Below are 72089 nucleotides of genomic sequence, written 5' to 3' on the forward strand. Positions count from 1 at the left end.
CTGAGCAATTAAATCTTGTTGGCTCTTTTGCATTTAGAGGACCGCTTTTTTAACATCAAAAGCTTGGTCATTGAATTGATTGTAAGAGGTTTGATTTGGGTTGAAGTATGGTCTTTGAGTAGGATTTCTCATTTGAGGTGGGTTGTATGTTGGTTGAGGATTTTGAACATTTTGGCTTTTGTATGAGAAGTTTGGGTGAAATTTTGTGTTTTCATTGTAATTATTGGAGTAATGGGTGCCATTCTTATATGCTTGGAAAGCATTCACTTGCTCACTTATGCCCCTACACTCTTGTTGAGCATGTTCCAAAGTTCCACAATTCTCACACACTCCATTTGGAATAGAAGATGTTGCCACCATGGTATTGACATGTTGCTTGGATCATTGAGAAGCTTCATTCATCTTGGCTATGGCTTTCTCAAATTTCAAGTTCATTGCGTCAATATGGGAGCTTAGTTGGGCACCCAAATCGGCACTCAATTGTGTGACGGAGTCAAATTCATGTCTCCCTCCTCTAGTAGCTTTTCTTGGCCTACTATATTGAGAGATGTGAACCACCATCTCCTCTATCTTTGCCCAAGTTTGGTTGTCATCTACCTCGGTGAATCTTCCATTAGAACCCATGTTAAGCACGTTTCTTAAATCTTCATACAGCCCATTCCAAAATTGTTGAACAAGAAACCATTCGCTTAGTCCATGATGAGGACAAGAGTGACATGTATCTTTGAATCTCTCCCAAGCCTCATATAGAGATTCTTCATCTCTTTGCTTGAACCTGGTGATTTGGGCTCTTAACATGTTGGTCTTCTCAGGAGGATAGAACTTCTTGTAAAAGGCAAGTGCTAACTTCTTCCATGAAACAATTCTAAGAGTGGCCTTATCTAGGCTCTTTAACCATTGCTTTGCGGCTCCGATCAAGGAAAAAGGAAATAATACCCATCGAATTTGGTCTTGAGTTACCCCCGTTTGGGAAATTGCATCACAATAGTCACAAAAAGTCTCCATGTGTAGATGAGGATCTTCACTGGGCATCCCTCCAAATTGACTTCTCTCAACTAATTGTATGAATGCTGATTTGGCAATGAAATTACCGGTTAAGTGGGGTGGTGTTGGAGTACCATTTGGTAGGTTCTCCTCGGTTGGTACGGAATGAGATGAAAATTTAGGCATTGTAGGTTGATTTTGTGGTTGATTCTGAAGTAGGTTCTCCTCTCCTTGTCTTGCAAAAGGGTTGGTAAACTCAACACTATCCGAATGGATGATACCAATGTCCATAAGTTCTCCAATACCCAAAATTTTTGAAGTCCCTCTAATGGTTCTTATAATGTTGGTCAAGGTTCTTTCAATCACGGGATCAATAGGCAAAAGACCGCCTTGTGATCTCCTAGACATGCAAAAATTAAACAACTAGAAAATAATTAAAACTTCCTTCAGGAGTTTGACTTTCCCAAGGTTAAGAAAGACACAACTAAAAACAACAAGTGATAACAATTCAATTGAACACCGTCCTCGGCAACGGCGCCATATTTGATTCGGTTCAAACTTTGTTGTCTAAGCTTATCAATTAAAACAATATTTATAATCTCAACTAACTACTCTTAGTAGAGTGGCAAGTAATGGTCGGATCCTAAGGGACGGGTATTATATTGATTTATCGGTTGTAGAAAGCTATGTCTTAGGGTGTCACAATTTGGGTTGAGTTTGAGGTTTTCAATCTAAAATACTTAACAATGAAATGTAAACAAATGAAATCAAAACAAAGTAAAGTAAATAAATAGGGTTTGTAAAAAAATTGATTAAGGCACTAGGGTGTCATGGGTTCATAAGGGAATCATGGTGAGATCATATAAACAAGTTTCATAGATGCAAGCAAATTATTGTTGTAGTGGAATTGAGTTAGTTTATATCTTAAAATTCTTAGGACGTTTTGGGTCTCGGAGCCGAGTCGGTCAAGACTTTACAACTCCTACAAGTCGACTTAATTCTCCCTATTCAACTATATGCATGGTCTAACAAGCCTTGAGTTTGGTTTGTGTCTTACAAGTCTTGTTCAATGGATAAGAGATTCATGCTAGGTTGTCAATCAAGCATAATGTTGGAAATTTATATCTCATTATATAACATATTCTTATATGTTTCATATTTATTTGGTCATAAAATAAATTCTAGATCTTATGCATGCAAACATCAATAAGGTAAGAGAAGAAATCATTTTCCCACCATAATAATTTCGGTCATATTGAGCACCAACAAGATCTCCTTCTTGTTAGTTCTTGAGCTTTCCATTAATGGATGAACATACATGACCTCAAAATAGAAGCCCTCCAATTAGTTGCACCCAAGACTATCCCTCAAATCCACAAACTAACATGTACTAGATGTTTATATTGTGGTTTACCTTAAATTTGATTACTAATACTCATATTACTTTGATAATTTTAGTAATCTTTTGAACAAATTTGGATTAAAATCTCATCCTTTTTGATGAAGATTAAGGAGAGAGAAGAGAGAATATTCATGAACATTTTGCATGTTGATTGAATGGTAATCTTAGAAGAAAATAGAAAGAACCAACACTACTCAATTAAGAGTAGTGTGGCCGCCCAACACATGCCCAAGGAGCATCATTGCTTTTCTTTTTCTCTTATCAAAAATATAGGTGTGTAAGAAATGTAAGACTAGTTGTAGGTAGGCATCATTATGTTTATTTTATCAAATAAAATAAAACAACCAAAACCCACTAACACACCCTCCATTTTCGGTCCATATACATAAAATGGACTACCATTTTATTTTGTCAATTTGTCATTTGTCACACAATATGTCACATGTAGTATGATACATGTTATTAATTAATTTAATGGATATTTATCACATAAATATCATTTTATGAATTAATTAAGTTACATTCAACAAATTGACTAGTGATACTTGATCACATAAATAAAATGGGTCAAATAATTATAATTCACAATATCTTATAATTATAATCAACCATTCATTCTTATTTTTATTGTTTCTCAAACAATAAACAATTTTATTAATAAAGCATTTTATTACTAAAATAAATCTTATTTAATCCCATTACAATAAGATATCAATATTCTCTCTCACAAATCGAATTGTTCAATTTTAAGGAATTAATTAATCAGATCGGTATACAACTAATTAACCTTTTCAATTAAGGGAATCGTCCTTTAGGTGTGACCTCAAGGGATCAACTGATCACCACCGTCGCACGACAGTAATGTCAAACTCTAGCCAGCCAATCATTACCGATATGTGTGGACCAGTTGACTATATATATTATGTATCATCCCTTTCGTATTCTTGGTATGAGATTTAATAATGATATTTAACTCATGTGATCGCACTATTGTTGAGGACACATTTCCCAACAATCTCCCACTTGTCCTCGACAAGTGTGCGTCACCAATTCTCTTGTCCTATTACTATCTCCCACTCAATGCAAGGTGTCTTTCGGGTCGTACTTCCAAGTGATCATATCGAGAGTGGTTTCCTCGATCTGGAGAATAACTGATTGACCGGATTTATCTATCATAGATACCTTCCGAGCGTGGCCACGCATTTCCGATTCATTACTCCTCGAGTGGACCGAGATATTGTTTTAACCCCGACAAGGGGTGGACAATTCCTATCGCACTTATTCCCTTCGACTAGCCACACCATCATAACCCAAAATATGCCCATTTGACCCCATTTACGAAGGTCGTAGTAACACAAATCAAAGTTAATCAAAATCGTGCCATCTTAGGTGAACAGTCTTTAGTCAAAAGAATCGACTCATTAGAATACTATAGTAGCTCTCGCCACGACCAGGCTATATAAATTTGCCAGAACTCTATAAGCGGTCACTGCCCGACAAAGTGTTCCTAACAGTCTGCCTATGTGATCGATTAGTCATCTCACATGACTCTATGGCACTTGAACTTGCCATCAATCGCATCACACTCTAGTCACTTCGAGACGTCACCTCATACAAGTGACTATGGGCGAATACAATGCTAATCCGTGTTCATTTTATCGGGGTTCAATTGTCTCTACAACCCGTTTGGATGTAACAAAGTATAATAAAAGAGTTTTAAAGTAAAACTCGAACGACAAATGCGATTATCACATATGAATAGTCAATGCCTGATTACTATTTCATGTTCTATAATCTGATTTGATCTTGAATGTAGTTATTCATCTCAATTTAATTCAAATGACATGACTTATCATGTTAAGCCTATTAGAAGGCTTTGGTTAGTAGGTTTTATCAACTTCTTGTACCTTACTCAACCTTACTACATACTCGTTTTCCTTTGTAATGTATACATTTGTATCACAAAACTTTCTGAGTACATGTCGAGATCCAGTCAAGACATAGGTCCTCTAGCCTTAGAATAGCTCCCACTGTTTTCACAGTGTGCGGGACTCATTCTCTTGCACATCTCATGATTGCAAGTGTACTCAATTTCCGTTATAAATATCTCTCATTGTTCTTTATTGCCTAGAACGATTCTAGAAAATCTATTTCTTAAATAACATAGCCACAATGGTATCTTAACCATCCTAATGTGTTTTGATTATGGTTTTGTCGGAAACCATGCGCAATCTCAATTGTCAATTGTCACTTGTGTAACACCCTTACACAAAATTGCATCATAAACACTTTGCTTTACTTCCTTAATGCTTCTGCAAGTACTTAAGGGTAATCTTTATGGCTTACTTGATAAAGATTACTTAAATTCGATTTTGAAAACAACTCATCATACTCAAAGTATATGAAGTGATATACATCATTACTCATTTAATTGATCCAAAGAATGAAGCAAATGAAATCAATCAAATATGTTCAATTAAATTGAACTAGTCATGAATCTTATCAACGTAAGACTTCTTATTGACGCTAATATCATGTGGATTTATCTTCATAAATCTTGATATTAAAGATGTATTATAATACTCCAAAAGTCTTAAATCATTTTCGATGATCAATATGTCATTCACATATAAGACTAATTAAAATTTCCGTAACTCCCACTAAACTTCATGTATAAACACAACTTCTCGACTTATCGAGAAAAGTTTTATAACATGATCAAAACATTGATTCTAACTCATTGATGTCCTACTTAAGACCATCTCTTAAGTTGCATATTATCTTAGGATCGTAAGAATCTATAAAACTCATGACATGTATTGAATACATTCCTTCTAATTGAAGAAGTGGGTTTTAGATTCACTCGCTATATATCTCATAATGATATATAATCCTAAAGAAGATCCAAATAGACTTAAACATTTCAACTAGTGCAATACTCTTTGCCACCAATCAAGCTTTGAAATCTCTCTTTATTAGTGCAAAACCCTTTGTCACTAATCAAGCCTTTTTATTTCGTATTTCCATGGCTCAAAGCCTTATAGTGAGTTGTGACTTAAACATTCTTATGTAAGTCATTTATTCATTACTTTCCAGAAGTAATCAACTTGAATCAAACAATTTCTTTTGTAAGTTATAAGCTCTTTACTTTCTTAAAAGTTGCATGAATTCATCATTTTCAACAAGTGACGAATTTTAACCTCCTAGGTTTTAAAGAAACAACATCTTATAAAATGTCTCATGTAGCCAAGAAAGACCAGTTTCTTGCGACATAACATTATTTGTGGCTCTTGAATAATTTTCTCCCACTCTGTCTTCTAGAAATAAACTTGTATTTTAGAAAGACAGCTTCACGAGCCACAAACCCGGTGTACTCGTGATAATAGAAAAGGGAAAAATGAGCATTTGTTTCTTGTGAAAACTTACAAGCATGGTACCCTTACCATTTCATATCTTATATGATTAGATTTAGTGGAAAATTAATCTAGACAAAATGATAAAATCCCCAAAAGGATCAAGTAACTCAAAGTAACTTGATCGAAGTCCAAACCTTATCGAATAGCACTTGAATTCTTATCCAATCATACATTATCCCATAATGCGTGTTAAGAGAGATTAATTTGTGATGCTATATCACAATTCATTTGGCTTATATCAAAGTCTTCACTTTGATAATCCCATCACGACTAAATCGTGATTCCTTGAACTCTTTAAACTTCTTCAAAGATTTTTCTATTTACCTTATTAAGTGAACATATTGGCGTCAACTTAAGTCATTGGTAAAAGAAAATGATCAACCTATTTTGGATCGATGATTTACAACCTCGATCTCCTTTTCAACCAAAAGGCAGGAGACATCTTGCTTTGAATACAAGATACGCATATACCATTAATAATCTAATGGTTTCAAGAGTACTCGATAACTCTTTGCGTTCATCATTCCAAAATTTAAGGTTTAATCTTGGGTTACCAATTTGAGTCTTGCATCATCTTTATGATTTATCATTCTAGTTTGGTTTAGAATATTATCACCTTGATAATGGGCTAGGCATACATCAAATCGTGGTGTATAGGGTCACAAAAGTGAGAACCTCTTTTGTATCTTAACAAGTTTATATTCTTATTTAGAGTTTATGTACTTAATAGTCATAATTAAGTACAACTCCAAACCCGAAAACTAGATTTAGTACACAATGACTCTATCTCTCGACTCCGTTGTTGCTAGTCGTCATATTCTAATCATCTTATGTATCAAACATAATGATGAAAACCACCACCGGTTTCTAATATTGACGAAGTAGTACTAGCAAAATTTATGTTTAATCAAATAAACATTTAAAGAAGAAGGTCCCATTAGATGTCCCACAACTAACTTGTCGATTCTTCAATAATTTGGGGTAGTTTCTTTTCTATTGTCCAACATTTAAGACAGTGGAAACTTTATCGGTCGGAATTGATAGGTTTAGTATCGCTATTCTCAATAACATTACTTTTAACATTACCTTGTATCAATTCCATTATAATTTTTACTTCTTGAACCTCGTCCTCATCTTAACGGTTTAAGAGAATGCTCCCACTTATTTCAATGAGTCTTTGCTTTGAGAAACAAAATTGAATTCAAGAAGATTACTCTTCATTTGTTCGTTTTAGTCTTAAAACTTTCATTGAAGTGGTTGCGTTATTTTGGTCAATTATGAATTCTTGACAAAACTAATTACCAAAATAATTTATCGCTTCAAGGTACTTAATTCAATTAAGTATATGAATAACAATCCATTGTAAGTAGATGTGTTAGTCAAAAATCAAAAACCTGTTTGATAATGAATAACTTTTATCTATACTCTTTACAAGAGATCCTTCCAATGGATAATATGAGGTTTTAGAAGAAAATTCATATTTGTCTTTAGTTACGATGTTTTAATGGAGATTTGAATCAAAAATCGAAATGATATCGTATATGAATTGTGGTAAAGAAATAGAACAATATGATAACAGAATAATGAAAACAAAACATTCATCGTTATAATAATACTTGTAAACAAGTATAGCATTTACATAGTGACCTCTACCCAACTATGATAAATGATTCCAAGATCCAAATTCATATTAACTTGGGCACGGTGTGGCCGATGAAAACCCTTATCAATATAACTCGGTGGATTAACTCTTTAATCGATTCTACTTTTAGAACTCTCGGTCGATAAAATTACTCTAATATTTATCTATAGCCCAAAACACATTCGACAAGGGCACGGGGTAGCCGATGAAACCCTTATCAAAAAAACTTTTGTTGAGTTCAATCCAAATTTCGAATAAATGTGTCCATGATCCAAAACCATATTAACTTGGGCACGGGGTAGCCGATGAAACCGTCATCAACATGAATTCGGTGGATAGACATTTATCACCCACTTCCCCTACGTAACGAGGTTTGTACCCCGGGGTAGCCGAGTGGACTCCCTCGCGAAATAGGTTTTCATGGTTTCTACTATTTGGTAAGGCTATGTCTCAATTGTTTATTTTAGCGAGAGGTCATGTCAATTTATTATCTATCACATTTTAAGTGAACTAAAGCGGTGAACTACGATAATTGTAATTGACACGGTCGATAAACTCGATAAAAAGATAATGCATGTTTTAGTTATGGCGATTTAGCGATGCATGCGACATATAAATAAAATGCAAAGCATAAATAAAATAATCCTAGTATGGCCTTCCTAAAATAGAAAAAACTATTTAACTATTACATATTCGGAAACCAACTCCATTGGTCCCTTGATCTTCGGTTGAGGCACGCATCTCGAGGTAACACCGTCTTTATGTATCACCTTCTTGAAGAAATACGTCTTTATGGAACTCCAGAATAAATAAATTACATAATTTCCTATTATACATTTTTAATTAAAATAAAATAAATCTATTAAATTACAAAACGATGATACGAGATCACAATAAATTACAACCGAATCGATATTCCCATACATTTCGGGTAATACCAATTTAAAACTAAGGCCATACTAAGTAAAATTACATAATTCAAAAATTACATAGAATAAAATTATGACAATCATAAATAAAATGCAGCATTATAATATGTATGAACATGCCCAATTTTATGCTAAATCGCCTTTAAGGAGCCAATATCGTATATTAATCGGTTTTTACGGATTTGCGTGATTCAACCTTTTAAAATCACAAAAATTACATAAATTCATATTTATGCACAAGTTAATTACCCTAACCTCTTAGGACTCAAAATTAGTCTTCACTAATTACTTGACTATAATTAACTCATATTTCTTAAAATTGTTCATTAATGGACTTAAAATTACAATAAAATGCTATAAACTTCAAATAAATCACAAAAATTTCAAATAAATTTGAAATTTAAAATTTAAACTCATGAACATTCTGGAAAAATTCCATGACACTCATAATGTTCTAAAACTTAGGTTAAAAATTCGAAATTTATCCGGAAAAACAATGTTGCGGTTTATCGGTTTTAACAAATATAATCATAAAAACATGAGAAAAATTATATTTATCAACTTTTCAATTTTAGATCTGAAATGGACAATAAAATGCAACATATGACGTTTTTCCTTAGGCATGGAGTATGTTTTAGCAATTTTTCACTAATTAAGTCACTATTTATGCTATTTTTCACCAAAACTCCATAAATCATGTATAAAGACTTCAATATAGCCCATTATTTTACACACATCTTTTAAAATTTCATGTGACAACATACTAAATTTCTATGACCATATTCGAAATATTTCTCATATTAACCTATTTTTCATCTAAATCCGATTTTTATCATGAAAAATCCATTTTTCGAGCATAAGAACTCATAAAATTATGAAAATTTCCAGATCATCTAAAAATAATCTAAGTGAAATTATATCCAAAAACCACTGGAAAATTCGAAGTTTAGCTAATTTTCGTCCAAAAATGACATTTTTATCATAAAAATCACATTTTAATGCCAATATTATATAAAATGAACAATAAAATCCATAAATTAACCAAAATATCCTAAATACATTTTAGGATCAGAAACTTTAACATGCAAAAATTTATTTTGTGATATATCATAATAACACAAATTTACAAGTTTTATTTGTTAATCGTATAACTCGGAAAAACTATAACCGATTTGCATGCAAACAACCTTGTGCTCAGATACCGCTTGTTGGAAATCTATATCTCATTATATAACATATTCTTATATGTTTCATATTTATTTGGTCATAAAATAAATTCTAGATCTTATGCATGCAAACATCAATAAGGTAAGAGAAGAAATCATTTTCTCACCATAATAATTTCGGTCATATTGAGCACCAACAAGATCTCCTTCTTGTTAGTTCTTGAGCTTTCCATTAATGGATGAACATACATGACCTCAAAATAGAAGCCCTCCAATTAGTTGCACCCAAGACTATCCCTCAAATCCACAAACTAACATGTACTAGATATTTATATTGTGGTTTACCTTAAATTTGATTACTAATACTCATATATTACTTTGATAATTTTAGTAATCTTTTGAACAAATTTGGATTAAAATCTCATCCTCTTTGATGAAGATTAAGGAGAGAGAAGAGAGAATATTCATGAACATTTTGCATGTTGATTGAATGGTAATCTTAGAAGAAAATAGAAAGAACCAACACTACTCAATTAAGAGTAGTGTGGCCGCCCAACACATGCCCAAGGAGCATCATTGCTTTTCTTTTTCTCTTATCAAAAATATAGGTGTGTAAGAAATGTAAGACTAGTTGTAGGTAGGCATCATTATGTTTATTTTATCAAATAAAATAAAACAACCAAAACCCACTAACACACCCTCCATTTTCGGTCCATATACATAAAATGGACTACCATTTTATTTTGTCAATTTGTCATTTGTCACACAATATGTCACATGTAGTATGATACATGTTATTAATTAATTTAATGCATATTTATCACATAAATATCATTTTATGAATTAATTAAGTTACATTCAACAAATTGACTAGTGATACTTGATCACATAAATAAAATGGGTCAAATAATTATAATTCACAATATCTTGTAATTATAATCAACCATTCATTCTTATTTTTATTGTTTCTCAAACAATAAACAATTTTAGTAATAAAGCATTTTATTACTAAAATAAATCTTATTTAATCCCATTACAATAAGATATCAATATTCTCTCTCACAAATCGAATTGTTCAATTTTAAGGAATTAATTAATCTATATCGGTATACAACTAATTAACCTTTTCAATTAAGGGAATCGTCCTTTAGGTGTGACCTCAAGGGATCAATCGATCACCACCGTCGCATACGACAAGTAATGTCAAACTCTAGCCAGCCAATCATTACCGATATGTGTGGACCAGTTGACTATATATATTATGTATCATCCCTTTCGTATTCTTGGTATGAGATTTAATAATGATATTTAAATCATGTGATCGCACTATTGTTGAGAACACATTTCCCAACACATAATATGTGCAAAAGTTGAAACTACAACAAGCAAGCAATCATATGAACTTATCAAGTTAAGATTTACCCCATGATTAACTCCCCTAATCTCCCATTAACCCTAGCTAGGAGACTACTCACTCATGATCATGATAAACATGCTAATAAGGGTGTCAATCATATTAACAAGGCTAAACATGGTGAATGAGTAAAGCAATAAACAATAACTAAGCAAAGGATGAAAGGAATTGTACCAACTTCGGATGATCCAAATAATAAGCAAAGAATAATAGAAGAAAACTTGATGAATGATGAAGAGTTGTCAATTCTCCAATATACCCAAATAGTCTTCAAATTACCCAACTAGATCTAAGAACACTTGAATGATTAAGGAAAGACTAAGATATGATTAAGATTGAATTGTGTAATACAACTTGATTAACTTGGTAATTAACTCTACTAAAACTCTACTAAAGCTTGATTAAGACTTGATTATTAATCTCCTAATACAATAGGGTATTTATACTGAGTACAAGTATTAGGGTAACTAAGGTCTTAAATGATGATTAAGTCTCTAAGATGAAGATAACGCCTTGCAAGTCCTCTAAGGAGCCGCTCGAACTAACCCTGTTGGATGCCAATGCTTTAAGGAAATTCGCCCGTCTTGATTGTGGGACGCTCGGGCTGTATCTTTGGGATGCCCGTCTTAATCATCAGGACGCTCGGGCTGAGCTTGGGACTCCCGTCCCATAGGCCAGTGTGACTTCTTCTTCAATTTGCTGCCTCATGATCCGTGGGGATCGTTTGAGGAGCCTTGGGGGTCCTTCATCATTGCCCAAATACTTGTTATATTGACCTAGGCCTTTAGTATTAGTCTCCTCCTTGTTGCTTGGTCGTTAGATGCGATCCATTTTGCTCCATATATGCAAGGTTAGAATTCCTCTCCTACCAAGGACACAAAACCTCAAAGAATATGCAAAGTAGGAAGCTAAAGATAAGAAACGACCCTAATGCATGCAAGAAAGCATAGGAACGAGGCTAGTTCTAGAACTAAATGTGTGCAAATATGAGTCAAATAAAAAATGGAGTGGTTGAACGAATGAGTAGGACCCTTAAAAGTATGGCTAGAACCATGTTGCTATGTAGTAAATTGCGTAGGAATTTTTGGGCCGAAGCGGTAAACATCACGTGCTACATTCATAATCGTGTCATTATAAGAAGTATAATTAATAAACACCCTATGAATTACTATGTGTAAGAAAGCCCAATATTTCATATTTTAGATGCTTTGGGAGCAAATGTTTTGTTCACAACAATAATAAAGATAACTTGGGAAAACTCGATCCACGTAGTGCTGAAGCGGTTTTTATTGGTTATTTCGACCATACCAAGGCCTATAAAGTCTACAATAAACGGACCATGCTAATTGAGGAAAGTGTCCATGTCATATTTAATGAATCTAGTGTTCTTGGACAGGTACAAAATGAGGATGAAGATGATGAATTTGAGATTGGTCTTGTGCGAAACGATTTCGTGTTTGAAGATGAGGAAGTTCCAAACAATGATGTTATGCAACAGTCACATGAACTGTTACCTACTGATATAAGCAACAACTCAAGGGGAACAAACAGTGACACTACTACTGCTAGTTCCTCCTCCCAATCAGTATGTAACAGTCCGAACCACTGTTGCATCCATTTCCAGAACAACAACAGTCCAAGACACTGTTACTCCAGGAGAGTCCTCAAACTCTGATGTGGAGCCATGTTCTGACCAGCAAACAATAGTCACAGAGACTGTTACATCTAAGGGGAAACAAAACATTATTTTTCCAAGAAAATGGAAACATCAAAGCTCCCATCGACTCTCAAATCCAACAAGTGACTTGAACTCCGGGGTTAGAACAAGAGTCTCCCTCAACAACCTTGCATCTCTCGATGAATTTTGTGCTCAAAATGACTTTTTTTCTCAAATAGAACTCGCCAATGTGGCAATTGCTTTGACGGATGCCGAATGGTTAATGGCAATGCAAGAAGAACTCAATCAATTCAAGAGAAATGAGGTATGGTTCCTAGACCACCTAATTGTACCGTCATTGGTACTAGTTGGGTCTTTCGCAATAAGCTTGATGATTCCTGTGAAATTGTAAGGAATAAAGCTAGACTAGTGGTGCAAGGGTATAATCAACAAGAAGTAATTGATTACGATGAAACCTATGCACCGGTAGCTAGGCTTGAGGCCATACGATTATTGATAGCTTTTGCGGCTCACAAAGGAATTAAGCTTTTCCAAATAGATGTCAAAACCGCTTTTTTAAATGGATATTTTGAAGAGGATGTGTTTGTGGAGCAACCTCCGGGCTTTTTAGACAATGATTTTCCTAAACACATTTTCAAATTAGATAAAGCTCTTTATTGTTTAAAACAAGCACCTAGGCGTTGGTATGATAGATTGTCTAAATTTCTCATTCAAAATGGTTTTAGAAGAGGTTCCGTAGATAAAACATTATTTTTAAAGCAATAGTCCAGGGAACTGTTGGTTGTCCAAGTATATGTCGATGACATTATATTTGGAGCAACAAATGAGATACTTTATGCTTATTTTTCGGAACTAATGAAATCGGAATTCGAAATGAGTATGATGGGTGAGCTAGAATTTTTCCTTGGGCTCCAAATCAAGCAATCCAAAGATGGAATCATGATCCATCAACAAAAGTACATTAAAGAGATGCTTAAGAAATTTGGGATGACTAATGGCAACTCTTACTCCACACCTATGGTATCCAAGTCCAAATTGGACAAAGATGAGAAAGGTAAGAGCATTACTGAAAAAGTGTATGGAGGTATGATTGGATCGCTTCTCTATTTGACCGCAAGTCGTCCTGACATTTTTTTTTGTGTTTTTTTATGTGCTAGATTCCAATCAAATCCGAAAGAATCTCACTTTAAAGCGTTTAAACGTATTCTTCGATATTTGATTGGAACACAAGATCTTTATTTGTGGTACCCCTTATATTTTCCCCTTGATCTTATGGGATACTCCGACACGGACTATGCGGGTTGTAGTGTTGATCGAAAGAGTACTTCCGAGATTGCAACGTTCTTGGGTCCATGTCTAATCTCATGGGGCTCAAAGAAACAAAACACGGTTGCTCTTTCAATGGCCGAAAGTGAGTACGTTAGTTCCGCACATTGTTGTTCACAACTTCTTTGGGTAAAGTAACAACTTCTTGATTTTGGTATTATTTACGACTTTGTTCCCATATTGTATGATAATACGAGTGCGATGAATATATAAAAAAAGATCGTATTCAACATTCTAAGACCAAACACATTGAAATTCGTCACCATTTTATTCATGGTCACTTAAAAAAAGGGCATGTTGAACTTATTTTTTGCAAAACCGAAGATCAAATTGCCGACATATTTACTAAACCACTTGCAAGGGAACAATTGGAAAAATTTAGGTTACAAATTGGTTTAATTAATTGCATGTAACTTTTATGTGAATTTAGCCAATCCCTCATATGATTGACTAAAACGGATTTGCTATCTTTGTTCTATTTTATTCATTTTGTGTTATGTCCGTAATCGATAAACCGTCTTTGTGCTTAATGATCACTCAACTGCATGTCTAACCTTATGTTTAATGGTCACCCACCTTATTAAATGACGACACCTACACTTCCAATAAAACCTTAAAACTATCCTAAACCCGCCGTTTTTCACCTAACCCCATCATCTCCTTCTTCCATCAACATCTAACCCTTAACCTCTCATTTTACCATGGTTAAAACATCTCTCAACACCAAACTACCCTCAAAATCAACCGACATGTCTCAACACTCGTCCTCTCCTGATACCACATCCAAACCCACTGTTGGAATTTCTGAAAAACGGAAAGGATCACATGCCTTCCCTATTGCTTCATCTCCGGAAACTTCTACCCCAACTGAACCAATACCACCACCAATCGTTCCTAGCAAGAGTCCAACTCCTTCCTTGGGTAGAAAGAGAACCAGATCTAGTTGAAGAAGACCACTCTGCCTCAAGTACTTCATCGGAGCCTATCCTCATAAATGACGAGAATGTTGGTGAGAAATATTTTTTGGACCAACCACTCTACTCGAATGATGAGGTAACCCAAGATACGGGTGAATCTAGGGTTGTTCGGAAATCGACTTTGAAGAAGGGAAAATCCCATCACAGTTGTCGGATATTGTAGAAGAAGAAGACGAATTCGATGAAAACAAGGAAGAAAGGGATGACATTGAGAATTCTGAAGAAGAAGGAGAAAATCCTTCACATGAATCTGAGAAAACTCTCTCCGGAGAACGTCTTCTTAAAAAGGCGACTAAATCTGTTGAAAAGGATATTGAATTCGTTCAGAAGGCGGTGGAATCCGTAGAAAAAGAGGTGGAATAATGTTACCATTCTCCAATAAGTAGCATCCCATCCTTATCAAGAAGCAGATTGAGGACAACAGCATGCTCGCTCCACAAATTAAGAAAACTTGTGAACAATTGATCTTAAAGGAGGACATTCATACCTCTCGGGTTTATCCGTCTTCTTGGCTTACCTCTGACAGCGCCTTTTATGCTTTTGAGGAAGCCATTGTGGCTCAGGGACTAGAGGACCTTGTTCAAATAGAGGAACCCATTTTTGTGAGCGAGGTGATTTAATTCTTTGCTACGGTCCATGTCCTTCCTAGCCTAAAATCTCGGAATGCTAAGATCAATGATAAATCACTCTCCCTTTCTCAAGTTCAATTGTCCAAAATTCTAAACCTCCACCATCACGGGTACGATCTTACCCCTGCTGGCAAGACCTAACCCTTTCTTAAGTACGCCTCCCCTTTTATAATTGCCAAAACCGTCACTCCTTCCAACCCCAAATGCCAACGCGTTCACCCAAATGAACTCCCAGCCTTACCTAAATTGCTCTTCAACCTACTATGCTGCATGATTTATCCTTATAACGATCGTGCAAAATTGTAGGTTTCTCAACATTACCTGATTAACCACTTAATGATTCATCACAAAATCAATCTACCTAGCCTTATGTTTAAATGCTTTGCTATGATTGAATCAAAAATCCAAGACCCAAACTATACCACACCAATTCTTCTACCATATGGGATGTGGATTTCTGTGATTCTTCGATCCAAAGGGATGCTAGAAAGAGAGTGTGGGATCTCAAGGGATGTTTGATACTATATCCATTGGAAATTTGGGTAAGATGTTGCTGAGAACTCATAAGGGTCGTTTGTGGACTATCAAAACCAAAAAGGGTAAGGATGCTGAAAGAGGGTCCTCGAGCAAGGGAGGGGTTGTTATTGGGGTTGTGGATAATTCTGAGGTGCTTGCTGCTTTGGCTAGCCTTACGGAGGACTTGGCTTGTCTCAAAGATTTAAAGGCAGATTTGGCGGCGGTAAAGACCACCTTTGATCTCCTAAAAGGAGAAGTGAAAATTGTATCCACTTTGCTTCAAGCGAAACTTGATAATGATAATGAGGAGAATGTTGATGCCTTAGATGATGATAATGACAATGATGACTTGGATAGAATCCAAGACTCGACTCACTAGACTTATCCCTTCCCCTTAAAATCTGCCTATCTTTTGCTTCACACTCGTTGCCCCTCGCTCATATTTAATTTGGTGGTGTACTAATTACACTTTGATTAGTCGTGATGAACATGCATTTTGAAAGTTTGTTTAGACCTTGTCAATGTTGACTTTGTCATTTTGTTGCAAATTTAGTTGTCTTTTATGTGACGTAACATGCATGCTTACTCTGTGTCTAGGGATAGCCTCTTATCTGTTTGATGATGTCAAGAGGGGGAAATGGGAAAATTTACGTTATTTTTACTTACTCTTGATTAATCTCTTACATTGTGGTGGCCTAAGTATGTTAGTAATTGTGCTCTAGGATTTGTTAGACTTATAAGTTTAAATTGCTTTTATTTCTACCTTCATTATTTTTCTTAGGCTGGCCAATTAAGGGGGAACTCAATGGGAATATTCATTTTATGGGGCGTGTCATCATCAAAGGGGTAATTTGTTAGGACCTAATTATTGATGATGACATGCCCATTATAATTGTGTTTCCAAGTGTTCTATTTAAGGATTAATGTCACCTCCTTAATCAAGAATTAATAAATGTTCAAGGTCAAGAACTGTTGATGAAAGCTAACCAAGACTTATGTTGTAATAGTGTCACTAATGTAAGTGTAAGGGAATATGGTACTAAGCAGTGGCCATAAGCAACGGCGTGTTTATTTGTGCAACAGTAAGCATGACTGTTGCTCAGCAACGGTATACTTAAGTGTGTAACAGTAAGCAAGACTGTTGCTTAAGTTCATGTCATTTGAATAAATAAAAGTCCTAGCTTTTAAAACACTCAAGCTTTCAAATACTGACTTCTATTTGAGAAGTTTACATTTCTGATATTTTGAAAATAATGAAAAGTTTTTATGAAGAAAAGAGTATCCGAATGGCATCTTTGAAAAAGCTTCACTACTACAGATATGGTAGAAAACAACGGTTAATAACCGTTGTTATAGAAAAAAGCGGGCGTTGTTGTTCGGGCCCTTGTTAAAAGTTTTAACAACGGTTACGTTTTTTACTAATAATCGTTGTCAACGGTTTTAACAACGGTTTAGAACCATTGTCGTTATTAATTATCCGTTGTGAAAAGAAGTCCCTGTATTGAATAAATTTTTGGTGGGAAAGTAATAACAATGGTTTCATGACACAAAAGGGTTTCATGAGAAAATAACCGTTGTTATGGGAGTTTTTTTTTTTTTAAATTACAAATTCATTGCATTACTGCCAAAATCTCTGCATCAATTAATAGCAGCATCGCCATTATAATAATGATATTACTAAAACGTTCTTCATTACAATATGTAACAATAATATCAGAGTCTTATTACAATGTTCAACAAAATTCTCCTAAAGCTCTGATGTGACCATAATTGGCGCATATTTAGCCCCCGAATTAGCCTTGTTTCCATGCTTTTTAGTGCTTATTTGGGTCATTTCTTATCTTTAGTTCTTTGTTTCGCATATTCTTTGAGATTTTGATCCCTTGGTAGGAAAGGAGTAAGAATCTTGCATTTTCATGGCAAAACGAGACTAAATTGATCAAATTCAATGACCAAGCATCAAGGAGAGACAAGATTAGAAGGCCTTTGTACATATCATAGTAGAAGAGCAATGTTGAGGAAAGATCCTTGAGTCCCCAAGGAAATCCCCAAGGAATTTATGAAGAAAAGGGAAGAAAAGAAGAAGTTACTATCTTTGATCGACAATCCGAGCGGATTGTCAACAATCCGCCCGTCCGGCCCTACACAATCCGAGCGTCCCGTGCAGAATCCGCTCGGATTCCCCTCAACAATCCGTCCGGATTCCTCAGAATCCGCTCGGATTCCACCGCCCAAATTCGGCCGTCCCGACCTTATTCCGCCCGGATTTCTTCACAGCACGGATTGTCTTCTTCAAGCTACGAAAAGAGAAGCCCTTCTCTCAGAAAATACCGGGTCCTCCTTGCTCAACTTAAAAAGTGTAATTACTAGTTTAGACCTTAGTTAACCCTAATGCATCCTCCCTAATTTTCACTATAAATACCCCATTAGGCTAATTAGAGGAGCATGTTCTTCTTATCAATAATTAGTGTAGTTAATATCAATCAAATATCTCTTCAATATTGTAATCAAGTATTAATCAAGTTTTAATCCAAGTTTTAGTTCTTTAATCTCTCTTTTGTTCATCCTTTATTTTGGGTAATTGAAGATTATTTGGGTTATTATTGGGAGATTGACAACCTATCAATCTAGCATTCAAGTACTTCTATTATTCTTGCTTTATTATTGGAATCATTAGTAGGTATAATCTCTTAATCCCTTTTTAATTATTGTTAATTACTTTCATTTATTCATCATGTTTCATATTGTTAGTATGATTGACAACCTTGCTAGCATGATCAACATGATAATGAGTGAGTAGTCTCTTAGTTAGGGTTAATGGGTGATTAGGGGAAACCAACATGGGGAATGATTCATGCTTAAATTAATATGCTTTCATGTTTTATTTACTTGCTTGTTTTGATCTCAACTCATGCACATGTTATATTTGATGAAATGCTATGCCTATGAATCCTTGCATTTACTATCATCTCCTATCTTTTCAATGAGACTTGTAAGACATAACCCAACTCGAGTCTCATTAGACCATGCATGTTGTTGAGTAGGGAAGATTAAGTCGACTTGTGGGTGTTGTACAATCTAATCTATTCGGCTCCGGGACCAAAACTTTCCTAGGATTGTAAGATATAACCCAACTCAATCCATCACAACAATAATTGCTTGCTTATAATTTGAGAACATGTTGTATGATCATATCCCATGATTCCCCTATGATCCCATGACACCCTAGTGCCTTTAATCAATTGTTTACACCCCTTTTTATTCATCTTGCTTGTTTATTTTCATTGTTATTCTAGTTTAGTAACCTTCTACATCAACCCAATTTGTGACACCCCTTAGACATCGCTAGTTACAATAGAAATCTCATTTCAACTCCCGTCCCTTGGGATCCGACCTTTACTTGCCTCTTTACTAATTGTAGAGTTGCTTGTTAAGCTATAAATTGTGTTTTGATTCGACCGTGACCAACGACCACATCTTAATTTGTGAACACTTAGCGGGATCGCATCAAAAATGGCGCCGTTGCCGGGGACGGTGTTTGTTTGATTTAGATTTCCTTTTTGTTATTAGTTGTGTCTTTCTTCGCCTTGAGGAAGTAAAACTCCTCAAGGTTTGTTCTAATTGTTTTTGAGTTGTTTGATATTTTGCATGTCTAGAAGGTTACAAAGTGATTTGTTACCTTTTGACCGTGAAATCGAAATAACCTTGACGAACAATAGGAGACTTGTTAGGAGGAATTTGAGAGGTGTTAGTGAAGTTGTTCAACCCACTAGTGAGTTTGTCAATCCTTTCGCAATAGAAGGAGAAGAAAACCCATTACACAATACCCCACAAAATCCACCTACAATGACAAAATTCTCGTCACACTCCGTACCCACCGAGGAGAATCTACCAAATGGTACTCCTACACCGCAACATCTCACCGGAAATTTTATTGCCAAGTCCGCCTTCATCCAACTAGTTGAGAGGAGCCAATTTGGGGGGATGCCTAGTGAGGACCCTCATTCTCATATGGAAACCTTTTGCGACTATTGTGATGCTATCTATCAAACGGGCGTGACTCAAGACCAAATTAGATGGGTCTTATTTCCTTTTTCCTTAATCGGCACCGCAAAGCAATGGTTGAAGGGCCTTGATAAGGCCACCCTTGGAATAGATTCTTGGAAGAAGTTGGCTCTAGCTTTCTACAAAAAATTCTACCCACCGGAAAAGACCAACATGCTAAGAGCTCAAATTACGGGTTTTAAGCAAAGGGATGAAGAGTCTTTGTATGAAGCTTGGGAGCGGTTTAAAGGTATTTGTCGCTCATGTCCTCACCATGGACTTAGCGAATGGTTTTTGGTGCAACAATTTTGGAATGGTTTATATGAAGATTCTAGGAACATTCTCAATATGGGATCAAATGGAATGTTCACCGAAGTTGATGACAATCAAACATGGAACAAAATTGAGGAAATGGCGGTCCATAACTCACAATATAGTAGACCTCGCAAGGCTACTAGAGGAGGAAGGCATGAAGTGGACTCTGTTACTCAATTGGGTGCTCAACTTAGTGCTCACATTGACACAATCAACTTGAAGTTTGAACAAGCTATGGCTAGACTTGAGGAAAACTCAAAATCATCGAAGCATCATGTCAATGCCATGACGGCATCCTCATCAATCCCAAGTGGGATATGTGAGAATTGTGGAACTTTGGGTCATGACCCAAGTGAGTGTAGGGGAACAACCGAACAAGTGAATGCTTTCCAAGCATATAAGAGTGGTACCACTTATTCAAATTTTTACAATGAAAACACCAAGTTCCATCCAAATCTCTCATACAAAAGCCAAAATATTCAAAACCCTCAAACAACATACACTCCACCACCCATGAGAAACCAAAATCAAAGACCCTTTTACAATCAAAACCAAGGTTACCAAAATCAAAATCCATACAATCACCAAAATGACCAAGGCTTTGATGTCCAAAAACCGGTCCTCCAAATGCAAAAGAACCAACAAGAATTTTTCACTCAAATGCAAAAAGATAGCCAAGCAAAGGAAACCACCATCAACAACATTCTAGCTCACACCAAGATGTTGGAAACACAATTGACTCAACTAGCATCTTCAAGCTCACAAAGACAAAAGGGGCAATTACCACCTCAAAGTAATCCCCCTAGACATGAAACGGTTAGTGCCATTTACTTGAGAAGTGGTACAAGGTATGAAGCACCGAAGAAGCAAGTTGAGGATGAAGTTGTGGAAGCTAGTGAAAAGGAAGAAATTGTGCAAAACTCCAAAGATGGAGAATCATCAAAAGAAGAAAGTTCAAAGAAAAATGAAGACAAGGCCAAAGAGAAGGAGCCCATTGTGATTAGACTTCCTTTTCCAAGTCGTCAAGCCAAGCCCAAATTTGATGATCAACTTGGAAAGTTCATGGAAATTGTGAAGAATTTAGAAGTCTCAATTCCTTTCACGGAATTAATCAATCACGTTCCGGCCTATGCGAAGTACAAGAAAGATATCCTCACAAAGAAGAAGTCAATCCGGAAACTTGAGACTATCGCCTTCACTAAAGTGAGTAGTGCAATACTTCAAGGGAGTTCAGCTCCAAAGTTAAAGGATCCGGGAAGCTTCTCAATACCGTGTACCATTGGCGACACGACGATCAACAAAGCCTTATGTGATCTAGGGGCTAGTGTGAGTGTCATGCCGTACTCGGTAAGTAAAAGGTTGGGGATGGGAGAGCTTAAATGCACCAACATCACACTCCAAATGGCCGATAGATCAACGAAGACACCGTTAGGGATATGGGAAGATGTCCCCGTGCGAATTGGGAAGTTTTTCATCCCGGTGGACTTTGTCATTGTTGATATGGAGGAAGACTCCAACATTCCAATCATCCTAGGAAGACCTTTCCTACACACCGCCGGTGCGGTAATTGATGTGAAACATGGAGAGCTCACTCTAGAAGTGGGAGATGAAAGCATAACTTTTAATCTTGACAAGACTATGAGAGCTCCTCGTTTGCATGAGCCATGTTTCATGATTGATCATTATAGCCGAAAAGATGAAAGGAAGAAATCGGAACTCCAATGGAGGAAGAAAATTGAAGATGCTCCATTCAAAGAGCAAGTAAATTGTGACAAGGAGAGCTTGCAAGGCTCATCAAAATCAACCAAGGAAGAAGAGGATGGCCTCATTGGCCAAGAGAAGAAATTGGGAGAGTTGTCTCCATCTAAGCAAGAGATTTTCAATGATCGACTCAATGAAGTTTGTGGTCTTTGGGACGACGAATTTGAAGGGATTTTTAATCCCTACATTGGGCATGCCATCGATCATGATCAACAACAAGGGCCACGGTCTATTGAGGACCTCTACCATGATAATGAACAAGCTTTTGATTACTTCTTCAAGGTGTTGAGCAACATCAACAACACCTTGAACATGCCCCCTTGACATCTCATCAAGAATGAGAGTTTGGTGGAGTCCTCCCTAAACCACCACTTGTAAATATTTCTAACTCCCTAACTTGCATTTCAATTCTTGTATTGCATTTTTGTCATTTTTGGATTTGTATTTACTTTGATCAAAATAATTGTCATGTAAGAGAAAAGTGAGGGAGGGACTAACAATTTCAATTGATGTGTAGTGCTTTACCTTAGTGTGGGGATGGCAATTGCCTAGGCTATCCATGCCTTAGTAGTGCCCCCAAAATGAAGAACACAAGACTTGAAGAAAGAATGGAAGAATGATAAAGGGAATGCGTTGTGCACGGGTGGAACTGAATCCGTGTACACAGAGGAAGAATCCGAGCGGATTCCCAAGAATCCGCCCGTCTTATGCAATCCGAGCGTCCTGCAGAAGAGACGCCCGTCTTGAACTGAGCTGAATTTTGAAATTTTCTTGACTGTTAAAGAATCCGAGCGGATTTCTGAAAATCCGCCCGTCCTGAAGAATCCGTCCGTCTTGTGAGAAAGACGCCCGTCTTTGCAGCTGAGGAAAACAAGCAAATTTCTCTGGACAGAAATCCGTCCGTCCTTGAGCAAATCCGCCCGTCCCGTGTTCAGCAAATCCGAGCGGATTGTAGCAAATCCGCCCGTCTTTAGGCGAGTTTTTGCAAAGGTAGAAGAAGCAGAATCCGCACGGATTGAGCCTAATCCGCACGGATTGCCCCTGCAGTTTTGAAATTTTCGGTCTCTTTAAAACCCCTCCCACCTTCATTCATTCATTCATTCATTCATAAACACTACCCACAACATCAAAACCCTCATCCTCTCCATCATAAAAACAAAAACCCTCAACAACATTCACCAAAAACAAATCAAACCATCCTTCCAACAACAAATTAATCACTCCTTCTTCAACAAAAATCAAAACCAAGAACAAAATCTTCAACCTTTGAGTCGATTTTTGTTTTCATAAAGGCAAAGCCTTTCACCTTCAAATCGATTTGGGCATACTACAAATTGAAGATTTTTCACTCTTTTCTTGGTTAGTTCATCAATGGCAAGGACTAAGGGTGCAACAAAAGCAACAAAGGCACCAAAGGCTAAGGCACTCTCACAAAGGCAAAAGGCTCTTCAAACAAAGAAAGCTTTGGCTATGGTGGTGGCAACACCAAACTTGGAAGTGCAACAACAACAACAACAACCTTCTATGGGACCATCAACATCTTCTACTCCGGTAATTAATCAACTTTTGCATTATCCGGAGGTAACTTTTATTTCCGATACCCATAGAAATACCTTTGTCAAGTTTGCTATGAAATCTATTCAATCCACCAAATTCATATGTGAAGATACCTTGGAAAAATTGGGTGTTCTTGAACAAACAAAAGCCTTTTTCAAAGCCATGGGGTTGAAGAAATTGTTTGAAACAAAGGAATTGACATACCCCTCCCTTGTCTTGGAATTTTTAAGTTCTTTGAAAGTCACCAAAGTTGAGAATAGAGAAAATCTCGAGTTTCGTCTAGCTAATGTTAGTAGACGCATTACCTTTACGGAATTAGGTGAAATTTTGGGTCTTAGTGATGAATCGAGTTATCTTAAGCATTATGGAAAGTATGACCCCGAGCCTCTTTGGGAGGCAATCTCCGGGAAGAAATTTGAGGATTTTCATGCATGTCGTGCTCTTTTGGTCCATCATTCGGGCATAAGAGTATGGCACAAGGTTGTGGGAAATACCATAATTGCTAGGAAAGACACCAATCATTTCACAAGACTCGATTTTATTCTCCTTGAATCGGCTTTGAATATCGGAAGAATTCACACCAAGCCTTACAATTCTTTGAGGCTCTTGGTAGATAGATGGCTTAATGTTGATAATGGGAAGAAGGGCACGACCGTTATTGTCAATGGCGGCCTAGTCACGGTCCTAGCTAAGCACTTTTATCCTAATTTCAATAAGGATAAGAAGTACAAAGCAAAGGAAGGTGGCCATCTTATTGATATGCATATTATGATTCACAAGTTCAAGTGGGTTGCACATAACCCCCTTGACACTAAGTATGGATGGCTAACTAGTGAAGCTAGATCGTTCACCTTGCCCTCGAAGATTTGTCGCCTAAGCGTCCACCGGACCAATTATCTACTTCCCCTTTCCGAAGAAGCCGAGTATATCATTCAACAACAAAAGGGTGATCTTGAAGCTCCCTCCTCTTCCATTGTCATACCACCTTACCCCTTTAAGGATGAAGAGTTCAAGCCGGAAGGATTTGAAATTGGGAAAGACTATGTGACTCTTCTCATGCAAGCAATGCACAAGCAAGCCCATGAAGATCGGAAAAATGCGTATTTGGCTCAATATCCACCCCTCCTACATCTAGCTAGGCAAGGACTCCTTGATCCATCTTGTCCTTTGCCTAGTTGGGCGGATAGAGAAGTCTTATTTCCGGGTGCATCTAGGTACGTGGTGGGAGACAATGAGGTTGTTGGAAATGATGAAGAAGTTGATGATAATATTGAGGAAGAAGCAAGTGAAGATGGAGAAAGAAATGGTGAAGATGATGATGAACAAGATGAGGAAGAAAGTGAAGAAGCAAATGACAAGGAAAGTGGCAATGTGACCACTTCTCATGAGGGAAGTGGTGATGATGATAGCATGATGGAAGACTAGCAAGCCTTGGAGACTCCTACACTCCCATGGTTTGTCTATATCTCTTTGTATTTTATTTAATTTTGATCATTGTTGGAGTAGTCCTAGCAACATCAAAGGACTCACACCTCGGTACCATTGAGGTGTTTTCATTCTATTGTTCCCATTTGTAAAATCCAAAATGACAAATTAGTTTCATGCATAGCATAGTGTGTGCATGAACTATACCCATCCTTGGACATTAGCAATAGTGTCTCACTCGGTTTGGGGAAGTTAATGCATACGCAACGGGAGGTAATCTAAATTATCCTCTCCGTCATAACAAAAACCATGCATCATGTAGCATAGCTTAGTATAGAATTGCATTTAGTATAGAAATCATGCATCATCTTTGCATAATTTCCATCATTTTGGCCATTGAGGACAATGCCCATATTAGTGTGGGGATGGGAATTCTAACATTTAACTCTTATTCAAAAAACCCATAAAAATTGAAAAATCTCAAAAATCATAAAAATTGAAAAAATTGAAAACCCAAAAACAAGTTTCATTCCTTTGAATATATTGTCTTGTATATATTGTGTTTGTTTTATCCTTGTTCACATTGATTGACTACGCCACATCCGAGACATGAGGATATTGAAGACCGCATGGTATGATCTTTCCAATCTCCCTTTTCCTCTTTATGTTAATGACTATGTGGCTTTATTTTGATTGATGCGGTAAAAACAATGTGAATTTAGACTTGCATTTAGATTATATGTCATATTAGTTGGTAGAAACATATGCATTAGGATGTTTATATGTTAGTTGCATCATGGCATGTAGTTTGCATGTTAGAAAATTTTGCGAAACCGTCTACTTGGGAAGCTTGACAAGTGTATATAGGCCCTAGTAGATGCTTTTTATTCTTAAGACTTTGCTTGTAGAATACTTGTAAAACACCCTAGGATGTGTCATGCTAGTATCCTTAGACCCATGGTTTAAGGCTGAGTCAAGAGTACCTTGTGGTGTGATAACTCCTTGGCAACCGTTTATTCCAAGGTGACCCTTGAAACCATGCACCCATACATCCATCATCCATGTTCTACCATACATTTTGTCAACAAAAGGGAATGGGCACAAAAAGAAATCAATTTGAGTTCAATGAAATGAAAAGTGAAAGAAAGTTTGCAAAATGCATCAAAAGAAAAGAGGAGCAAAAATAGAACTCCTAAGTTTCAAATACAAGCCACCCTCATTACTAATTGGGGTGACTTTGAAAATGTTCAAAAAGAAATGCAAAAAAGTTTTCAAGTATTGAAATGCCAAAAATCAAAAAGAAATGGCAAAGAAAGTGTTCTCAAATGTCAAATTCCACAAGAAATTGGGGGGAAAAACAAAAACAAAAGCAAACTCCCAAAAGTGAAACTCAGTTATCTATTGATCCCTTTATCCATCATATCCATTTTTGTGCATGGTAGAGAGGGGACGACCCTTCTTCTTGTCTAGGCAAGAGGGGGAATTCCGCGATCCTCCAGTGTTTCTAACACCATAGGGAGTCTACTCTTGACAAAAGCATTTAACGATTGAGGACAAAGGTACCCTAGCTTAACACATTTTGGAGGTGATTTATTGGTATCCTTCTAGGCTTAGTAGTTTGAACAAATTGCATCTATGAAGGATTGTGTACCCTTGAATTGCTTCCCTTGTAGATAATTTACGCCACTTAGATGAGGAAAGTGGCTATTCTTTTTGTAGATGCATCCATTATGTGTTTTTGTGTGCTTAATGTTTGGATGTGTCGCCATTTTGGCAAGACCCACCTTGCCTTGCAAGAAGGCATCCTACCTCATGGTTGTCTTGTTGTGAGTTGAAGGGGCGGAGTGAGACCCGCTAATTGTCTCATATCGGCTATATTATTAGGATAGGTTAGTATTGGTCCTAGTCTTTGTCACCTCTTTACTCGGGACGAGCAAAGGTTCGGTTTGGGGATATTTGATGTGACCATAATTGGCGCATATTTAGCCCCCGAATTAGCCTTGTTTCCATGCTTTTTAGTGCTTATTTGGGTCATTTCTTATCTTTAGTTCTTTGTTTCGCATATTCTTTGAGATTTTGATCCCTTGGTAGGAAAGGAGTAAGAATCTTGCATTTTCATGGCAAAACGAGACTAAATTGATCAAATTCAATGACCAAGCATCAAGGAGAGACAAGATTAGAAGGCCTTTGTACATATCATAGTAGAAGAGCAATGTTGAGGAAAGATCCTTGAGTCCCCAAGGAAATCCCCAAGGAATTTATGAAGAAAAGGGAAGAAAAGAAGAAGTTACTATGTTGATCGACAATCCGAGCGGATTGTCAACAATCCGCCCCATCCGGCCCACCCCCGCACAATCCGAGCGTCCGTGCTGAATCCGCTCGGATTCCCTCTCAACAATCCGTCCGGATTCCTCAGAATCCGCTCGGATTCCACCGCCCAAATCCGGCCGTCCCGACCTTATTCCGCCGGATTTCTTCACAAAGACGGGTTGTCTTCTTCAAGCTATGAAAAGAGAAGCCCTTCTCTCGAAAAAATACCGGTCCTCCTTGCTCAACTTAAAAAGTGTAATTACTAGTTTAGCTCTTAGTTAACCCTAATGCATCCTCCCTAATTTTCACTATAAATACCCCATTAGGCTAATTAGAGGAGCATGTTCTTCTTATCAATAATTAGTGTAGTTAATATCAATCAAATCTCTCTTCAATATTGTAATCAAGTATTAATCAAGTTTTAATCCAAGTTTTAGTTCTTTAATCTCTCTTTTGTTCATCCTTTATTTTGGGTAATTGAAGATTATTTGGGTTATTATTGGGAGATTGACAACCTCTCAATCTAGCATTCAAGTACTTCTATTATTCTTGCTTTATTATTGGAATCATTAGTAGGTATAATATCTTAATCCCTTTTTAATTATTGTTAATTACTTTCATTTATTCATCATGTTTCATATTGTTAGTATGATTGACAACCTTGCTAGCATGATCAACATGATAATGAGTGAGTAGTCTCTTAGCTAGGGTTAATGGGTGATTAGGGGAAACCAACATGGGGAATGATTCATGCTTAAATTAATATGCTTTCATGTTTTATTTGCTTGCTTGTTTTGATCTCAACTCATGCACATGTTATATTTGATGAAATGCTAAGCCTATAAATCCTTGCATTTACTATCATCTCCTATCTTTTCAATGAGACTTGTAAGACATAACCCAACTCGAGTCTCATTAGACCATGCATGTTGTTGAGTAGGGAAGATTAAGTCGACTTGTAGGTGTTGTACAATCTAATCGATTCGGCTCCGGGACCCAAACTTTCCTAGGATTGTAAGATATAACCCAACTCAATCCATCACAACAATAATTGCTTGCTTATAATTTGAGAACATGTTTGTATGATCATATCCCATGATTCCCCTATGATCCCATGACACCCTAGTGCCTTTAATCAATTGTTTACACCCCTTTTTATTCATCTTGCTTGTTTATTTTCAATGTTATTCTAGTTTAGTAACCTTCTACATCAACCCAATTTGTGACACCCCTTAGACACCGCTAGTTACAATAAAAATCTCATTTCAACTCCCGTCCCTTGGGATCCGACCTTTACTTGCCTCTTTACTAATTGTAGAGTTGCTTGTTAAGCTATAAATTGTGTTTTGATTCGACCGTGACCAACGACCACATCTTAATTTGTGAACACTTAGCGGGATCGCATCAAGCTCTAAGTCTAAAGCTCTAAATCAATAAAACTAGAACTAAATTGACCCAAATATATACCTCTTTAGTCTTCATTGCAATGTTCAAGGACGTACTTGTTGCTTTTTGTACTCGGAGTCATGTGGCTCGTTGATGACATACTAAAAACAAAGACATTAACGAAAACATATATGTTAGACTAGCATATAGCAGCAGCATGCAACATTAACGTAACAACAACAAGGCGTCGTATAGTATTTAATTTAATTTAATAATTTAATTTAATTTAATTCATTAATACTTGGCATATGAAACGAAAATATATTAATTTAAAGGACACACATTATGATTTTACAAAATATATTAATTAAAAAACAACTCTTGGCATATGAAAGGACACATACACTAATTATAAATTCATTCCAATATATATATATATATATATATATATATATATATATATATATATATATATATATATATATATATATATATATATATATATATATAGAAATAGGATCTCGTACGAACTATAAGTTCGGTGCGAACTTACGAACTGACCTAAGAACCCAAACTAAAACACACGGGCTGACATTAATCTATTCTCCCACTCCACATCATATATGTCCCCCCGACATTTAATTAGTTACTCCCATCTTCTCTCTTTCTCACTCACCCCGACACACGACTCCACGTCCTCCGATCGCCGACGCCAGACCACCAATCACAGCTGGAAATGTCGATAATCCCATTGCAATAATCTAATCCACCAGTGATGTTGGCCTCCATTTATGATACCTCATAAACCAAACCATCAGACTAACTCATGTCGGAGCTTCGACAATGGCCTTGCCGGCGCGCCACCTGACTCAATCATTGATGGTGGTTGGCTCCTCGTTTCTCCCATTTCTCTCTTCAGTTCCAATTCCTTGTGGACTTGTGGGTCCGTCGGCTGTACCACTAACAATGAAATGTAATTTCAAAAATTTCATGATTTTTGATGATAGATCTATTGAAAATTTTGGATTTTTACTTAGTTTTTCAAAATTTTCGCGATTTGGAACATACATCTACTGAAAAGAAGTGTAATTTCGAAAAAATAAAAGCCTTGCTGTTTTAGTCGGCAGATTTCGAGTAAGAAAATATCCTTTTCGGCTTGAAACGACTCTAGTGATGGTCCTGGTGGTGAAGACGACAGGTCAGTATGGACATGGGGTGTTTATGTTAGTCGGTGGTGGTAGTAAGTGGAGCTGGTCGTGTAATGTGAAATGCAGGTGGTTGGATGGGTTGTGGCCTGGTGGTGGGTTTGGTGGATCATGGTGGAGCGCTGGATACACAAAATACCATCTCGAATACACATAGTATCACTGGTAGATACACAAATCGATTTGTGTATCTAGTAGTAATATCATGTGTATCTAGTAATAATACCGTGTGTATCTGAGTTAGAATCGCAAGTAAATAATTGTAACAATGTCCTAGTCGGAACATTTAGAGTCAGAAAATATTGTTGACGTTCTAGTATCGTCCACTAGTCACCATCATAAGTTAAAACTTCATGTACTCGTCTTCTGTATCTTCGTCCTTGCTGAAATTATAACTTATAATCTGATAACAATCAAGTTCATGGTCGTGTGACATTTTCTGTGGGAACCGCGTTCAATTAATCTGAGGGACATTTGAGTACTGAAAATGTACTCAAAATTAAATGTATATTCCCTAATCTGTTACGTATTATCAATACTAACGTCTGTTGCTAGATACATACCTCTAGTCCTCTAGATACACTCGTCCCTAATCTGTTACATATTAATAATACTAACGTCGGTTGCTAGATACATAACTTTACCCATCTAGATACACTCGTCTAAATTGCTAGATACATACCTCAAGCTAGTTAGATACACTCTTTTAAACTGCTAGATACACTAGTTTAAATTGCTAGATACATACCTTTAGCTAGCTATATACACTTCTTTAAGTTTCTAGATACATAGATACATACCTCTAATTAGCTAAATACACTCTTTTAAGTTACTAGTTATATACCTCTAATTAGCTAGATACATTCCGATCAATAATTTGAATCAAACTCAACGTTCGTTCATGTAATGAGTCAAATGTTTTGAGTTCAAAAGGAAACACATCCTTCACTCATTTAACAGATTCATAATTATACCCATACTCGCATTCATAACTAGGATGAAACGAATTCAAAAGCGGTAAAATGTCGTCAATTGACTTCAAAAACATGAAATGAGAAATTAGAGGTAACACGTCAAATGAGAAGTAAAGAGCAAAACAAGTTCAATATAGATTTTAATAAATCCCTCAATAGCTAATACGTACATAACAAGCTGCACAACCATGTTCGAAACTATAATGGACCTTATGAAAGTATTACGTACAAGACTAGGATAATTCGTTATTGGTTAATCGGATAATAATCTTAGTCCTTGGATACCAAGCTGCACAACCATGTTTGAATTAATTAGTTTCGCTTTATTCGTTATTGGTTAATCGGTAACACTAGGTAAGACTTGCATATCCGACCCCCCTACTCGAGCATAGTTGTTATTTAAGATGTGAAACATTAAACCGTCATTTGCAACTTAGAGTTATAAAGAACAAATACAATTTTATAACTTCTGCCGGTACTTATACTTCTACTACTCGACATGTAAGCATTCATTCATATGAGAAAAGTTACACAGATGTACATCAATTAATCTGACTTCAAGTTAACTCCTAAGAATGGCAACGAGTTTCAAACATATGGGTAGTTGTTTAATTGTGAAAATGGGCGAAGAATTCTACTACCCTAATTTCCCTCAACCTGACCTCACCCTTGGCCTCCTTCACCACACCGATCCTGGAACCATTACTCTGCTTTACCAGGACCAGGTTGGTGGTCTCCAAGCCACCTGTGATTATGGTGTTACTTGTATTACGGTTCCTCCTATTTGACTCACCTACAAAATCATAAATATCCCAGAGAGAACATCTTGAAGAGTTGTTTTTCCAGCCCTGCTGATACCCATTAGCGCTGCAAGAACACCTGGCCTAAAAGCTCCTGTGATATCTTTGAGTAGGTGAAGCTTCTTCTCTGAAAAGCCCCCTTCTTTCATTTCCTGAGACCTGAAAAGAATTATTCCACTTCAGTTACCTGCTTCAGATGCTAATTAACAAGTTATTGCTTACAAGGATTCAATGCCTAGAAATAGAGTAATGAGATCACCATAGGAGTGTCAATGTTGTATTGCACATTTTGAAATGTCACTGAAAGGGGTTCAAACGGCAAAACCATATTCCCTGCCATGACTACCAGACATTTCTTAGGAGATGGATAGATTGATCAAGTCGACAGCAGTTGAGTAAACGGAGAAGAGAATCCATAGACAAAAAATACTCATTCGAAACTTAAAACAGGATATTTCTTACCTTTATGAGGTTTTAAACTACTCTTGAAATTGGTTTTCTCTAAGTCGCTATAATCATCTCTACCTGGATCTCTATGTCCTTGTAACTGAGAAAGCTTTTCTCGTGAGATAAAAGTTGTGGATGATCCCGGAGCTAGAAAGATGATCAAGATTTCAGAAAAGTAAAGATAGATAACGACATATCATATAGCCACTGAAATATGTCAATTAAACATGGTTATTGTCTTACCCTTCAAGAAAGTTAATTTAAAAGAGCGTATCCAGCAAGCTAAAGGTATGTATCTAGTAATTTAAAAGAGCGTATCCAACAAGCAAAATGTATGTATCTAGTAACTTAAACGAGTGTATCTAGAAAGTTAAAGGTATGTGCCTAGGAATTTAAATTAGTTTATCTAGCAAATTAAAGGTGTGTATCTAGTACTTTAAATGTGTGTATCTAGCAAGTTAAAGGTATGTATCTAGTAATTTAAAGAAATATATCTAGCAAGCTAAATATATGTATCTAATAGCTTAAAAAGTATAACTAGCAAGTTAAAGGTATGTATCTCGTAATTTAAAAGAGTGTATCCACCAAGCTAAAGGCATATATCTAGTAACTTAAAAAAGTGTATCTTGCAAGTTAAGGGTATGTATCTAGTAATTTTATTTATTGTATCTATCAAACTAAAGGTATGTATTTAACAAGATAAAGATATCTATTTAGTAATTTAAATGACTGTAAGAGGCAAGCTGAATATAACTATTTTCAAGAGCAACCAAGCAAATAGAAATATTTGAAAAGCCATGTAGCAATGTTGTGACTTAAAAGTCTGACGTTTGATTGTATTCTCGGGATTTGATGGCTTAGTTGGATTAATTTTTGTTGATGCACCATTCAATCAACAATACTGATGTATACAACTCATTAAGTAGCAGGCATGGCACAAGCTGATACACAATAAGAACAAGCTCCTAGCCTCCTATACCTCAGAGCTTAAATATAATAGGATCGATTGTCAGTGGTTTCTTGTTGTAGTCAACAATCAACTGAATTACTTGACCATCTCCCACTCCTGCTTTGCTCACCACCATCTCGTCACTGAAATTTGCAAATGCCGTCGTCTTGACAATTCCGTCAAATTTCCCAGCTAATAGGCGCCATGGAGAGTTAGTCTTGCATAAGACGATCTTTAAGGTTACGAGCATATAACATTGAAAGAAGTGGTAATAAGCTTAAGACGGTCTCAAATGAGAAAACAGCATACCAGGGGTGATTAGTAGCAGTATCGAAGAGATGGTGAGGGTTGACCAGAAAGATGATGGAAAATTAGAGGGCATGAATGGTGACCAGTAAGAGCTTTTCACACAATCCAGTAGATGCACTGATTGGAGATCATTTAAGAAAAGAAAGATTGGCAGTTGAGGAAAGGTAGATAGTATATGTGCTTCGTGCTCCTTAATAACTGCAAGCATTCTCTACAATGTAATGACATTCAAACTAATCCTTAACTTTCAGGAAACTGAAAAGGCTCAAGACTGATCAATTATAAGTATAGAATCCTAAATTATGACTGGTCACTAGTCACTAGTAAGTACTTCCTCCATCCTAGTCATTTGTTTACCTTTTACTCCCTACGTCCCAATCATTTGTTTACCTTGATTAAAATACCCCTCATAAAGTACATATAAGGTAAAGAAATGACTGGGACGAAGGAAGTAAATTCTTTGTGAGGAGTATTTTTCGAAGGTAAAAAACTAAGTGGGGATATAAGGAGTCACGAACATACTGACATGAATCTCCTAATAATACAGATCGACGACATTAACCAAGCGAACAATAACTATATTTCCACCAATTCCAGCTCTCTTGAATAACACACATCCAAATCACAGAAAATAAATAAATAAAAAGAATACGCAACTCTTTAACATTTGCATCGTTTTTAAGGATTGTCGAGACAATAGCTCATTCAATTAGTTTGACGGTCAGAATAGCTAAAAATTAATCAAGATTTTCTTTTTTATTATAATAAAACGCTTGACAACCAAACAAACTACTTTTAAATCGATCGTCACATAAACTTAAGCATATCAGCAATTGGGGAAAAAAATTAAGAAATTAGGGTTTGGGGAAATTGGGGAAAAAATTGAGGGGACTTACGTGATAAGCTTGTAGTGCTGATGAAAGCTCGTCACTCGTCGTCGGCAAATAGCACCACCTCCGACGTGTGGTGGTGGTGGTACTGGATGAGGGAGAGGAAAGTTAGGTGTGGTGGTAGTAGCGTATAAGAAATGAGAAAGAAGTCAGTCAGGGTTGAGTTTGGTTTTATGCGATACACGGGTGTTTTTTAGTGAGTTCGTACAGTTCGCACTGAACTTTAGTTCGCAACTGACCCCGACCCTATATATATATATATATATATATATATATATATATATATATATATATAGGAATGAGATCATGTGAGTATGAGTTATATATTTGAGGATTGAGGATTAATACAAGCTGTCAGATCTAAGAGATCCAACGCTCCCTATTATTTAAGGATCATTAATGGTAAATTTGTCATTTCGACGCGAGCATATATACCCCTTCCCCCAGCAAATTCATTCATTATCGCCTGATTTATTTCTCTCTCTACTTTCTCTCTTCTTTTCCTTCTTCAATGGAATCCGCCATTTTCATACGCTCTATTTCGTGATTTTGAGTTCAATCTCAGCTATATATTTGTCGTTCTTCTATTTCTCGCCAATGAACAAAGTCTTTCAATCATAATCGCAATGTCAGGTACTTCTACTACTTAATTAATTCGTAATTACAGCTTTATTTTCATGTAATTGTTATTTTTCATACATATATTTGCAATTACTAGTCATATTATTGCGTGACTTGTTATTTTATATAGCGATTTTCGATTTCGTCTAAATTTATTGTGATTTTGATGTTTTAGTTTTGTTTGACCTAATTTGTTGTCATCGTCCTGCGTTTCCCCTAATTTAGTTTTCTATCCTGTTGTTTTTTTATATTTTTTCTATTCATAGGATATTGATGAGGAAGAGGTTTGTGAGGTAAGGGGAGGGTAAGAATTCGGGGTTTCCTAAGATTGATTGGTCACCTCCTGATTGGATTTTGAATGTTTCGTCCTTCACTGAGGATTAATTTTCAATGCATTCAATATCCGAGTCTTCTAGTCAATCAGAAAGGTAATGGAAATAGTGTTATATAGCATTTTCATGATGTTTATTGTGATGGTATAATTATTGTTACGTTTATGAAACTAGATTGGTAGTATTGTCGAAATGGCTTGGGATATAACATTTCTTTTGTGAACTAGAATGGTTTCTTCCCATTTGATACAGGTAAAGCTATGCTATTAAATCTATGGGGTACGAGTTATTATCCTGTTGAATTCTTGGTATATACATACATTATTATACAAATTAGTTATTTTCAAAATTTGAAATGGTCTGCTTATTTGTGTGATCCTTACTTACTGATGAGAATGATTTCCCTAAAAGAGTGCTGACATGAAAATAATGCATCCTTTTTCTTTGTGAAGAGAGCCTGATGAGGGTGAAAGATTGGATTCTGACAGTGGAGATAAGAATGATGGAGAGGTGCAATCTGATTTAAAGGATACAAATAGTAAAGATGAGGGGGAGCAAAACGAGATGGAAACTGAATTCAACAGTCAAGATCATGATTCACCCAGCCACGCCTTCTTGTTCTGCTGTTGAAGAAGATGTTACGAGAACTCTTCTTAGAATGAATAGCGTGAAGGACGCAATAGAGGAAGGTAAAAACTGTAAACTAAGAAAACATACCGAACTGGCATTACGCCTATTTCTCTTCCCTTGGTGCTAGATTTCAACTTGATCAATATATTAATATTCTTGCAGAGATTTCAGGAAAAAAACATCAGTTATATGATACCTAAGGCTTCTACATCCGCTACGACTGAGGTACAAAACAATTCCTTTTTAAGCCTTTTCGTTTACTAGATCCATCCCAAATGTCCCATTTGATTTTAATATAGCATGCAAGAAACAGTCTGATATAGAGTTTTGGGAAACCAGCAAGAAAGCTTCTATAGAAGCTGAGCTCAGAAAAATGGAGGTGTGATACCCTTGATGCTTTCCATAGTTGTGGATAATTATAAGCTACTAAATCAAAAAGTACTTACCCCATTTAATTCCTGTATTGGCCAGTCTTGTAATAATGTTACGATGAGACATGTCTCATATTAAATTTTGAAAAATTCTCTTATGCATCCTAAATTGAGATCAGTTTGAACTTTGAAGTATCCCATTATAATATTTGCTCAAACGGTAAATAAACACAGGCAAAACGGAAAAAAAGAAGGCAGAATATGCTGAAAAGATGAAAAACAAGGTGGCAGAAGTTCCCAAATTAGCAGAAGAGAAGAGGTGTAACACCCCCATACTCCGAGTGCCTTACCAGGACCACTCAGGTATGAAGACGCCACCATCTCGGTCGCCCGAGGTATGATAATCAAATAGACAAAACAGAAACAACATATTTAAATAATAATTAACGTTTAAAGTGGTTACATGCCAAAAACCAAAACTGATAAAGAGATACAAATTCTCCAAAACTATCTACTATCAAAAGACTATAAAACTATCAATCACAAATGGAAGACTTCTAAACCGCATCGTGGTGACTCCTCCCGCTTATCCCATACGCATCACTCATACCTGCTCAATAACTGCTCACCACCCCCGAATGGATCACCACAGTTTTTAAAACATTTAAACGGGGTCGGTACTAATCACACAATCAATATAGATAACCATAACAAGACACACAGACAATTTGAATCACACACACACACACACACACACACACCAACTCCCATCATCTCAATACTCGACCGTCCCACTGGACCCACCCAGCGCTGGGGGACCGCAGCCGTTCCCACCTAAGCCCCGCTCATCGTACGAGCGATAACCCCGTCCATTAATGTGCACATCCCCTTCCGTGGCGGGTTCCACGAAGGGCGAAACTAGGGCGTGAGAGCACTCCCGCAAGTGACCCCACTCACTCGAGAGAACGCATCTCGAGAGCCATAGAAACCAATCACAATCACAATCACAATCACAATCACAATCACATATTAAACAACTAACTACAAAGACATCACCAATATCCCATTATGGGACTAATACGAGTAGGAAATCCTACCGGAAAGCACAATACGCAGACGGTATCTACAAATGTATCAAACGGCTCCTCTACGAACTCTCCTCCTATCATACATAACACATAAAGACTACCATTCAATTACTACTCATAAAAACCCCCAATTCCCAAATTAGGGTTTCATCAATCTTATCAAAACATAATATAAATAATACTAAAAGCTTACCCTCGACGCAAGGAATCCAACGACGCGAACTACGATACAAAACCGACCGTCCCCAACTCCGGAATTGTCAAGAACGCGATTAGGAAGAAGACTAGTTGCTTTCTCTCTTAAACAGGTTTTAGGTTTTGTGAAAAGTGATTTAGAACAAGGACGAAAGTGTTTAAATACCTTAATCGCGTAATTAACAAAACCCGAGAAAACTCCCCCGTAAAACCGGACACTCGATCGAGTACCCAAGGTACTCGATCGAGTACCCCCCTACTCGATCGAGTACCCCAGCTACTCGATCGAGTACCCAACAGGTCAGAAACTATTTTATTTCGCAACTTGCCCTTACTCGACAGAGTAAGGGCTACTCGATAGAGTACCCCAAGACATATAAATACGGAGTATTACAGTCTTCCCTCCTTAAAAGGAACTTCGTCCCCGAAGTTCAACCCATACATAAAAACAACCATACTGACTCGACCAAGACACAACAACTTAGCTAAGGACTCAAGAACTCGACCGAACATAGAACATGAACTCCTAACCCCCACTCTACCAACTATGTTTACTTCCACAACATGATCACTATATCGTATCTACCACATATATATATTTCTCACGACACCAACTCCATACATAATCAATTACCATCCTCTAATGCTTTTAGCTCCATAATATCATCAACTATCAAATCTAAAATCAAGACACTCATAGACATCAAACGGAATGTTACATTCTACCACCCTTAAAAGGAACTTCGTCCTCGAAGTTTACTCACACTCATAAACATCCTCGTTCAACTGCCAAGACTATCGAACTCATAACCGTCATCATCCAACTCACAACACTATCCAAATATTCTCACACTCCTAAACATCGAACTACTACCAATCGGTCATGACCTTTAACAAAATTAACCACAACACGAATCAACCTTTTATTCGACATCAAGACTCAAACTTCCAAATATATTACCATATGCACACCCATTAAAATCTCTTTTATCACATCCTACTCCTCTTAAGATAAATGTTACGTCCTCGTAACTCACTAATACTAAATCCTAGATACATCTCATTACCCTCTTTACCACCACATGTGCAAGACAACCGTTTATAAACCAAACACTCACCATGCATATATCTAAGGCTCTCTTACTTAAACAATTCTCATACTTTAATTCACTCATCAAACCACCTAACTTATACCTCAAAATCTTTAGCTTAACCCAAAACTTCAACTCTTCCACATTACCGCAACACGACATACCTCTCTATATAAACTATATAAAACTCTCATTGCCAAAAGCATAACTCACGATCCACACTTGTTACGTACACTCACACTAGATCCTCAAGTTCTTTCTTCCATTACCGCAAAACTCATACATAACTCAACATGGCACTAATTCCCCAACATCCTGCACTCATTGTCTTCAATAAAGGATTATGAACCACCTGCATCCTTCGGATCATTACCACACATGTTCTACGACTCACTTGCCATTACCATGTCTCACTCAAACCTTAACTAGAACAGGATCAAAATTATCAGAACAACCTCTCACAACCGTGTCCCATCAATAGAACATCACTATACCATGACAACAACGAAAACATTTTCAACTCTATTTCATATCATACTCTACCTCATTCTTAACTTAACTCGGTAAAGAAAACATCAATAAGCAAGACAACCGTCTATCCGCACAAAATCGAAACTCGCAGGGGGCAACATCAACCAAAGCAACAATCTATGTATAATCGGTATGTACTTTCAAACTCGAATCATAATCATCCCGCCTACTCCACCACAACTGGTGACGGCATCACAACATCGCCACCAACAGCCACACCGTAGTGCGAAAATACCCGCATCACAACACTATGTACCGTGCCCGGATCACCACCCGAGGCATCACAACCACATACACCGATAGACATCACAATCGCATACAATTCCCATAAACACTGACTCAGCATAACTTTCCAGACAAGAAAAACTTACTCAAACCCACTTATTAATTCACCACGCAACATATGATATGGATAAACAGATAAGCATCTCATGAACATCATCTCTACCATTTCACGGAATACACGCGTGTTATTAATACACACAAAATTATAACTAGCCATGTTAAATTAATCAGATTATTACCCTTTTGGATATCATTCAATTAGTATACCGTACCCAACATAAATTACAAAACAATCATATAACAACTTTATAATTATCACACCATACCACTTCTTGTGAGGTCAGAACCTCACACAAACATTTATATATAACATAGACCCATAATCACATCCAACCAATCAATCCTGATCACGTAAGTTACCACTCAACCAAGGTTACCTGTCACCCGAGTTTAACTCGCATGCCCCTCATCACATTCTTCCATTCGCATGCCCAACACCTTCTGCCATACATAACCATATAGCTAACACTCACTATGAGAAACCGCCTCCCAAGACTATGTCTTATACCTCCTCACAACCATACTTATCAATTCAGTCTCTACAAAATCAGCCTCTTTAGAATTACCATCTCTCTAACATACCGTCATTCTTAACCTTTAGTCAAAAACCATAACACTACCACTATCCGGACATTGAACCCTTTTCACTCATCTCTAAACATCACGATTTCTTTCCTGTCTTTGGTTAACATCCCAAACAACGAACAACAAACCCATCAACAAAATTACCTCAACATTATTCCCAATACTGTTTTATTTGTATTGTCATCTAACTCTCCACCAAAATCTCATATCATGCAGGTATTCTACCAACTTCTTGCTTTCCTTAATTCCTCAAAACTCAAAACTAATCATGTTGTTCTGGAACTTCTATATAATCAGAAACTCAAATCCTCATGATAGTATCATACATCTCGACGATTCCTTACTTTTATATCACATGACCTCGGTGGACATTTCCTTAGTTTTATTTCCCCTCATTCCTTTCTTTTGCCCTTGACAAAATCCCTTATTACCTCAACTCTTCATTATTTCTATCTAACTCTCTAGTGCTCCGGTTACCTTCTCATTGTTCAAGAACTCACATCTCATTATTTTATATCGATATCATCTCCCTCTTCCTTACCATAGGTATCCTCTTATTATGCTATCACTCACCCTTGCCACTAATTTATCCATAAAATCGACGTTCACTGTTCAAACAATTGCATTTCCTTTGTACCTCTCTAGAAATCCAAATTTATTTCATACCATTAATTGCCCAAGGAAGTCACACATTAGTTTCACCTCTTAATGAACCAAATCTCCCAATCTCACTCACTATCCGCAAATCTACGTCGCGACATGCCTCCATTAAGTTCGCTATATACCACTATTTCCAAACGACCTTTCATTACATATATTCTTACTCAACACTATTTCTAACCATCTCCCTCCATAATTCATTATACATCTCAGGTTGCTATTATCCACATCCTTTCTTTCAATCTTTTCATTCTCACGTTCCTTAAACTTACATCATGCCTTGCCCACATTCACTTACATTTTCATTACTCAACATACAATCATGTCACTCATCTCATTTCATCTCGAAAAACATGCTCTATGTCTTAATTAAGCCATAACAATCCCAACACATATAAATCATGTCCTCCCCACCGAACTCATACTCATCATAGGTGTCACTCTTTACACCACAAAATTGGGTAACTTACGCGTCAAGACCAACATACATGTAGAACAATGCATAAAGAAGCAAAACAACGCCTTTGAATTAAACATAATATGCAACGAAGTCAAAAGATAAGCATATGACCCAAAATAGGGGTCACTAGATCGAGTACATGACACTCGATCGAGTAAGGGACTTACTCGATCGAGTAGGTGAAGATCGAAGCACGTAAAACAAATTGCCAGGGACACTCGATCGAGTAACTGACGTACTCGATCGAGTTACCCCTACTCGATCGAGTACCAAGGCTACTCGATCGAGTACCTACGCATTTCTCAGCACTGTCCAGTTTTCGTAAAACAGTCATAACTCACTCATTTCTTGGTCAATTTGGGCGTGTGACCTATCGTTAGAATCGTAAAAGGACAAGCTATCACCTCCAATTGGAATCACATCAAAATAATTTATGCATCTCAAGTTATAACAGTTTAAAGACAACTTTGCTGTAATTAGACGACATAACTATTCGATTTTCTCTTTCAAACACTTAAACGATAACAATGGTAAACAAAACAACTCAATACTCACAAAACCAGTATCCCTAACCACATGTTACTATTTTCAAAAGTTAAGCAACAAATAACTCGATGCACATATATCATTCAACTTACCAATCACATATTACCCACATGTTTTAATTTTATAACTTTTCGCAACACAAAATATTCTCATACATTACAAATACACTTCGTCACTTAAACATATTCATAATCACAAAATTCATATTCTCATGCAATTGCTACCCCATCTTTTCCAATCACTTCATCATATTAAAGCCACATTGTAAACATCCAACATGTTATTTCAACATCAAATCTACGCATATATTACTTTTCTTTCACATTCTTAGCTTCTCCTTCAACATCCAACAATACACACTTCATCACATTGTTAACAAGTTAACCAAGCACACATATACTCGACAAACACTTTCCCCCGTGACCGGTTCAAAGTTGTAGGGCGACCCCCGCGACTTTAGGACGTCTCCCAAGCCTTTGCACTAGCTCCTACAACTTTTACCCCGGATTCATTTTAATTGACTCCCTATGTTCATTACGTTCATTGGTTACAGGTTTCAGGATCGTCGCTCTGATACCATTTGTAACACCCCCATACTCCGAGTGCCTTACCAGGACCACTCAGGTATGAAGACGCCACCATCTCGGTCGCCCGAGGTATGATAATCAAATAGACAAAACAGAAACAACATATTTAAATAATAATTAACGTTTAAAGTGGTTACATGCCAAAAACCAAAACTGATAAAGAGATACAAATTCTCCAAAACTATCTACTATCAAAAGACTATAAAACTATCAATCACAAATGAAGACTTCTAAACCGCATCGTGGTGACTCCTCCCGATTATCCCATACGCATCGGCTCATACCGCTCAATAATCGCCACCACCCCCCCGAATGGATCACCACGCTTTTAAAACATTTAAACGGGGTCGATACTAATCACACAATCAATATAGATAACCATAACAAGACACACAGACAATTGAATCTGTCACACACACACACACACACACAAACTCCCATCATCTCAATACCGACCGTCCACCGGACCACGCGCCATGGGGGACCGCAGCCGTTCCCACCTAAGCCCCGCTCATCGTACGAGCGATAACCCCGTCCATTAATGTGCACATCCCCTTCCGTGGCGGGTTCCACGAAGGGCGAAACTAGGGCGTGAGATCACTCCCGCAAGTGACCCCACTCATCCGAGAACGCATCTCGAGAGCCATAGAAACCAATCACAATCACAATCACAATCACAATCACAATCACAATCACAATCACATATTAAACAACTAACTACAAAGACATCACCAATATCCCATTATGGGACTAATACGAGTAGGAAATCCTACCGGAAAGCACAATACGCAGACGGTATCTACAAATTGTATCAAAACGGCTCCTCTACGAACTCTCCTCCTATCATACATAACACATAAAGACTACCATTCAATTACTACTCATAAAAACCCCCAATTCCCAAATTAGGGTTTCATCAATCTTATCAAAACATAATATAAATAATACTAAAAGCTTACCCTCGACGCAAGGAATCCAACGACGCGAACTACGATACAAACTGACCGTCTGAACTCCGGGAATTGTCAAGAACGCGATTAGGAAGAAGACTAGTTGCTTTCTCTCTTAAACAGGTTTTAGGTTTTGTGAAAAGTGATTTAGAACAAGGACGAAAGTGTTTAAATACCTTAATCGCGTAATTAACAAAACCCGAGAAAACTCCCCCGTAAAACCGGACACTCGATCGAGTACCCAAGGTACTCGATCGAGTACCCCCCTACTCGATCGAGTACCCCAGCTACTCGATCGAGTACCCAACAGGTCAGAAACTATTTTATTTCGCAACTTGCCCTTACTCGACAGAGTAAGGGCTACTCGATAGAGTACCCCAAGACATATAAATACGGAGTATTACAAGAGGTCAATGATTGAAGCACAGAAAGGGGAACAACTACTCACGGCAGAAGAATGTGCAGCTAAATTTCGCACAACCGGAAACGCCCCAACCAAGTTTCTTTGCCTGCTTTTAACTGCTGGAAAACTCAATCCACTTCCAATGAACAAACAACAATCCACTTCCAACTACTCAAGGCAGATGAATGTGCTGCTAAATATGTTTTTTTGAGATTTGCTAGGTTTTGATAGATAAATCGTCCTATGGCAGTATTGGAGGCTTGGAGTGAGGGGGGTTGGTAGCGGAATACTGGTGATCCCCAACAATGAAAAATTTGTTCTAAAGTCAAAATATACGATTTTCTTAAGTTTGTCTATTGCTTTACTATTCATTTCTCGGAAATTTTTGGTCAAGGTCATTAGGTGTTGTATTAATGGTTGTGAGTACATGTCAGGTTTGCTCATTTTTCCGTCGACAATGACACTAGTATTGCTATTTTGCTCTAAACTAGCATTTGAATTCTCCTAGCTTGTGTCGTATACTACTTTCTCTTAACCCATCATTAGTGTCGATGTTAATATGTCATCTTTTAGCTCAAATGGGAGAGCAGTGCTATTGCACAAGACGTGGGTTCGAACCCCACAAAGATGAGATTTCTTGGTAAAGTTTGGTAAAGTGTGATATTGTTTCAAATATCATGTGATATTTTACTGTAATGGTGGTGATATTATTTCTCATATAACAAAAGTGGATAGGGATTTAAAAATCTTTTTTACTTCAATATTGTTTTGTATATAGTGTGATATTGTTTTACATACAGTGTGATATTATTCCTAATGACTTGTGGTATTGTTTAACAGAAGCACAAAATTGGAGACTCCTTTTAAAATACTTTTAACCGTGATATTGTTTTGTATATAGAGTGATATTGTTTATAAGTACATGTGATATTGTATAACAATATCACACAAGGGGTATTGTCTACAATTAAGCGTGATGTGATGATATTGTTCTGTATATAGTGTGATATTGTTTTACACATTGTGATATTATTTCTAATGACTTGTGGTATGTTATTTACCTGGTTGTGATATTGTTTCACAGTAGCACAAAATTGGAAACTCCTTTTAAAATACTTTTGACCGTGATATTGTTTTGTATAGAGACTGATATTGTTTATAAGCACGTCTGATATTGTATAACAATATCACACAAGAGGTATTGTCTACAATTAAGCGTGATGTGATGATATTGTCTCAAAAAAATGGTGATATTGTTTCAATTGAAGTGTGATATTGTTTACAATAACGTGTGATATTGCAAAATACAAAAGGCAAATCTTGGTAACACTATATTATTGATTCTTAAGTTTTATGATACTGTTAACCAAAAATGGAGAAAGAATACAAATTTGTTGCCATTTGGAATTACATCTAAGCATAAAACAATTTGTATATGTGTGTATAATGAGTAAAAAAGAGATGATTTTGTTAAGTTCATGATTTAATATAGACTTTCTCAGCATGCACACAAGTTGTTAATCAACATCCGCAGGTGAAAAAATCTGCAAAAAAAAGAAAACAAAAAACAAAAACATAATGTCAGTAGTAAGTTTAACACATTAATAACAAAACTGTGATATTGTTTCTAAGGACTTGTGCTATTTTATTTTAATGGTTCTGATATTGTTTCATAGTATCACAAAATTAGAGAATCATTTAAAACACTTGTGAAATATTGTTATTATTTTGTATAAGGTGTGATTTTTAACAAAAACTGGGTGTGGCACATTAAATGGCACACTGACTGGCAGCATAGCCCGACCCATTTTCACCCCTATTTAGTGCATAAAATATACCTCTCGTGAATGACTGATACGAGGAACCTGCCGGATCGGTTCATATACTGTTTGGGTTATCATGTATCTCCAACATGCTCTAAATTGGCCTAGCAAAGGATAATTAGGTTGCACTCCGTTTTCTCATCAAATATTCCTGCAATAGTAACACTTCAGTTCCACATTGCACTTAGAAGCAGACAATAAGCGGGAGGATGGAACCCATAAGGCCCTATATGGTTAGATCAATCGGATAAAGTAGAAGATAGGAGCTGAGAGGATGAACACGTTAGTCAAGGATTCGATTAGAGGTAAATCAAGAACCAAATACTCCGTAATAACAAAGGAGCAGTCTACAAACATCCAGACGCAAACTTAGAAATGATAAATAATATATTAGGGAACACTCGACAATTAGCTTCTCATATTGAATCCTACACCTGATTCAACACCCAGTCAGATACTCGTAATTGAATCTCAGTGGGATAGCTAATTCACAGGATTAATCTCAAACATACAAGATTGATTGTACTAATATGAACAATCAGAAGCAACGTCCCAAATTCAAGAATCCAATGTGAATTAAGACATAATCAGAAGACACTCATAATTCTGAAACTGATACAGGTCAAATATTAGGCATTCCGTAGCAAATTGTAGTACCAGAAGTTTTACTAGTTCGCTTATCAGAGGTTTACATATTAATTCATGTATTTGTCGTACTCCGTAGTTACTTGACAGTCGACAGTCGACACAGTGAGAGATTTTCATTATATAACGGAATTTTACACTAGATAGCAGCAACCGTATCAGATAACTCTTTCCTTCCGATTCCTTTTTCCTCCAAAACTCATTCAGAGACAAACAATTTCATTCTTGAAACCAAAACTTGTAATTCTAGATTTCTAATTCGATTCACAACTTCCTAATCAACAAAATAACTTCAAGAATTAATTACGACGGAATACTCAATTTATAGCTCCACTTCTAGCCACAAGTAGTCAAATACATAAATCACTATGGTTTATAATCACATTTTCACATCACAATCATATGTTAATACAATACGAACACAACTAATACTGCAAATTAAAATGCCTAATTAAACTACACCTAGTATAATCAAATGTAACGAATTTGTTAAAATCACTAAACATTATTCAATCTTTACGTTCTTATTTTTTCGAGCAGAGTATTATAATCAAATGTAAAGATTCTGTTAAAATCAAGAGTATTAAGGCAAAAATTATACCTGAATTCTGCTCAAAACGGAATTATATTGAAGAATGATCGGTATTCCTTCGTAATTTTGAGTGATTCGCCAATATAATCCCTTGTTTGCGTCGTTTTTGATTCAGTTTTAGAAAGAGAAAGCTTGTTTGCTTCAGTTTTGTTTCAGGTTTAGAGAGAGAGTGTAAAATAGAAAAAATGTAACGCGTTATTCTTTTGATCGACGCTGATTATGTTTTTTTATTTACCTTATTAGCGAGTGATATTGTTTAGAAGAACGAGTGATATTTTATTCGTTACTCAATCCTCAAATATTTAAGAGTTCTCACCGGATCCCTATCTCTCTGCTCTCTCTCTCTCTCTCTCTCTCTCTCTCTCTCTCTTTATATATATATATATATATATATATATATATATATATATATATATATATATATATATATATATATATATATATATATATATATATATATATATATATATATATATATATATATATATATATATATATATATATATATATATATATATATATATATATGCAAGATCCGGCGAGTTTGCCACTTTTCGTGAGTTACCCCCGCATTTATATACCATTGGATCTAACAATATCAAGGGCTGAGATTATACCCAAAAAATACACAAACTCATTTTTTTCTCTCTCTTCCACTTAATCTTAGTTTTCCCTTTTTTTTCTCCTGCTTTCTTCATTCTTCACCTCTTTTTTCTTATTTTCTTCAAATTCATGGCATAATCCAATCAAATCTTCACGAAACCGGAGTAATTCAAGTCGAAAACATGAAATTAATTCATTATCTTCATTCAATTTGATTGATACACGCATCAATCGTCAGTTTTTGCCCAAAATTTGCAGAAACCCTAGCGCAAATCGACAAAACGAAGGTAAGCGTAGATTATAACTGTTATTTTGCGAGTTATTTCAATTGCTACTCCGTTAGTATGCTTGTTTATCATACCTTTGACATTTGATTGATGATTTATTATCATAATCCTGAAAAATTGTTGGTAATCTAGATTAGCACACCAACTGTTTGTTAAAATGTCTAGTTAAATTTAGAAACTCAGTTATTGTAATGAAGAAAATTTAATTGTTATTCAAATGCAGAAACTCAGTTATTGTAATGTAGAAACTCAGTTATTGTAATGTACAAACTCGGTTATTGTAATGGAGAATCTCTGGTATTTTTAGTTATTATAATGTAGAAACTCAGTTATTGTAATGAATAAATTGTGTTATTGTATTAAGATGAAACTCAAATATGCTCAAATTTCATGTTCACTCGTTAGTTGTCGTAACATCACATCTCGATTATTGTATTACTTTAACCCAGTTATTGTATTATCAAAACTCATGTATTGTATTTTATAGTTGCTTCTTGGATGTTCTGATAAGTTATAGTCTGTTTTTTGGTGATTTTCAGGTGGAATCACGATAGATGCAGATAATTGACGTTCAATGGAAAAATTGACGTATATACTTGGTCATTTTAATGAACAAAGTAGTTATTTTATAGTTAACTTAGTTGTTTACGGAGAATAATGTTTCATGGTATTTACAATTATTGTAATGTAGAAACTCAGTTTATTGTAATGTATAAACTCTGTTATTTGTATTTATTGTAATGTTGAAACTCAGTTATTGTAATGTAGAAACTCTTGTATTTGTAGTTATTGTAATGTAGAAACTCGGTTATTGTAATGAATAAAGTCAGTTATTCTATATGTGTTTCGGTTATTGACTCGTCAGTTATAGTTATTTTACAATCCAGTTACTTCTTGGGTGTTCTGTTAAGTTAGATTCTGCTTTTTGGTGATTTGAAGGTTCAATAACGATAGACGCGGATAAATGACGTTCAATGGAAAATTTGATTATATACTTGGTCATTGTTTTGTTAGTTTTCATCTTCTTTAATTGAATAACTCAGTTATTGTAATGTAGAAAAACTCAGTTATTGTAATGTATAAACTCTGATATTTGTAGTTATTCCAATGTAGAAACTCATTTATTGTAATGTAGAAACTCAGTTATTGTAATGTAAAACTTTGGTATTTGTAGTTATTGTAATATAGAAACTCAATTATTTTAATGAGTAAATCGTGTTATTGTATTGAGATGAAACTCAAATATATTCAAATTTCTATCTTGTGTTTGTTTATCTTGTTTAATTGCATAACTAATCATTTTTATTTAATCAATAATTGAGATTGGTTAATGCAATAGCAAAATCTGAAAAATGAAATAATACTATATATAACAAGGTTAAAAAATGACTTACTTTCATTATATAACTATTTTGTTTCCAACACATTACACTTAAACATCTCCAACAAATTATATCTAAGCATCATCATAATTACATCTATGCATTTCAAATAATACATCTAACAATAGTAACATCTCAAATATTACATATATTTATCTCCAATACAACGTCTAAAATATTTCTTCCAACGAGAACCGTGTCTTGCTGTTGTTTCCACGTTTCTTCCACCATTATTTCTTCCCAACGAGAACCATGTCTTGCCGAATGATGAGGGTTGAACCAGCAGACAACAAAAACTCACTGAAAGAAATAAAAATAAAAAGGGGGTAAGTTATAAATAACTATGCAACTGATATACAATAACCACCTATAAGTATTGTAATAACCGTAAAACGACTATAAAATAACTGGATATTTTAGAGAAATAAAGCATATTATTATAACCGACTATAAGCATATTATATAAGACCACAATAATAACTCCAAATGAAATAACTAAGTTAAAACAATACAATAATTGAAATGTAATATTATTATAACCAACTTAAAAAGATTATATAAGAAGACGCCATCTTACAACAACTCTAATTTGAAACAACTAAGTTAAAACAATACAATAACTACGTTTGAATAATACAGTAACTCGGTTAAAGCAATACAATAACTATTATTAACAGAATATATTCTAACATAGCAAATGAAGTAACTACAAAATACAATAACTGAGTTTGAATAATACAATAACTCGGTTAAAGTAATACAATAATTGTTCTTAACAGATTAACCCCAAAATCCGAGAAATTATCAAAGATACATAAATAGAATTGAATAAAAAAAACCTACTCAAACACCTTACAAACAACATGAAAATGCACAAAATCATTTAGAATTCTCATCTCAAACTCAAAACCTTATAAATTATTGGCAAAAAAATGAGAGAACAAGTAATTTAACAACAAAAGACATAAGCACAAATGAATATTAAACGAATCAACGAAAATAAAACGAATATTAGATAAGAATGATAATCAAAACGCACAAATCAGATCTAGAAAAACAAAATTAGTACTTACCTATAGTAAAATTGAAGAGAAATACGAAGATGAAGCGAAAATGACGATGAAATCTCCTTAATTGATGACGAATTTGGATGAGTATGATGAAGACTGAGTTTGTAGCCTACAACTTGAACGAAATTGATGAAGATTGAATTTCATAATTTGTATCGATTCTTTTTTTTTTTTTTCTGGTTTTTTTAGAGGTGGAAGGAGGAGAGAGAGTGATTTTTTTCTAATAACGAGGGAGATTGAGGGAAAAGTGGGTATTTGTAGGTTGAGTAAGATCTCATCTCAGCCATTCATCTTAGATTAGATTAGTGGTTCAAATTTAGATGGGTAACTCACCAAAAAAAACCAACTCATATGATATATATATATATATATATATATATATATATATATATATATATATATATATATATATATATATATATATAGCAGATCAACTAAGGTCCACATTTATATTGAGTCCATAAGTTCTATTATGAGCCATTGGATGGAGGGAAATGGAGGGATGAGATCAACCCCAAAAAGTGTGTTTATAAGCTAATCTCACCATCTCTCTCCTCCTTCACTAATCCATTCTAATTAATCACTAATTTACTATATATTTGTTTTCCACTCATCCATTTCTCTTTCATCTTACACATTTCATTTCTCTCTTCTCTCAAACTCTAAAAAAAAACCCAAATAAATAAAAAAAACCCAAAAAATCCAAATAAATAAAAAAACCCAAAAAATCCAAATAAATCAAAAAACCCAAATAAATCACCCACTCCTCTCATCTTCATTCACCACCACCCACCACCACCCCACTCGACACCAACTAACCACCCACCACCCCACACCGCAGCCCTCCACCGCCACCGCCATTTTTTTTTTTTTTTCGTTTTTTTTTTTTTTTTTTTTTTTTTTTTTTTTTCCGTTTTGTGTTAATTTGTATGCTTTGAGTTGTTTTTTCCATTCATTATTTTTTTTTGTCTTTTATTTTATTTTAGTTGTCTTTTATTTTGTTAGTTCTCATTTTTTATTCATTTTCTTAAATCGATTTCGTGTTTTAAATCTCGTTTTTTTTTTTTGTGAGATACTTTTTTTTCATCTAAGACAAAAATGGTCTAAAGTTATACAAAAATGAACCAAAGTTATACAAAAATAGACTAAAGTTATACAAAAATTGGACTAAAGTTATACAAAAATTGACCAAAGTTATACAAAAATGAACCAAAGTTATACAAAAATGAACCAAAGTTATACAGAAATGGACTAAAGTTATACAAATATGGATTAAAGTTATACAAATATGGGCTAAAGTTATACAAATAAGGACTAAAGTTATACAAAAATGGACCAAAGTTATACAAAAATGAACCAAAGTTATACAAAAATGAACTAAAGGTATACAAACATGAACCAAAGTTATACAAAAATAGACCAAAGTTATACAAAAAAAGACTAAAGTTATACAAAAATTGGACTAAAGTTATACAAAAAATTGGACTAAAGTTATACAAAAATGAAACAAAGTTATACAAAAATGAACCAAAGTTATACAAAAATGAACCAGTTATACAAAAATGAACCAAAGTTATACAAATATGGACTAACTTTAGTCAATTTTTGTATAACTTTAGTCCATTTTTGTATAACTTTGGTTCATTTTTGTATAACTTTGGTTCATTTTTGTATAACTTTAGTCCAATTTTTTGTATAACTTTAGTCCATTTTTTGTATAACTTTGGTCCATTTTTGTATAACTCTGGTTTATTTTTGTATAACTTTGGTTCATTTTTGTATAACTTTAGTCCAATTTTTTGTATAACTTTAGTCCATTTTTGTATAACTTTGGTTCATTTTTGTATAACTTTGGTTCATTTTTGTATAACTTTAGTCCATTGTTGTATGACTTTAGTCCAATTTTTGTATAACTTTAGACCTTTTTTGTATAACTTTGGTCTATTTTTGTATAACTTCAGTCCTTTTTTGTATAACTTTAGTCCATTTTTGTATAACTTTAGTCCTTATTTGAATAACTTTTGTCCTTATTTGTATAACTTCAATCATTTTTTGTATAATTGTAGTCCAAATTTGTATAACTTTAGTCCAAAATTGTATAACTTTAGTCCTTATTTGTACAACTTTAGTCCTTATTTGTATAACTTCAGTCCAAATTTGTGTAATTTTAGTCCAAAATTGTATAACTTTATTCCATAAGAGTACAACTTCAGTCCAAAATTGTATAACTTTAGTCCAAAATTGTATAACTTTAGTCCAAAATTGTATAACTTTAATGCACGCAGTGTATAACTTTAATAGACAAGATGTATAACTTTAATGCACCCAGTGTATAACTTTAATGTTTTAAGTGTATAACTTTAGTCGTATAACTTTTATAAAAACCAAATAAATATGAAAAATCGTAATTAATCAACAAATATTAAATCTGAAAAAAAATTAAATAATAACAAAAACCAAAAAAACTCATAATAACAAAAACAAAAACCAAATAACAATAATAAAACCAAAAAACCAACAACCCAACCCAACCCGAAATCTGAAATAAACCAAATAACAATAAAAAAACCAAATTTAAATATCGTGTGTATAACTCTAATGCACGCAGTGTATAACTTTAATAGACAAGATGTATAACTTTAGTCCAAAAAATCAAATAACAATAACAACCAAATAACCAACAAAAAATTAATAACCAACAAAAAAAACAAAAAAACAAAAAAACAAAAACCAAAGAACCAAAGAACCAAATAAAGTAAATCTGAAAAATTTAAAAAATGTACAATGAAAATAAAACAAAACTCATACAAATACGAGATCACTAACAATAAACACCAAAAAAAAAAAAACCAAAAAAAAAAAAAAACAAAATGGAAGAGATCTGTTAAACCGAAAAAAACAAAACCAACAAAATATAAACAAAATCAAAAATCAAACCAACAATGACTGAAAAAAAAAAGAGAAAGGAAGAGGAAAAGGGGAGGAAGGAAGGACGGCGGGACGGCGGAGGAGGAAGGACGGCGGAGTAAAGGGCCAGTGGTGGCAGATCTGAAGAGGTGGTGGCGGGACTCGTGATGCGTGCGTGTGGTAGGGAGGGAGATGCGTGTGGTGGTGTGTTGTTGTTGTTGTTGTTGTCGTGGAGTTGTTGCGGTGGTGGAGGGAGGACGGAGCTGCAAGAAAGGTGATAGGCCGGTTCTGGGGTGATGGTTGTCGCGGTTTGTTGTTGGCGTGGTGGATGGTGGCGGGTCAGCGTGGGGGTGGTTGTGGGTTGTGTGACGGTTGCTGAGGTGAGACGATGATGGTGATGGGCGGTGAGGTAGAGGAGGACGGTTTGAGGTGGTGAGATGCGAGGGTGGTGTTTGTTGTGGGTCCGGTGGAGGGAGGGAGGTCGTGAGGTGTTGTGGCGGGTGATAAAGAGGAGAGGAAGGAAGGTGGTGGCCGGGTTGGGTGGTGGTCAGCCGGAGGTGTGGAAGAGGGAGTGGGTATTTTTTGGGTATTTTTTTGTTGATTTGGTTTTTTTTTTGTTTTGTGAGAATGAGAGGGAAATGAGAGAGAGTGAGTGAATGAGAGAGAAGTGAGAGGGTGAATTATGAGGAAGTGAGAAGGGAGGATTAGAAGGAGGATGGAGTTATACAAATTAGGATGGAGTTGTACATGGATTAGGAAGGGAGATTAGGGAGGGAGATTTATGGCCATCCATTGAGATGAAATCTCATCCCTCCATCCCTTCCATCCAAAGGCCCTTATAAGGACTTAGGGACCCAATGGATGTAAGGACCTTAGAAGAACCTCTCTCTCTCTCTCTCTCTCTCTATATATATATAGAGGAAGGATCAACTAAGGTCCATTATATATTTGAGTCCATAAGTCCTTCTAAGGGCCATTGGATCAAGGCAATGGAAGGCTAAGATTTGATGTCAATATGTGGCTACAAATTAATCCCTCCACCTTTTCTCTAATTAACTCATCAATTCAATAAAACAACCTCACTAATCATTCATCATCTCATTATCACAATTCATCCTCCTCTCTCTACATCTCACTTTTCTCTCTTCTCTAAAAAAAACCCCAAAATCCCAAAAAACCAAAACCCAAATAAATCACCCACTCCTCTCATCTTCATTCACCACCACCCACCACCACCCCACCCGACACCAACTAACCACCCACCACCGCCGCTGCCGCCGTCCCACCGCCGTTGACACTTTTTTTTTTTTTTTTTTTTTTTTTTTTTTCGCCTCGGTTTTTTTTTTTTTTTTTTTTTTTTTTTCGTTTTGTGTTAATTTGTATGTTTTGAGTTGTTTTTTCCATTCATTATTTTTTTTGTCTTTTATTTTATTTTAGTTGTCTTTTATTTTGTTAGTTCTCATTTTTTATTCATTTTCTTAAATCTCTCCTTGTTAAAAATTGGACTAAAGTTATCCAAAAATGAACCAAAGTTATACAAAAATGGACCAAAGTTATACAAAAAATGGACTAAAGTTATACAAAAATGAACCAAAGTTATACAAAAATGAACCAAAGTTATACAAAAATAGACCAAAGTTATACAAAATAGACCAAATTTATACAAAAAAAGACTAAAGTTATACAAAAATTGGACTAAAGTTATTCAAAAAATTGGACCAAAGTGATACAAAAATGAACCAAAGTTATACAAAAATGGACCAAAGTTATACAAGTATGGACTAAAGTTATACAAATATGGATTAAAATTATACAAATATGGACTAACTTTAGTCTATTTTTGTATAACTTTGGTCTATTTTTGTATAACTTTGGTCTATTTTTGTATAACTTTGGTTCATTTTTGTATAACTTTGGTTCAATTTTGACTAACTTTAGTCCTTTTTTTTTATAACTTTGGTCAATTTTTGTATAACTTTGGTTCATTTTTGTATAACTTTGGTTCATTTTTTGTATAACTTTAGTCCAATTTTTGTATAACTTTAGTCCATAGTTGTATAACTTTAGTCCATAATTGTATAACTTTAGTCCATTTTTGTATAACTCTAGTCCTTCATATGTATAACTTTAGTCCATATTTGTAAACCTTTAGTCCAAAATTGTATAACTTTAGTCATATAATGTATAACTCTATGCATATGATGTATAACTCTAGGCATATAATGTATAACTCTAGGCATTTAATGTATAACTCTAGTCACAGTATTTATAATTCTAGTCAAAAGATGTAAAACTCTAGTCACAATCTGTATAACTCTAGACATACAATGTATAACTCTAGGCATTTGATGTATAACTCTAGTCAAAAAAAAAATAACAACAAAAAAACTAAAAAAATAATATGAAAAATCTAAAACAAATCTAAAAATCTAAGGTCCATTATATATTTGAGTCCATATTTTTGTATAACTTTAGTCCATAGTTGTATAACTTTAGTCCATTTTTGTATAACTCTAGTCCTTCATATGTATAACTTTAGTCCATATTTGTAAAACTTTAGTCCAAAATTGTATAACTGTAGTCATATAATGTATAACTCTATGCATATGATGTATAACTCTAGGCATATAATGTATAACTCTAGACATTTAATGTATAACTCTAGTCACAGTATTTATAATTCTAGTCAAAAGATGTAAAACTCTAGTCACAATCTGTATAACTCTAGACATACAATGTATAACTTTAGGCATTTGATGTATAACTCTAGTCAAAAAAAAAAATAACAACAAAAAAACAAAAAAAATAATATGAAAAATCTAAAACAAATCTAAAAATCTAAAAACTAGATCTAAATAAATAACAACATAATAAGTAAAAAAAAAAAAAAAAAAAACAACAACCCAACCCAACCCTAAATCTGAAATAAACCAAATAACAATAAAAAAAAACCAAATAACAAAACCAAATTTAAATATCGTGTGTATAACTCTAATGCACATAGTGTATAACTTTAATAGACAAGATGTATAACTTTGGTCCAAAAAATCAAATAACAATAACAACCAAATAAAAAAATAAAAAATAAAAACAAAAACAAAAAACCAAAACAAAACAAAAAACAAAGAACAAAAACAAAAATCAAAAAACAATAACCACGACATATCCTTCACAACCCACCATCCATTTTTTTCCTTTCCTTCACCCGTCGCAGCCTCCACCAAATAACAAAAAAAAAAAAAAAACCAAACAAAGCAAATATGAAATTTAAACAATAAAAATCAAATCTGTAATTTAAACTAAAAAAACAAAAAGGGGAGAACGATGGTAGGGAGGGGCGGCCGTCGCGGCAAGGAGTAGGGAGGCGGAATAAGGACGAGGGAGTGGAGGCTGGTGGTCGGCGTGATGGCTTTAGGAGGGGAGAACGATGGTAGGGTGTTGCTTGGTGGTCGGCGTGATGGCTTCAGGAGGGGAGAACGATGGTGGGTCGTGGTTTGGTGGCTGTTGCTGGGTGGTCAACTGCGGTGGGAGAGGTGCGGTTGCCTGAGATCCGGCTAAGTGGGGGAAGAAAGGAGGCGGTGGGTGATGCGGTTGTGCAGGAGTGTGGCGGCGTGGGCCTGGAAGGAAGCTTGGTTTTTGTTTTTTTTTTTTTGGGTTTTATATTTTTTGTTGTGGAGGAAGAGAGTGTATTGGTGAACCATAAAAAAAATCGAGATCTGACTCTCGCCGGCGGGGTGGAGGCGCGAGGGAGAAAGAGCAGTCGGTGGAGGGCGGTAGAAAGGTGGTGGCGTGGTCGAAGGTAGGGACATTTGTGGTTGAGAAAGAGGAGAGGAAGAAGGGTGAGAAAGGTGGTGGGGTGATAGTCGAAGGTGGAGGGAAGATGTGGTGGTGGGTTGGTGAACCGATGAGGAAGAAATAAAGGCTGCCAGATTTGGTGAGAGAGGCTGCCGGATTTGGTGGGAGATTCTGCCGGAGATGTGTGGGGTGGTTGGGTTGGTGAACCGGTGAGGAAGAGAGAAAGAGTTTTTTTTTTTTTTTTGGTTTTTTTTTGTTGGGAATTTGAGAGAGAAATGAGATACAGAGAGAGGAGGGTGGTGGGATAATGAGAGGAGGGTGGTGGGATAATGAGAGGAGATTAGGAGAGGCTGAATGTTTAAGAAGTTAGAAGGATTAAGGGAGGTAATTAGATGGGATTAATTTGTGGCCACTCATTGAGAGACAATCCCATCCCTCCATCCCTTCCATCCAAAGGCTCTTATAAGGACTTAGGACCTTATATGGTATAAGGTCCTTATAAGAACCCTTCTCTCTCTCTCTCTCTCTCTCTCTATATATATATATATATATATATATATATATATATATATATAGAGAGAGAGAGAGAGAGTGAAGTTCAAATGAGTCCACCTAAATATTTGAGTCCCTAAGTCCTAATCTAAGCCATTGATCTTCTAAGATTGATGGTTGAGATTTGAAACTTCTAAATAATTTTTTGAATGAAACTTTAATGTTTTATGAGTGAAACTTTAACTTGTGAATGAAACTTTATTTCTTTATGATTGTAACTTTAATTTTTAAAGTTATTTTGTAAATAAAAAAACAAATTTATGTATTTTTGAATATAATTTTAATGTTTTACGAGTGAAACTTTAATGCTTAAAAGTGTAACTTTAATTTTTTTAGGCCATTTTTAATATAAAAATTGAATTTATGAAATTATATAATTATAACTAATATTTTTTTTATTTAACTTTAAGTTATGATGTAATTGTGACTAAAATTTATTTAATTTCATTGATTTATGAATGAAACTTTAATGTTAAACGAGTGGAACTTTAATGGTGACGAATGAAACTTTAATTTTAGTCCATGTCATTTTTAGGAATATAATTTTAGTCCATGTAATTTGAAACTTTAGTCCATGTCATATGAAATAAACTTTGGTGTCGAGTGAAACTTTAGTCAATTTTAGTGAAACTTTAATTGATATCTTTGAAACTTTAATCGATATCTTTGAAAGATTAATCAATATATCCACGGTCAGATCTGAAAAACAAAAATTTGTAATTTCTCTGAGATTGTGACTTTAATAGTCTTAAGAGTTAAACTTTAAGAGTATACGAGTGAAACTTTAATGGTCGAGAGTGAAACTTTAACGGTAAACAAGTGAAACTTTAATGGCCGAGAGTGAAACTTTAATGATTGAATATATAAGTCGTCCACACAACCGCCAACCACCACCAACACCCAAGATTGACCCACCATCATACGACTTCACTCACGATTGACCCGCCACCACCCAAAAAAATCAAAAAAAAAAAAAAAGACCACCACCCAACCAACCCACACCCACGACCACCATCACGGTTCACCGCTGCACACCACCGTCCCATCCCCATCCCCGCAAATGACCCACCACCAACAACCACTTTAGATCTGAAAAAAAAAAGAGAGAGAGGCGGCAGTCAAACCGCCATCAACACCTCCATAACCCACTAGAGCAAGTCGACACCACCACCTTAAATTGAAAAAGAAAAAAAAAGAATAGAGAAGGGAAAGGCGGCTGCCACAACCGCCACCAACACCCCCACATGACCCACCAACCAAAACACCGCAACCACAGCCATAATCGAAAAAAAAAAAAAAAAAAAAAAAAAAAAAGAAGCGAGAGAGACGGCAGCGAATGGCGGCGAAGAGTGGGGAAGAGTAGTAGTCGCCGAGGGAGGCAGAAGGCTGACGGGAGAAGAGTAAAGGTGATGGCAGCGACGGAGGATAGGCGGCGTTGCGGTGTACGGACGGTGTTGTCGGGTTTGTGAGCTGAGACTGAGAGAGAGAAAGGGAGTAAGAAAGGGAAAGGGAGGAAGAGAGAGAAGTTGCAGGAATGAAATGAAAAGAATTAGGGTTTTGTGTTTTATATAGGGCTTTTATTTTCAGATTCAATCTTAGCCCTTGATTTTATTCTAATCTAACGGCTTAGATAAGGACTTATGGACTCATCTAAGGATGGTGGACTCAATTGATCCTCATTCTATATATATATATATATATATATATATATATATATATATATATATATATATATATATATATATATATATATATATATATATATATATATATATATCAATCAATCAATCCATTATCTCATTTTTCTTTCAACACACCCCAAACCCTAAACTCCAAACCTTAAATTTTCAAAACCTAAACTCCAAACTTCCTTCAATAATGAATCAGAACATTCGTTTAACATTAATAACGATCGAGTACAACAAATGTTTCATACGCCGCTTAGAGGAAATCGAGAGGAAGAACAGGCTCTTCCTTGATGATGTTCAGATCCCACTCAAGGAGGCCACCCTTCGTGACTGGGTGTCGGAGTTGGAGCAGCTGCATGCAGATATTGCATCTGCTTTATGAGACCTCCAAATAGCAAAGGAGGAGAGGATCATTCTCATGGAAGAGAATGCCTTCCTAAAATCCGTTCTAAGTAGTAGTTTAGTTTAGTTTTTTATTTTATTTTATTTTATTTTGTATATCAATTAACTAAGTTTATGAATATTAAATATGGATTTGTTTTACTATCCTCTCCGTCGTCTTCTTTGTTTTATTTTATTTTATTTTATTTTATTTGTTTTACTAATAAACGCAGAAAAACTAATCGGATAATTAGAGAAAGAACAAGAACATTGACGGAGAAAAACACTCAAAAAAATAATTAGAGAAAGAACAATAATGACGGAGATGACAAAACCTAAAACCATTAAGAGATAGATATATACCTGATAATTAGATAAAGAACACTGACAGAAACGATGAGAAAGAGACGACAATGACAATAGTGATGGAGATGACAAAGTGACGGCGAGGGAGAGTTTTGACGGTGAGGGAGAGTATGTTTGTGTTTGTGTTTGTATTTGTGTCTGTGTCTGTGTTTGTGTTTGTGTTTGTGTTTGTGTGGTATTCTGGTGTTTGTTTTTGTTTTTGTTTTTGTTTTTGTTTTTGTTTTTCTACACATAAAGTATTAACAACAGTTTTGTATATTCTAAACCGTTGTCATTACTAATAACAACGGTTTTCACAAATTAACCGTTGTTATTATTTTTCACTGATTTGCGCCAAAATAATATAATCCAATTAACAACGTTATTATATATTACGTGTTAAACCGTTGTTATTATTTTATGAATGACAACAGTTATTATTTATATAACCGTTGTTATAAGTAATTACAACGGTTCTGTTTCAGGTAACCGTTGTTATAAATTTTCACTGAATTCCGCGAAAATAAAATAATACAGTTAACAACGTTATTACCAATTCGTGTTAATATGCGTCGTTGTTATTGCCTATATTTGTAATAGTGCTTTACTCAAATTGGCAAAACATTCTAACATGGTTTTTGGAAAGTAAAACTTGTTTCTTTCCAAAATTGATTTTCTAAAGTATCTTCATTTGATTGTCAACTTTGTTTTTTGACTGATTTACAAAGACCTTTTTGGATGACTACAAAGCATCTTTTCTTCTTTCACCTTTGGAAGAATGCTCCTTTATGTGTAAACTTGGAAAGGTAAAAAAACATTTGTTTTCTTTCAAAAGGTTTGACCTTCAAAACCCTAGTTTGCCTCTCTATAAAAGGACCACTCCTCTTCTTCATTTCCTTAAGACTTTTTCTGAGAATTTCAAAGTATTTTTGGAAAACTGTTTTTAAGAACTCAAAGCTTTTCATTCATTTGCAAAAATCTTCTAAGTATTCAAGGGTCATAGTCTTCACTACTGTTGATTTAAGTACTATGTTCTCTTACCGAGAATCGTTGATTAATAAGTTGTCCTTCTCAACTCTTTTTAACAATCAGTTTGAGGAAACTTGATCTTGTAACCATTCTAAGTTAGAGTGTCGAGTTCTTAGATGGAGTAGTCTTTGAACTCTTGTCGCAACTGGAGTAGGTTATTTGTTCTTTTTATTGTAAGGGTTTTAAGTAGTCAGAGTAGATCACTTAACTAATCAATAAAAAGAAGATTGGACGTAGGCCCTTAGAGCGTTGGCCGAACCAATCCAAAAATAATTGTGTTGATCTCTCGTTATTTTTAATTCCGCTGCAATTAGTTATCTTGTTCTTAATTTGCGTTTTCCTTTAACAGTAGTCCTGAATACTGTTACTTTCGGTTTGTAGCCTTTACTTCATTTGCTAAGACAAATAAGTAACAGTCAGAACAACTATTGTTTCTAGATTTCAGCAACTTTCTTTAACAACGTGATACACTTCTAATTACTCGATTTATTTGATGTATCCACTTGTTCCTGATATTGTTAATCAACTTACTTTAAAGCAATAAAGATTAAATTGAAAATTTTAAAATAGTACCTAATTCACCCCCTCTCCCTCTTAGGTACTCGATTTATTTGATGTGTCCATTTTTGACGATTTTTTTCAAATCGTCGCTTATCTTGGCGAGACCAACGTAACCGTGCAAAAAAAAAAACAAAAAATGGCTCATTTGTGTGAAAAACGCGAACTTGCCTTGGTCGGTTAATATGGCTTACAAGAACTAGCTAAGGCCAGTTTATGTAAACCATACTAAGGGCCTAGACATGTTCACTTAATAGGTTCACATGAACTGATCATGGTTGGTTCGTGTAAACCATATAGTATTTTCTCACTAATAGACTAGGTCTAATTTTTTTTTTCCATATCGTTTGTTTCGTCGAGATAAGCAATTTGAAAAAAAAATTTGTTGAAGGTAGAAACCCGAATACAAAGTAATGACCTTTTATTTTTTTTTTCCTTCTTAATTGTCAATTTTTTGTCGTAATTTAAATCGTTTTTAGTTATCATTTCATTCGTTAATTCAACCAAAATTGATTTTCTAAAGTGTCTTCATTTGATTGTCAACTTTGTTTTGTGACTGATTTACAAAGACCTTTTTGGCTGACTACAAAGCATCTTTTCTTCTTTGACCTTTGGAAGAATGTTCATTTATGTGTAAACTTGGAAAGGTAAAAAAAACATTTGTTTTCTATCAAAAGGTTTAACCTTAAAAACCCTAGGTTGCCTCTCTATAAAAGGACCACTCCTCTTCTTCATTTCCTTAAGACTTTTTCTGAGAATTTCAAAGTATTTTTGGAAAACTGTTTTTAAGAACTCAAAGCATTTCATTCATTTGCAAAAAATTTCTAAGTTATCAAGGGTCACAGTCTTCACTACTGTTGCTTTAAGTACTATGTTCTCTTACCTAGAATCGTTGATTAATAAGTTGTCCTTGTCAACTCTTTTTAACAATCAGTTTGAGGAAACTTGATCTTGTAACCATTCTAAGTTAGAGTGTCGAGTTCTTAGACGTAGTAGTCTTTGAACTCTTGTCGCAACCGGAGTAGGTTTTTTTTTTTTTTTTGATGACGAGGGGGTTGAATCCCCCCCCGGGTCCATGCATTCCCGCACCACCACATGGACCATGTAAGCCACCCCCTCGAGAGCTGCATTGGCCAAGTGATCATCGCCCCAGCTGGTAGTCGAACCCGGGACCTCTCAACTCCTGCATTTCTGCAAGTTTCAAGGTTTAACCCGGCTATCACTGAACTAACACCACTTGGTTATTGGTTCTTTTTATTGTAAGGGTTTTAAGTAGTCAGAGTAGTGATGTGACCATAATTAGAGCATATTTAGTCCCCGAATTAGCCTTGTTCCCATGCTTTTTAGTGCATATTTGATTGTCTTTATTTCTTTGTTTTGCATATTCTTTGAGGTTTTATGTCCTTGGTAGGAAAGGAGTGCAAACCTTGCATTTTTATGGCAAAACGAGACTAAATTGATTGAATTCAAATGACAAAGCATCAAGGAGAGACAAGATTAGAAGGCCTTTGTACATACTATAGTAAATGGGCAATGATGAGAAAAGATCCTTGCATCCCCGAGGAAATCCCCAAGGATCTTATGAAGAAAAAGGAAGAAAAGAAGAAGAAATGAAACTGCACAGCAATCCGTGCGGATTGTCCTGAAGATGCCCATCCTCCACCTTCACAATCCGTGCGTCTTCACTCCAAGACGCCCGGGCAGCAACTCCAGAAGACGCCCGTCTTCTCCCCAAGACGCCCGGGCAGAGATCCCAGAATCCGCCCGTCCCGTGCTAAAGACGCACGGATTCCCAGGCAGACAATTTCGTTTCTTCAAGCTTTAAGAAAGATGCCCATCCTTCCAAAAATACCGGCGTTTCCTTAAGTAGGGACTTAATCGTCATTTAAGCCCTTAGTTAACCTTAATTCCCACTATAAATATCTCATTAGTCTAATTAGAAAAGCATGTTCTTCTTAGCAATCTTTAGTATAGTTAATATCAATCAAATCTCTCTTTAATATTGTAATCAACAATTAATCAAGCTTTAATACAAGTTTTACTTCCTTAATCTCTCTCTTTTTCATCCTTTATTTTGGGTAATTGAAGATTATTTGAGTTATTGTTGGGAGATTGACAACCTCTCAATCAAGCATCAAGTACTTCTTTTATTCTTTGCTTTATTATTGGAATCATTAGTAAGTATAATTCTCTTAATCCCTTTTTAATTATTGCTAATTACTTTCATTTATTCATCATGTTTCACTTTGTTGGTATGATTGACATCCTTGCTAGCATGTTCAACATGATAATGAGTTAGTAGTTCCTTAGCTAGGGTTAATGGGTAATTAGGGGAAACCAACATGGGGAATGATTCATGCTTAAATTAATATGCTTTCATGGTTTATTTGCTTGCTTGTTTTGATCTCAACTCATGCACATGTTATGTTTGATGAAATGCGAGCCTATGAATCCTTGCATTTTTTACCCATCACCTATCTTTTCAATGAGACGTGTAAGACATAAACCAACTCGAGTCTCATTAGACCATGCATGTTGTTGAGTAGGGAAGACTAAGTCGACTTGTAGGTGTTGTACAATCTAATCGATTCGGCTCCGGGACCCAAACTTTCCTAGGATTGTAAGAAATAAACCAACTCAATCCATCACAACAATAATTGCTTGCTTATAATTTGAGAACATGTTTGTATGATCAATTCCCATGAATCCCCTATGACCCCATGGCACCCTAGTGCTTTTTATCAATTGTTTACATCCCTTTTAATTCATCTTGCTTGTTTACTTTTATTGCTATTTAGTTTAGTGATCTTCTACATCAACCCCAATTGTGACACCCCTAAGACACCGCTAGTTGCAATAGAAATCTCATCTCAATTCCCGTCCCTTGGGATCCGATGTAACACCCCCATACTCCAAGTGCCTTACCAGGACCACTCAGGTATGAAGACATCACCATCTCGGTCGCCCGAGGTATGATAATCAAATAGACAAAACGGAAACAACATTTATTATAAATAGTTTAATGATGAATACAATCCTCGAAACCAAACTGAAAGTACAATACATTATTCCAAACTATCTGTTCTCAACTGAAATGTAAATAAATGCTAAACTACAGCGGAAGACTCTATCGTCATGTCGTGGCCATCCCAGCTATCCCAGTATCATCTCTATACCTGCTCAATATCTGCTCACCATCCCCGAATGGATCACCGCAGGTTTTACAAAACAACACCGGGGTCAGTACTAATCACACAATCAATATAGATAACAATAAAAGACAAACAGACAGTTGAACTGTCACACACACACACACACCACCAACTCCCATCATCCCAATACTGACTGTCCACTGGACCAGCCCTGCCAGTGGGGGACCGCAGCCGTTCCCACCTAAGCCCCGCTCATCGTACGAGCGGTAACCCTGTCCATTAATGTGCACATCCCCTTTCGTGGCGGGTTCCACGAAGGGCGAAACTAGGGCGTGAGATCACTCCCGCAAGTGACCCCACTCAGCCGAGAACGCATCTCGAGAGCCAAAGAAACCACACACAATCACATCCACAATCACAATCATAAGCATCATGTTAAACAACTAACTACAGCACATCACCAATATCCCATTATGGGACTAATACTGAGTAGGAAAATCCTACCTGGAAAGCACAACACGCAGACGGTATCTACAGCTGTATCAAAACGGCTCTTCTACGAATTCTCCTCCTATCATACATAACACATAAAGACTACTAATTACTTACTACTCATAAAACCCCCAAACCCTAAATTAGGGTTTGACCAAACCTAGCAAAACATTATAAAAATTATGCTAGAAGCTTACCCTCGACGCAAGGAATCCAACGACGCGAACTACGATACAAACTGACCGTCTGAACTCCGGGAATTGTCAAGAACGCGATTAGGAAGAAGAACCAGTTGCTTTCTCTCTTAAACAGGTTTTAGGTTTTGTAAAAAGTGATTTAGAATAAAGACGAATATGCTTAAATACCTTAATCGCGTAATTAACAAAACCCGAGAAAAACCCCCGATAAACCGGACACTCGATCGAGTACCCAAGGTACTCGATCGAGTACCCCCCTACTCGATCGAGTGCCCAAGCTACTCGATCGAGTGTCCAACAGGTCAGAAACTATTTATCTTCGCAACTTGCCCTTACTCGACAGAGTAAGGGCTACTCGATAGAGTACCCCCCAAAACATAAATACGGAGTATTACAGTCTTCCCTCCTTAAAAAGAAATTCGTCCCCGAAGTTCAAACTACCACTAAACAAAGGCACTCCCATAACATTCCCGACTCATAGCCACAACAAAAACAACATAAGACATGACACTAATCCCAACTTATCCCGACAAACATACCGACGCGACGTACAAAAAGGTGCATAAAACTCTTAAAAACTGCTCGCGATCATCTCCTACCCCCCTAAAAGAAACAAGGTTACGTCCCCGTAACCACATATACCTGATCAAAAAGAAAGGGGTAACGCTCCTTCATGATATCCTCTGCCTCCCATGTAGCTTCCTCGGTCTCGTGGTTAGACCAAAGGATCTTAAGCAAAACTGTCTCACCACTCCTGGTCTTTCTAACCTTTCGGTCTAGGATCTGCTTAGGTACCTCAAGATATGATAAAGACTCATCCAGCTCTAAGCTCTCTGCCTCCAACACATGTGACGGGTCACTCACATACTTCCGCAGCTGCGATACATGAAACACATTATGTACTCTCTCCAACGCAGCCGGTAAAGCCAAACGATAAGCAACTTCCCTAACTCGCTCTAAGATCTCATAAGGCCCTATAAACTTCTGACTTAGCTTGCCTTTCTTCCCAAATCTCATAACTCCGCGCATAGGAGACACTTTCAGAAGAACCTTGTCCCCAACCTGAAACTCTATATCCCGACGATGTAGATCTGCATAACTCTTTTGTCGATCCAGGGCTGCTCTCATCCGTTCCCTGATCATTTTAATCTGTTCCACCATCTCATGTACCATCTCTGGTCCTAAAACCACTGCCTCAGCACTATCGTCCCAACAGATTGGACTCCTACATCTCCTCCCATACAAAGCCTCAAACGGTGCCATACCAGTACTAGTGTGATAACTGTTGTTGTAAGAAAATTCTATCAAGTCCAACCTTTGCTCCCAGCTACCACCAAAATCCATCACACAAGCTCGCAACATATCCTCAAGGGTCTTGATTGTTCTCTCAGTCTGCCCATCTGTCGCGGGATGAAATGCTTTGTACTCATCTTCAAAGTCGTTCCCAACGATTCCCGCAACTCCTTCTCCTTCAAAACCTCGATATAAACCTCGCATCTCTGTCAGACACTATGTCCTTAGGGACTCCATGTAACTTCAGCACGTTCTTTCGATAGGCCATAGCCAATTGTGCCTTAGTCCATGTATCTTTCATTGGAACAAAGTGAGCTGACTTGGTCAGACGATCTACTATCACCCAAATCATATTGTTACCTTGTTGACTCTTCGGCAAACCCACAATGAAATCCATGGAAATGGATTCCCACTTCCACTCAGGCACCTCCAAGGACTGAACCTTACCTTGTGGTCTTCTCTGTTCCCCTTTAACTCTCTGGCATGTCAAACAACGGGACACAAACTCAGCTGTCTCTTTCTTCATCCCAGGCCACCAAAACGTTTTCTTCAAGTCTTTGTATAGCTTATCTCCTCCTGGATGAACTGAATACGGTGTGCAATGCGCCTCTGTCATGATTGTCTTTTTCAACTCCTCATCATTAGGAACACACCACCTACCATCAAACCTCAAACTACCATCTGTATGAATAGAAAACCGGGACACTGTCCCTTTCTCTACTCCAGCTCTCCACTCAACTATCTTAGGATCCAAAGCCTGCTTATCCCGAATGTCATCATAAAACTCCATATGTACTGTCATATCACCCATGGCATCCCCTTTCTGCATCATATGTATCCCAAAGCTCGCTACCTCATCTCTCAGCCTCATCAAAGATAGAGCCGTACACAAGGAATGTACACTCTTCCTACTCAAAGCATCAGCTACAACATTGGCCTTCCCTTCATGGTAGATTATTTCCATGTCATAGTCGCCGATCAACTCCATCCACCTCCTCTGTCTCATGTTCAACTCCTTCTGCGTGAAGATGTACTTGAGACTCTTGTGATCAGAAAATACCTTAAAGATTGCTCCATAAAGGTAATGTCTCCAAATCTTGAGAGCAAACACCACTGCACCCAACTCCAGATCATGAGTAGGGTAGTTCTCCTCATAAGGCTTCAACTGCCTAGAAGCATAGGCAATCACTTTACCATTCTGCATCAACACACACCCCAACCCATTCTTTGAAGCATCCGTATAAACCTCGAAATTCTCGCTCCCTTCAGGCAATGCGAGGACAGGAGCTGTGGTCAAACGCTCCTTTAATGTTTGGAACGCCGTCTCACAACTCTCATCCCAACGAAACCTGTTCTCTTTCCTCATCAACGCTGTCATCGGTCTAGCTATCTTGGAGAAATCTTTCACGAACCGTCTGTAGTATCCAGCTAAACCCAAGAAACTTCTCACTTCAGCAACGTTCTTTGGTGCTTCCCACTTTGTCACTGCCTCAATCTTCGCCGAATCCACAGCTACCCCATCTTTAGAGATTACATGCCCCAGAAAAGCAACTTTCTCCAACCAAAACTCACACTTGGACAACTTAGCATACAACTCATGATCCCTCAAAGTCTGCAACACGATCCTCAGATGCTCCTCATGCTCCTCCTTAGTCTTAGAGTAGACTAAGATATCATCGATAAACACCACCACGAACTGGTCCAAGAACTGTCTGAAGATCCTATTCATCAGATCCATAAACACTGCCGGTGCATTAGACAACCCAAACGGCATCACCACATACTCATAATGGCCATACCTCGACGTGAAAGCTGTCTTCGGTATGTCCACATCTCTAATCTTCACCTGATGGTACCCCGACCTCAAATCAATCTTAGAAAAGACTGTTGCACCGCTCAACTGATCAAACAGGTCATCTATCCTTGGCAAAGGATACTTGTTCTTTATCGTCACACGGTTCAACTCTCTGTAATCTATGCACAGCCTCAAACTTCCATCTTTCTTCTTCACGAAAAGAACTGGTGCTCCCCAAGGCGATACACTTGGTCTAATGTATCCCTTCCCTATCAAATCATCCAACTGCTTCCTAAGCTCCTCCATCTCCTTAGGACCCATACGATACGGTGCCTTAGAGATTGGCCCCGTCCCTGGCTTCAACTCAACGGTGAAATCTATCTCCCTCTTCGGTGGCAACCCCGGAATCTCATCAGGAAAAACGTCTGCAAACTCTCCCACCACCGTATCTCGTCAATCGCTGGGCTCTCTATCCGGTCATCTCTCACATGGCACAAAATCAGAGGACATCCCTTCCTCAGATACGACTTCAAGGTGACAGCTGCAATCAACTTAACTTTGGGTTTGACTAGAAACCCACGGTAAGACACACTAACACCCTTAGGGCCTTTTAGGGACACTTTCTTTTGATGACAGTCTATCTTAGCTTTATACTTTCCTAACCAATCCATCCCAACTATCATCTCAAAACCATTAAAAGGAAACTCTAGCAAGTCTACAGGGAAATCGACTTGCCCAACTATCAAGGATACATCTCTAAACAACCTCCCACACGATACCGACTCTCCCGAAGGTATGAAAACTTGTTCCCTAACAGACTCATATACTCTCAAACCCAACTGTTTTACATGACTCGAAGACACAAACGATTGAGAAGCCCCCGAATCAAACAAAACAAACGTAGGAACACCATTAACAAGAAATGTACCGGTGATAACGTGCTCATCCTCCTCAGCTGCTTTCTTGTCCATCATGAACAACTTGCCATCGGTCTTACGCCCCCTCCCGGACAAGATCTTGGCGATGCGGTCGGCTTAGCACCCGACCCCTGATTGTTGTTGTGGTTGTTCGCCGGTGTCTTCTGATAAGAATTACCGCCGTTGCGGTTGCCTCCACTCTGGTAGCTCTGACCTCCCCGGTTTGGCCATGATCCCGCCGGTCTGTTGCTCGCGAAGCTCTGCGCAGTCTCCGGAAAGATCCCGGTGCACTCGTGCACTCATGTCTCTTGTGGCCTACGCCACCACAACCAAAGCAGTCACTCCCCAGCTATTGCTCACACTCCCACGGCCTCTCCCAAAGGAAGTTCCAAGACTAAACCCGACCCGGAAGAAAACCCCTTAGATTGATTGTGGTTGCCTTTCTTGAAATTAGATTGGCCACCACCCTCGCTCTCGGACTTCCTCTTCTCCCCACCCGACCTCTCCCGAGCCATCTCCACTAGCCTCTCGGCTCTCCCACCCTCTCATATGCTTCCTTTACATCGGTAAGGACTCCCACGGGTAACTTATCCATAATTTTCGTGGTTAGCCCTCTCTCAAACCTCAAGGCCGATTCTCCTCACTCAAACCCATATCCTCGGATATCTAGATTTCTCATTGAACTCGCTGTAGTACTCGCCACGACATCTCAAAATGATCATCTTAAACTTGTCGAACTCCTCTCTCAACTTACTTCTCACATGTTCTGGCACGAACTCCTTCCTCACAGCCCTACGAAACTCCTCCCAAGGTATAGCGGGTAACCCCTGGTTGGTATATATCTCCTTGGCACTCACTTTCACCGAGTCCCACCACTTGCCAGTGCCTCCCTCGGATAAAATGCAGCCTGATCCACTCTCATCTCATCAGGACAACGAACTAAATCTAGTATGTTCTCCATCTCCCTCGGCCAACTATCTAGAAGATTAGGCTCCTCAACTCCCTTATACTCCTTCGGATTAAACCTCGCAATATAGAGGCTGACTTTAGCATGGTCAACCTCCTTCTCCTTACTCTTATCCTTGTCCTCATTCACTCTCTTCAGGATCTCGGAAGAGCGTCCGGTGCTCTAACATCTTGACGATGTCATCCGTAGTCATAAGCTCGGCTCTCGCATACAAGGCATTTCTCTTGGGCGGCATCTTGAAGCTATACAAGAAAGGGATAAACATAAACACACGTACTAGACCTCAAAACACGAAAACGCGTTGCCCAGCACCTACTCGATCGAGTATCCAAACCCACTCGATCGAGTAACGGGCTACTCGATCGAGTGCCCCCATGTACTCGATCGAGTACCCAAACTCCAGAACCAAACAGACCTTCTGATCTCTAACCCACTCGATCGAGTATCTAGGCTACTCGATCGAGTGACCCCCTACTCGATCGAGTACCCCTAGTTACTCGATCGAGTGCCCCAAAACGCGATTCTGGACTCAAAATCGTCAAAAACCTATCCGATCGAGTCAGTCTTACTCGATCAAGTACCACCAATACGTAAAAGCTACCCGCATACTACGTCATATACTAACATGCTAACTTTATAAATCACATTATATCATATCAATCATGCTATTAATTGCCATGTTGTAAACATTCCATCATGCTATCATTTCATCAACAATATCTATATATATATAACATCACTTTTCTTTTATCTCATCAACTTCCAATTCGAACATACGACCATCAACACATTCCATCACATTGTTACGCAAGTTACTAAGCACACACATGACTCAACACACACATTCCCCCATGTGACCGGTTCAAAGTTGTAGGGCGACCCCTTGCGACTTTAGGACGTCTCCCAAACCTTTGCACTAGCTCCTACGACTTTTACCCCGGGTTCATTTTAATTGACTCCCTATGTTCATTAAGTTCATTGGTTACAGGTTTCAGGATCGTCGCTCTGATACCATTTGTAACACCCCCATACTCCAAGTGCCTTACCAGGACCACTCAGGTATGAAGACATCACCATCTCGGTCGCCCGAGGTATGATAATCAAATAGACAAAACAGAAACAACATTTATTATAAATAGTTTAATGATGAATACAATCCTCGAAACCAAACTGAAAGTACAATACATTATTCCAAACTATCTGTTCTCAACTGAAATGTAAATAAATGCTAAACTACAGCGGAAGACTCTATCGTCATGTCGTGGCCATCCCAGCTATCCCAGTATCATCTCTATACCTGCTCAATATCTGCTCACCATCCCCGAATGGATCACCGCAGGTTTTACAAAACAACACCGGTCGATACTAATCACACAATCAATATAGATAACAATAAAAGACAAACAGACAGTGAATCACACACACACACACACACACACCACCAACTCCCATCATCCCAATCGATCGTCCACTTTGGACCCATTACCACGCGATGGGGACCGCAGGCCGTTCCCACCTAAGCCCCGCTCATCGTACGAGCGATAATCCTGTCCATTAATGTGCACATCCCCTTTCGTGGCGGGTTCCACGAAGGGCGAAACTAGGGCGTGAGATCACTCCCGCAAGTGACCCCACTCAGGTAGAGAACGCATCTCGAGAGCTAAAGAAACCACACACAATCACATCCACAATCACAATCATAAGCATCATGTTAAACAACTAACTACAAAGACATCACCAATATCCCATTATGGGACTAATGCGAGTAGGAAA

General features: G+C 36.6%; 1 long non-coding RNA gene and 2 other non-coding genes across 8 annotated transcripts; 1 reads left to right on the forward strand and 2 right to left on the reverse strand.

Annotated features, from left to right (window-relative positions):
* Window positions 1-691: 691 nt before the first annotated feature.
* On the forward strand, window positions 692-798 carry LOC141603501 (small nucleolar RNA R71). The gene has a single exon (XR_012525373.1). It is a non-coding gene; the product is annotated as a small nucleolar RNA R71 (small nucleolar RNA).
* Window positions 799-20297: 19499 nt separating this feature from the next.
* Window positions 20298-20404, reverse strand: LOC141603077 (small nucleolar RNA R71). The gene has a single exon (XR_012524973.1). It is a non-coding gene; the product is annotated as a small nucleolar RNA R71 (small nucleolar RNA).
* An 11146-nt stretch (window positions 20405-31550) lies between these two features.
* LOC141600170 (uncharacterized) lies at window positions 31551-34451 on the reverse strand. 6 transcript variants are annotated; one of them, XR_012524226.1, is made up of 4 exons: window positions 33952-34451; window positions 33283-33918; window positions 32319-32450; window positions 31551-32189 (listed from the first exon to the last, which is right to left on the reverse strand). It is a non-coding gene; the product is annotated as an uncharacterized LOC141600170 (long non-coding RNA). The 6 variants fall into 6 exon arrangements; XR_012524225.1 differs by having other exon boundaries at window positions 33283-33484; window positions 33562-34451; XR_012524229.1 differs by having other exon boundaries at window positions 31551-32015; window positions 32116-32189; window positions 33283-34451.
* Between the last annotated feature and the right edge of the window lie 37638 nt (window positions 34452-72089).

This window comes from Silene latifolia, chromosome 9, assembly GCF_048544455.1.
Source record: "Silene latifolia isolate original U9 population chromosome 9, ASM4854445v1, whole genome shotgun sequence".
Taxonomy (NCBI): Eukaryota; Viridiplantae; Streptophyta; class Magnoliopsida; order Caryophyllales; family Caryophyllaceae; genus Silene; species Silene latifolia.